Source organism: Quercus lobata, chromosome 4, assembly GCF_001633185.2.
Source record: "Quercus lobata isolate SW786 chromosome 4, ValleyOak3.0 Primary Assembly, whole genome shotgun sequence".
NCBI lineage: Eukaryota > Viridiplantae > Streptophyta > Magnoliopsida > Fagales > Fagaceae > Quercus > Quercus lobata.
In genome coordinates this window covers 24,073,787-24,145,875 of record NC_044907.1, presented here as the reverse complement: position 1 = coordinate 24,145,875, position 72,089 = coordinate 24,073,787, and the positions used below count along the sequence as shown (strand labels likewise).

General features: G+C 34.0%; 5 protein-coding genes and 2 pseudogenes across 5 annotated transcripts; 3 read left to right on the top strand and 4 right to left on the bottom strand.

Annotated features, from left to right (window-relative positions):
• Nucleotides 1–17,687: 17,687 nt before the first annotated feature.
• LOC115984881 (uncharacterized mitochondrial protein AtMg00810-like) lies at nucleotides 17,688–18,162 on the top strand. Its single transcript, XM_031107874.1, has 2 exons — nucleotides 17,688–17,699; nucleotides 17,818–18,162. Exons 1-2 carry the CDS (start codon nucleotides 17,688–17,690, stop codon nucleotides 18,160–18,162), a joined length of 357 nt encoding a protein of 118 aa, XP_030963734.1.
• A 14,711-nt stretch (nucleotides 18,163–32,873) lies between these two features.
• LOC115987646 (probable F-box protein At4g22030) lies at nucleotides 32,874–33,565 on the bottom strand. Its single transcript, XM_031111238.1, has one exon. It carries the CDS (start codon nucleotides 33,550–33,552, stop codon nucleotides 32,890–32,892), a length of 663 nt encoding a protein of 220 aa, XP_030967098.1. The 5' UTR covers nucleotides 33,553–33,565; the 3' UTR covers nucleotides 32,874–32,889.
• On the bottom strand, nucleotides 32,890–34,142 carry LOC115987647 (probable F-box protein At4g22030). The gene has a single exon (XM_031111239.1). The coding sequence runs from the start codon at nucleotides 34,126–34,128 to the stop codon at nucleotides 33,601–33,603; it is 528 nt and encodes a 175-aa protein (XP_030967099.1). The 5' UTR covers nucleotides 34,129–34,142; the 3' UTR covers nucleotides 32,890–33,600.
• Nucleotides 34,143–38,808: 4,666 nt separating this feature from the next.
• Nucleotides 38,809–40,517, bottom strand: LOC115987401 (probable F-box protein At4g22030). The gene has a single exon (XM_031110932.1). It carries the CDS (start codon nucleotides 40,124–40,126, stop codon nucleotides 38,888–38,890), a length of 1,239 nt encoding a protein of 412 aa, XP_030966792.1. The 5' UTR covers nucleotides 40,127–40,517; the 3' UTR covers nucleotides 38,809–38,887.
• A 1,779-nt stretch (nucleotides 40,518–42,296) lies between these two features.
• Nucleotides 42,297–45,648, top strand: LOC115984879 (annotated as a pseudogene).
• Nucleotides 45,649–54,849: 9,201 nt separating this feature from the next.
• Nucleotides 54,850–57,934, bottom strand: LOC115983746 (protein hsr-9-like). Its single transcript, XM_031106509.1, has 3 exons — nucleotides 57,651–57,934; nucleotides 56,975–57,542; nucleotides 54,850–55,244 (listed from the first exon to the last, which is right to left on the bottom strand). The coding sequence occupies exons 2-3, from the start codon at nucleotides 57,512–57,514 to the stop codon at nucleotides 55,164–55,166; spliced, it is 621 nt and encodes a 206-aa protein (XP_030962369.1). The 5' UTR covers nucleotides 57,515–57,542; nucleotides 57,651–57,934; the 3' UTR covers nucleotides 54,850–55,163.
• Nucleotides 57,935–65,090: 7,156 nt separating this feature from the next.
• LOC115983745 lies at nucleotides 65,091–69,473 on the top strand (annotated as a pseudogene).
• The last annotated feature ends 2,616 nt before the right edge of the window (nucleotides 69,474–72,089 follow it).

Sequence of the window (72,089 nt, the reverse complement as noted above, 5' to 3'; positions counted from 1 at the left end):
ACTCAACAAAAGAACAAAGACTTGGAATCAATTGTGATTTCCCAACTTGTGTTTAGAGTTTAGTGCCTTGTTAGGAAGGGTTTCACAGTGAACACTAGTTCATGATATTATGAGTTTTGCATTATTTGCGAAGATCCACTCTCAAGAAAAGGCCAGAAACTTTGATTTCAATTGTGCTTTCATGGAAAATGTTTCATAGTAATGACTAGGTCATAGCAGTGGTGTTATGAGCTTTGCATTATTTGAGAATACCAAAACTCAAGAAGGTGCCAAAGACTTTCATGTCAATGGTTTGGAGTTTTGTACATTATTTGAGAAGACGCACACTCAAGAAGAGGCTGAAAACTTTTGTTTCATGAATAGTGCTTTCAAAGAAAATGTTTCATAGTGATGACTAATGAATGTTTCTTTTGTATTATTTGGGGAGACCTAGACTCAACAAAAGGCCAAAGACCAACCCTGTGCTTTTTTTGAAACTATTTCATAGATATATAGATAATATTTATATATATATATATATATATATATATATTGCCTGTTGAACTTAAGTCATTTTTGAATGAGGTGTGTGTTTTACATTATTTGGGAAGACTAGACTCAACAAAAGAAAAAGGGAAGCCAAATTTTTTTTTCTCGAAGAGCCACCTACCCCACTCCCCTCAACCACACATGACTTCTCGGAAACTTCACAAGATGTAACATATTATCTAACTCCAATTCTAAATTTTAGGGATCTAACTTTAGACAACTTTAAGATGCATGAAATTCAAAATGTTTGGTCCCTCCAAATAGAAATCTGCTTCATTCAAGTCTACACCTTTCTCTATACAAATTAATGAACTGGGTCCCCTAGAATACCCGAGGAGTAAAATTGGCACTTGAAAGCTATCACTTGAATTTTTTTTCCTAAACTACGTGGGTATTGGGTTTTCAGTGGACCTTTTATCATTGGAAGCAAAACTTTTGGTTTGTTTGAAGAATGCTAATGAGCTCTTTTAACCTCTTTTGTCTTTTGTAGGACATAAAATTAAACTAAAGGATATGTAAATTGGAATTAGTGTTAGTATATTTTGATATGCAAAATGATGAACCCCAAATAGAAATTAGCTTTATTCAAGTCTTTGTCTCTCTCTCTCCATAGTAATAATTCTGGTTCCCCTAAAGACATTAGGAATAAAACCGAAACTGGAAGTTATCTCTAGAATGTTTTTTTTTTTTTTTTTTAAACTACGTGGGTGGTGGGTTTTCAGTGGAGCTTTTGTCATTGGCAACAAAAATTTCGGTAAGTTTGAAATTTTAGAATTAGTGTGAGGATGTTTTGGTATACAAAATAACGAAAATCAAACAATGGAATATTGTTATTAGTAGTAGATATAAAAATAGAAAGGAATGACCTCTAGCATAATAAATGGAAGGATCTTACTGAAGTCAAATTGTCCACATGTGACTTCCCAGAAACTTCACAAGATGTAACATATTATCCAACTCCATTTCCCAATTTGAGGGAAGATGCATGAAATTCAAAACGTTCGGTCCCTCGAAATAGAAATTTGCTTCATTCAAGTCTCTGTATTTCTCTTTCCAAAGTAACGATTTGGGTTCCCTAGAATACCTAAGGAATAATATCGGAACAAGGAAGTTATCTCTTGAAATTTATTTTTTCAACTATGTGGTTAGTGAATTTTTGGTGGAGCTTTTGTTATTGCCAACAAAAATTTTGGTAAGTTTGAAAAATGCTAAAGGTCTCTTTTTACCATTTTTGTCTTTTGTAGGACATAAATTAAACTAAAGGATACGTAATTTTAAAATTAGTGTGAGCATATTTTGTTATGCAAAATGATGAAACTAAAACATGGGAATCCAATTATTTGTAGTATAGATGGAAATCGGGAGGAATGACCTCCAGTATAATAAATGGAAGGATCTTACTTAAGTCAAATTGTCCACACATGACTTCTCGGAAACTTCACATGATGTAACATATTATCTAACCTCATTTCTCAATTTGAGGGATCTAACTTAAGTCAAATTTAAGATGCATGAAATTCAAAATGTTTGGCCCCTCCAAATAGAAATCTGCTTCATTCAAGTCTTTATGTTTCTCTATTGAAATTAATGATTTGGGTCCCTAGAATACCCGAGGAGTAAAATTGGCACTTGAAACTTATCACTTGAATTTTTTTTCTAAACTACGTGGGTATTGGGTTTTCAGTGGACCTTTTATCATTGGAAGCAAAACTTTTGGTCTGTTTGAAGAATGCTAAAGAGCTCTTTTAACCTTTTTTTGCATTTTGTAGGACATAAAATTAAACTAAGGTATATGTAAATTGGAATTAGTGTGAGTATATTTTGATATGCAAAATGATGAACCCCAAATAGAAATTAGCTTTCTTCAAGTCTTTGTTTTTCTCTCTCCATAGTAGTGATTTGGGTTCCCCTGAAGACATCAGGAATAAAATCGGAACTGGAAGTTATCTCTTAAATTTTTTATTTTATTTTTTAACTACGTGAGTGGTGAGTTTTCAGTGGAGCTTTTGTCATTTGCAACAAAAATTTTGGTAAGTTTGAAATTTTAGAATTAGTGTGAGGATGTTTTGGTATACAAAATGATGAAACTCAAACAATGGAATCTTGTTATTAGTAGTAGAGATAAAAATAGAAAGGAATGACCTCTAGCATATTAAATGGAAGGATCTTACTGAAGTCAAATTGTCCACATGTGACTTCCTAGAAACTTCACAAGATGTAACATATTATCTAACTCCATTTCTTAATATGAGGGATCTAACTTAAGTCAACTTTAAGATGCATGAAATTCAAAACGTTCGGTCCCTCGAAATAGAAAACTGCTTCATTCAAGTCTCTGTATTTCTCTCTCCAAATTAATGATTTGGATTCCCTAGGATACCTAAGGAATAATATCGGAACAAGGAAGTTATCTCTTGAATTATTTTTTTTCAACTACGTGGTTAGTGGATTTTTGGTGGAGCTTTTGTTATTGCCAAAAAAAATTTTGGTAAGTTCGAAAAATGCTAAAGGTCTCTTTTTACCATTTTTGTCTTTTGTAGGACATAAATTAAACTAAAGGATACATAATTTAAAAATTAGTGTGAGCATATTTTGTTACGCAAAATGATGAAACTGAAACATGGGAATCCAATTATTTGTAATATAGATGGAAATAGGGAGGAATGATCTCCGGTATAATAAATGGAAGGATCTTACTTAAGTCAAATTGTCCACACATGACTTCTCAGAAACTTCACAAGATGTAACATATTATCTAACCCCATTTCTCAATTTGAGGGATCTAACTTAAGTTAAATTTAAGATGCATGAAATTCAAAATGTTTGGCCCCTCCAAATAGAAATCTGCTTCATTCAAGTCTCTATGTTTCTCTATCGAAATTAATGAATTGGTTCCCCTAGAATACTATAGGAGTAAAATTGGCACTTGAAAGTTATCACTTGCATTTTTTTTTTTTGTAAACTACGTGGGTATTTGGTTTTCAATGGACCTTTTATCATTGGAAGCAAAACTTTTGGTCTGTTTGAAGAATGCTAAAGAGCTCTTTTAACCTTTTTTGCATTTTGTAGGACATAAAATAAAACTAAGGGACATGTAAATTGGAATTAGTGTGAGTATATTTTGATATGCAAAATGATAAACCTCGAATAGAAATTAGCTTTATTCAAGTCTTTGTCTTTCTCCCTCCATAGTAATGATTTGGGTTCCCCTGAAGACATTATGAATAAAATCGGAATTGGAAGTTATCTCTAGAATTTTTTATTTGATTTTTTAACTACATGGGTGGTGGGTTTCCAGTGGAGCTTTTGTCATTGGTAGCAAAAATTTTGGTACGTCTGAAATTTTAGAATTAGTGTGAGGATGTTTTGGTATACAAAATAATGAAAAACAAACAATGGAATATTGTTATTTGTAGTAGAGATAAAAATAGAAAGGAACGACCTCTAGCATAATAAATGGAAGGATCTTACTGAAGTCAAATTGTCCACATGTGACTTCCCAGAAACTTCACAAGATGTAACATATTAACCAACTCTACTTCTCTATTTGAGGGATCTAACTTAAGTCAATTTTAAGATGCATGAAATTCAAAATGTTCGGTCCCTCCAAATAGAAATCTTCTTCATTTAAGTCTCTGTATTTCTCTCTCCAAATTAATGATTTGGGTTCCCCAGAATACCTAAGGAATAATATCGGAACAAGAAAGTTATCTCTGGAAATTTTTTTTTTTCAACTACGTTGTTAGTGGATTTTTGGTGGAGCTTTTGTTATTGCCAACAAAAATTTTGGTAAGTTCGAAAAATGCTAAAGGTCTCTTTTAACCATTTTTGTCTTTTGTAGGACATAAATTAAACTAAAGGATACGTAATTTTAAAATTAGTGTGAGCATAATTTGTTATGGAAAATGATGAAACTGAAACATGGGAATCCAATTATTTGTAGTATAGATGGAAATAGGGAGGAATGACCTCCTGTATAATAAAGGGAAGGATCTTACTTAAGTCAAATTGTCCACACATGACTTCTTGGAAACTTCACAAGATGTAACATATTATCTAACCCCATTTCTCAATTTGAGGGATCTAACTTAAGTCAAATTTAAGATGCATTAAATTCAAAATGTTTGGCCCCTCCAAATAGAAATCTTCTTCATTCAAGTCTCTATGTTTCTCTATCGAAATTAATGAATTGGGTCCCCTAGAATACCCGAGGAGTAAAATTGGCACTTGAAACTTATCACTTGAATTTTTTTTTTTCTAAACTATGTGGGTATTGGGTTTTTAGTGGACCTTTTATCATTGGAAGCAAAACTTTTGGTCTGTTTGAAGAATGCTAAAGAGCTCTTTTAACCTTTTTTGCATTTTGTAGGACATAAAATTAAACTAAGGGATATCCCTTTATGCCCTCCAAATCACATGTTCCCAATTTTTTCCCCTTTAGAATTCTTGGGCTTGGCACATGAATCACGTCTTGAACGTTTTTAACATTTATAGCATCAATTTGTTGAAGTTTGGATAATTTGGTTTCAACTCTCCTTCCGCTGAAGGTGCAATCTTGAGGAAGATGATGGAGTCCCTTCATCATTTTGACTTCAGTTGATATGACAGCCCTTGAGCACTGTTCACATCAAGTATAGGGTGGCAGAAAACGGATGGAATAGCCCCTAGTTCATCCTCAAAGGCTTGGTCCTCTTGTAGGGGGCTCTAAATGTTTCTTTGGTTAGGGATGAACAAGGGCTGGTTGTGTGCACATGTTGCCATGGGTTTTCATTCCTCATAGACTTTTATTAGTAAATATTTTTGGGTTTTTCATAAATACTTGCAATGGGACTTTGGGCAATTAGTTGTAATGTTTGAAATAATAGGACAAGTTTCAAAATACTTTTGTAAATAATATTTGCTTTGATGAATTCCATGTTGCAATAATGTTCATGGTTTCTAATAATCGCATCATAACTTAAATGATGATCTTGTGGGTTTGAATGTTTACCTTGAGTGTCGAAGGCATATATTATGGATGTCACGATGCAAATGATGTCCATGTATTTCATGGATTTATAATATGAGAACATAATTTTCAGATAACTCCCAATGAGTTTTTTTATAAGACGATTGCCATGGTTTTTGCCATGGTAATATTTTACCATGATATTTTTTCTTTGCCAAGTATTGATAATCTTAGGCTCTTTTTTTGACAAAATAGCGCCAATGAAAATTGGGTTTTGATATTGCCAATGAGAATTGGGTTTTGATGTTGCCAATGAGAATTGGGCTTTTGATGTTGCCAATGTGAATTGGGCTTTGATTTTGCCAATGAGAATTGGGCTTTTGGATAGATAAATTGCCATGGGTTTAAATCATGGGCTTTGATTATGGATTTGAATTCCATTGATAAAATTGTTTTGCCATGGACTTGAATCATGGGCTTTTCAAATATTGTCAAGCATAAGTATTCTTGGCTTTAAATGGAATAGGATGTGTGTATTTGAAAGTAAATAGGTGTTACTTAAATAAAATTAGGTGTAAAAAAAAGTACCCTAACAATTGGCAACAAAAATTTTGGTAAGTTTGAAATTGTAGAATTAGTGTAAGGATGTTTTGGTATACAAAATGATGAAACTCAAACAATGGAATCTTGTTATTAGTAGTAGAGATAAAAATAGAAAGGAATGACCTCTAGCATAATAAATGGAAGGATCTTACAGAAGTCAAATTGTCCACATGTGACTTCCCAGAAACTTCACAAGATGTAACATATTATCTAACTCCATTTCTCAATTTGATGGATTTAACTTAAGTTAACTTTAAGATGCATGAAATTCAAAATGTTCAGTCCCTCCGAATAGAAATCTACTTCATTCAAGTCTCTGTCTTTCTCTCTCCAAATTAATGATGTGGGTTCCCTAGAATACCTGAGGAATTATATCGAAACATGGAAGTTATCTCTTGAATATATATATATATATATATAATTTTTTTTTTCTTTTTTAACTATGAGGTTAGTGGATTTTCAGTGGAGCTTTTATTGTTGCCAACAAAAATTTTAATGCTAAAGACATAAAATTTAACTAAAGGATATGTAATTTTAAAATTAGTGTGGCAATATTTTGGTATGCAAAATGATGAAACTCAAATTAGGGAATCCAGTTATTTGTAGTATAGATGAAAATAGAGAGGAAAGACCTCCAATATAATAAATGGAAGGATCTTACTTAAGTCAAATTGTCCACGCATAACTTCCTGGAAACTTCACAAGATGTAACATATTATCTAACTCCATTTCTCAATTTGAGGGATCTAACTTAAGTCAACTTTAAGATGTGTGAAATTCAAAATGTTCGGTCCCTCCAAGTCGAACTCTGCTTCATTCAAGTCTCTGTCTTTCTCTCTACAAATCAATGATTTGGGTTCCCTAGAATACCTGAGGATTAATATTAGAAGATGGAAGTTATCTCTTGAATTTTTTCTTTTTAACTACATGTTTAGTTGATTTTCGATGGAGCTTTTGTTATTGCCAACAAATATTTTGGTAAGTTTGAAGAATGCTAAAGGTCTCTTTTAACCATTTTTGTCTTTTGTAGGACATAAAATTAAACTAAAGGATATGTAACTTTAAAATTAATGTGAGGATATTTTGGTATGCAAAATGATGAGACTGAAACATGTAAATCTAGGTATTTGTAGTATGGATGAAAAAATAGAGGAATGACCTCCAATATAATAAATGGTAGGATCTTACTTAAATTAAATTGTCCACACATGACTTCTCGGAAACTTCACAAGATGTAACATATTATCTAACTCCATTTCTCAATATGAGGGATCTAACTTTAGTCAACTTTAAGATGCATGAAATTCAAAATATTCGTTCCCTCCAAATAGAAATCTACTTCATTCAAGTCTCTATCTTTCTCTCTCCAAATTAATGATTTGGGTTCCCTAGAATACCTAAGGAATAATATCTAAACAAGGAAGTTACCTCCTGAATTTTGTTTTTTTAATTACGTGGTTAGTGGATTTTTGGTGGAGTTTTTGTTATTGCCAATAAAAAATTTTGGTAAGTTCGAAGAATGCTAAAGGTCTCTTTTAACCATTTTTCCCTTTTGTAGGACATAAATTAAACTAAAGGATACATAATTTTAAAATTAGTGTGAGCATATTTTGTTATGCAAAATGATGAAACTGAAACATGGGAATCCAATTATTTGTAGTATAGATGGAAATAAAGAGGAATGACCTCCAGTATAATAAATGGAAGGATCTTACTTAATTCAAATTGTCCACACATGACTTCCCAGAAACTTCACAAGATGTAACATATTATCTAACCCCATTTCTCAATTTGAGGGGATCTAACTTAAGTCAACTTTAAGATGCATGAAATTCAAAATGTTTTGTCCCTCCAAATAGAAATCTGCTTCATTCAAGTCTCTGTCTTTCTCTCTCCAAATTAATGATGTGGGTTCCCTAGAATACCTGAGGAATTATATTGAAACATGGAAGTTATCTCTTGAATATATATATATATACACACATATTTTTAACTATGTGGTTAGTGAATTTTCAGTGGAGCTTTTATTGTTGCCAACAAAAATTTTAATGCTAAAGGTCTCTATTATCCATTTTTGTCTTTTACAGGACATAAAATTTAACTAAAGGATATTTAATTTTAAAATTAGTGTGACAATATTTTGGTATGCAAAACGATGAAACTCAAATTAGGGAATCCAGTTATTTGTAGTATAGATGAAAATAGAGAGGAATGACTTCCAATATAATAAATGGAAGGATCTTAAGTCAAATTGTAACGACCCAAGGAAAAGCACTAGCCACATCTACGCTATACCTCAAAAGGACTAGTCACAATTGAGGCTCCTTGTAGTTGTTAATAAAGCCCACTTCAACCCAGTAAATACCCGATGTGGGACTCATCACACACCCACACACATCACACAATCAATCAAATTGGGGCATCACACAAATTGTCCACACGTAACTTCCCGGAAACTTTACAAGATGTAACATATTATCTAACTCCATTTCTCAATTTGAGGGATCTAACCTAAGTGTACTTTAAGATGCATGAAATTCAAAATGTTCGGTCCCTCCAAGTCGAACTCTGTTTCATCCAAGTCTCTGTCTTTCTCTCTACAAATCAATGATTTGGGTTCCCTAGAATACCTGAGGATTAATATCAGAAGATGGAAGTTATCTCTTGAATTTTTTCTTTTTAACTACGTGTTTAGTTGATTTTCGATGGAGCTTTTGTTATTGCCAACATATATTTTGGTAAGTTTGAAGAATGCTAAAGGTCTCTTTTAACCATTTTTGTCTTTTGTAGGACATAAAATTAGACTGAAGGATATGTAATTTTAAAGTTAGTGCGAGGATATTTTGGTATGCAAAATGATGAAACTGAAATAGGGGAATCCAGTTATTTGTAGTATAGATGAAAATAAAGAGGAATGACCTCCAGTATAATAAATGGAAGGATCTTACTTAATTCAAATTGTCCACACATGACTTCCCAGAAACTTCACAAGATGTAACATATTATCTAACCCCATTTCTCAATTTGAGGGATCTAACTTAAGTCAACTTTAAGATGCATGAAATTCAAAATGTTCGGTCCCTCCAAATAGAAATCTGCTTCATTCAAGTCTCTGTCTTTCTCTCTCCAAATTAATGATGTGGGTTCCCTAGAATACCTGAGGAATTATATTGAAACATGGAAGTTCTCTCTTGAATTTTTTTTTCTTTTTAAACTACATGCATAGTGGGTTTTCGTGGAGCTTTTGTCATCGGCAACAAAAATTTTGGTAAGTTTGAAGAATGTTAAAGGACTTTTTTAACCTTTTTTTGTCTTTTGTATGACATAAAATTAAACTAAAGGATATGAAATTTTAGAATTAGTGTGAAGATGTTTTGTTATACAAAATGATGAAACTCAAACAATGGAATCCTGTTATTAGTATTATAGATAAAATTAGAAAGGAATGACCTCCTGCATAATAAATGGAAGGATCTTATTGAAGTCAAATTGTCCACATGTGACTTCCCAGAAACTTTAGAAGATGTAACATATTGTCTAACTCCATTTCTCAATTTAAGGGATCAAACTTAAGTCAACTTTAAGATGCATGAAATTCAAAATGTTCGTTCCCTCCAAATAGAAATTTGCTTCATTCAAGTCTCTGTCTTTCTCTCTCCAAATTAATGATTTGAGTTCCCTAGAATACCTGAGGAATAATATCAGAACATGGAATTTATCTCTTGATTTTTTTTTTTTTTTTTAACTACATTGTTAGTGGATTTTCCGTGGAGCTTCTGTTATTGCCAACAAAAATTTTGGTAAGTTTGGAAAATACAAAAGGTCTCTTTTAACCATTTTTGTCTTTTGTAGAACATAAAATTAAACTAAAGGATATGTAATTTTAAAATTAGTGTGAGGATATTTTGGTTTGCAAAATGATGAAATTGAAACAAGGGAATCCAGTTATTTGTAGTATAGATGAAAATAGAGAGGAATGACCTCTAGTATAATAAATGAAAGGATCTTACTCAAATCAAATTGTCCGCACATGACTTCCCAGAAACTTCACAAGATGTAACACATTATCTAACTATATTTCTCAATTTGAGGGATCTAACTTTAGTCAACTTTAAGATGCATGAAATTCAAAATGTTTGGTCCTTCCAAATAGAAATTTGTTTGGTTCAAGTCTCTATCATTCTCTGTCCAAATAAATGGTTTGGATTCCCTAGAATACCTGAGGAATAAAATTAGACCGTGAAAGTTATCTCTTGAATTTGTTTTTAAACTATGTGGGTATTGGGTTTTTGGTTGAGCTTTTGTCATTGGCATCAAAACTTTTGGTAAGTTTGAGGAATGCTAAAGGACACTTTTAGCCCTTTTTTTTTCTTCGATATAAAATTAAACTAAAGGATATGTAATTTTGATTTAGTGTGAGGATATTTTAATATGCAAAATGATGAAACCCAGACAAGGGAATCTTGTTATTAGTTGTATAGATAAAAATAGAATGGAATGATCTTTAGTATAATAATTGGAGGGATCTTACTTAAGTTAAATTTTCCACACGTGACTTCCTGTAAACTTCACAAGATGTAGAATATTATCTAACTTCATTCCACAAATTGGAGGACCTAACTTAAGTCAACTTTAAGATGGATGAATTTTAAAATGTTTGGTCCCTCCAAATCAAAATCGGCTTCATTCAAGTTTCTAGGGTCATATTTTCTATGTAATTGGCAAATCCTTTGATAAAACGCATTGTACTTGTAATTGTGTAAATCTAAGTTAGGTTTAATATATCAAGAAGTATGTTGTTCAAACATATCATGTGGTATCTTTAAAGAGATGAAGATTGATCCAAGAAACAAGTTAAGAAAAGTTGATTCATTAAATCTCGACAGAAGCTTGATAGATACTGCTATTGAGGATTAATGTAGAAGCTTGACACAAGCTCAATCTTTCGAGATTTATGATTTCAAAATTTTCAGACCTGAAATTCGTTCCATAATTACTTTTTTTTTTTAATTATTGGGTTAAAATCAATTGACCACCGTTAATTAATTCAATTGCCCAAGTTGATTAATTAGGTCAAATTACATGCAAATCATGGAGGCACGAACAAATCACTAAAAAACTAATATGCAGCGGAAAATAAATTAATATGGTGATTTATTGACAAATGGGAAAAACCTTTCGCAAGGCAAAAACCTGACCGGGTAAATTTATGGTCACCACTCCCAAGAATCCACTAAACAATAATCAAGCGGTTACAAGTATAAGGAATCTTACCACTAGCCTGCCCTATCCCAAAATACCAACCTACAATTGAACATTTGCTCCAATATCCAATGGACTTAATCTTGTAGCAGTCTTCTTTCCTTTGTTGCATAAATCTCCAATCTGTGACTAACTCATTTGCATGGATCCTAGTATGTGACTAACTCCAACAACTTGAATGATTGTTGTTGGCTGCAAAGTTCTTCACTTCATAAACGATAAAGATCAGAAAGCACTTGGTTAGAAAACTCTAAGGCGCACAAACGCAATAGCTTCACACATAGTATATGAGTTTTGGGTCTTTGTATCTATGTACAACGGCTTTTAAAATATGCCTTATATATGACGAGAGTTGTGAGAAAAGAAACCCTAATCAAATAATACAGCATTGGCAGAATTTCAAATCTGGAATTTCTGAAATCGTAATTCTTGATAGATCAAACTTGGGTTAAGCTTCTTCATTTAACCTCGATAGTAGTATCTATCGAGCTTCTGTCGAGACTTAATGAATTAGCTTTTCTTTACTTGTTTCTTGTATCAATCTTCATGACTTTAAAGATACCACTTGATATGTTTCAAGAACATACTTCTTGATATATTAAACTCAACTTAGATCTACTCAATTACAAGTAAAGGGCATTTTGTCAAAGTAGTAGCCAATTACATAGAAAATATGACCCTAATCCGTGACAAAACCACAAGCATAATTATGAGAGAAGTATAAAACAACAATCTCCATAACTATTACACAAAAAGTACGTAAGTCTAACTACTACTATGAATTTTTGAAAATTTTTGCAAGAAGAGAGATCATGGCATGAAAGACCTGCAACTTGTCTTAGCTAAAACACTTATACAAGATCCATCAAGGCATCATGTGTAAAATGTTGACAAGTTATATAAAAGAAAAACATGTGCATAAAGAGAGAAAAGAAACAACACATGTGAGATAAAGATGAATCACATACATCATCATCATATATACAGAAAGAAGAAGTACAATGTATGTAAAAGGTCACAAGATCAATGTACATGTAACTTAGAGTCTTATAAGTTCTTTTTGCTAGTTGGAAGTGCCTTTTGCAATGTAATCTTCATCCTTACACTATGGCCCCTTTCTGTAAGTAGTGTATTCCCAAGACTGACTTCCTTTTAGTAATAATTATTAATTTCACATCAATTTCTATTTTCTACATTATGCTTTTTAAATTTTAAGCAAAGAGAGAGAATTCTCACATTCATTTATGGGAAATGCTAACAAATGCTCTTAGGGCATTAGTTAATAATCAATTTAAAGAAAGTTTTTATGTGAAAAGAAAAAATAAAGTAATTATTATTTTGACAGTTTTTTTGATTTCTCATAAAGTAGTGTCAAAACTTTCTTAAAATGGATTGTTAACTAATGTCCTAAGGGCACTTGTTAGCATAACACTTCATTTATTAGATATGAAAATATTTGAATCAGTTATTATTTGCTTTGATGTCATATTCACGTTTTATGCTCCAACTTAAGGGGGAAGTGTTGAGAATGCAATCCTACAAGCCTACAAGTCGTTTCCTCCTTGCTGATCCTATTATGTAATTTTCAAAACCTTTAGGGGTCTTTGCATAGTTTTGGAAAGTTAGAGGTTAACCTTTAGGGGTTGGCTTTAAGGCTTGGGCCAAACATTGGTTTAAATTAGTGGGCTTCTAACTTAAACATTGATAGGCTTTGTTTTTTTGATAGGGATGGGCTTTTGTTTAGGTGTTTGTGGCAAATGGGTTTAGTTCAAAGTTTTGTTTTGTTTTAACATGTACATGGGCTAGGTAGGAATTTTAAAACTGAAATGGTTTTGGGCAACAAACTAGACCAGTCATGGCTTTATGGACCAGTTATGGTGGTGGGTGGTCTTATATATGAGTGGTTTTAGTGTTCATAAAATGGAGGTTTTCTGTGTATGAGTTTGTTTGGTCTTTTATTTATTTATTTATTTTTTCCTTTAAAATGAAGTAAATACTTTTTAGTTATTACCTCAAACCTGGTTTCTTAATTTTATTGTACAACTAATTTGACAAAGACTGCGAGGTCAATATCTAATATCTTATATATCTACATGGGTTTTAGTTAACTCAATGGATAAAGTCTCTGTTAGTTAAATAAGAGATCTAGGGTTCAATCTCCACTTACACCAAAAACTAATTGGTGTCTTAGTTTGATAATAAAGAGTTATATCTACAAGTCAAAACAAATATGCCACTAGAGCTACTCTATTCCTTGAGACCGAAAATGATATGAGCATCCTCTTCTAGTCTTCTTTTCATTGATGTTAGTGTATAGCTTAGACTAGTTTAGCCCATTGGGCTTAGCCCAGTATACTGTACTTGTAGTTTACTCCTTTTACTTGTACTGCACACATATCTAGCCTATATAAGGCTCTCTATTGTACATTATTATATACACATCAATATACAAACTATTCAGTCTTTCTCACACTATATATTCTTAACATGGTATCAGAGCCAATCCTCTGACTTTCTGGTTCTTGTGGACATCTCCGGCGTTCTTCCGCTGCCCTTGCCTTCATCCAGTAGCTACTGTCAGAAGCGAGTCACCGACGTCACGCCCACAGTCCCAACAACTCTCGGATCTCATTGTTCTACTCGTCCAACTGTCAAAGAAAAGGCATTGAGTGACAAAACAGACAATCCCGAGCAAAACCCAACCCAGAACGCCCAGAAAACACTTCACACACGCCTCCACGCGCCGCCTGATGTTTCTGCCTCACGAGCACGCGCTCCACGCGCTGCCACACGCCGCCACATGCCGTCACTCTCACTCACGCAGCCCACACACTAGACCAGACGTCCTCCACGCGCCACACGCGCTCACACGCGCCCCACGCGCCAGCTTCGTTTCACGAACTGCCACGTCAGCCCTAGTGTGACGTCACCTTGCCACGTCAGCACATGTCATCCGTTAACTAGACCAGACCTGACCGTTGACTTTGACTTGACCATTGACTTTGACTTGACCGTTGACCGTTAACCAAGTCAAAATTTTTCAACAGGACTTGTCTTACTCAGTTTTTCGCGTAGATTCTGATTTTGGGCTTCGTTTCTGCATTTGAGGTATCAAAATCTCACTTTTTGGTCATTTTCTTCATTATGACTCAACAAAGTGAACGAGATATCATACGTCCTATCACCATCATTTTGGATGCTCCTACTAGCTATCATGCATGGTCTCAGAATATGACTATCTTTCTCAAGGGTCGTAAACTGTAGAGATATGTGACTGGTTCAATTCCTAAGCCAGTACCAAACCCTAAGTCCAAAGCCACAGCTGCTGAAGAGTCTTCCAAGACTGCTGTTACAACAGATGATTATGAAGAACGTCTAGAAGAATGGGAGAGTATTCAGAGTAAGATCTTATCTTGGTTTATCAATACCTCTATTCCCTCCATTCATAATCTTCTTCCTCATCTTGAAACTGCTGAGGCTGCTTGGAAATTTTTGGCCGATCGTTATAACTGCACTAATGATTCAAGCTTGGAGTTTCACATTGAATCAAAGCTTTATCAAATGTGCCAAGAGACAGGTCAGTCTATTTCTGATTTTTATTCTCAGAATTCTACTATGTGGGAACAACTCTCTGCTGCAGATCCTCCACTGGTGTGTTCTAAGGACATTGAGCTCTTTGTCAAATATCGGGATCGCCGTAGATTTATGCACTTCATGATGGGTTTACGTGAGGATTTTGAGCCTACTAGGGCTTCTCTACTTAGCCAGTCTCCTACTCCTTCTCTTGATGCTACAGTAAAGGAGCTCATTTCTGAGGAGAATCGCCGGCCTACTTATCACATGACATCATCTGATCATGTCTTGGCTACACCCTCACCACAGATTCCCATTGTTGCATTCACTGCCCCTCCGTGAATAAACTCCGGGCGTCCCACCTCTCAGTCTTCCAAAGGTGCTCACTACAAGTTTTGCCGTGCCAAAGGCCATGACATCTCTGTTTGTCGTAAGCTACAGAAATTTGTGCAAAAGCAAAATAAAGCTTCTCTTCCTCAGGCAGCTGCTGTATGTCCTTTAGATCCATCGGTTCCTACAGGTCCATCTTTGGCTTCCTCACTTACTACGGCTAATATTGAGGCAGTTGTTCAACAAGTTTTATCCCGCACTTCCACTGCCCTTTCTGTCACCTCAGGTAAACAACCTTGGTTTTTTGATACTGCATGTTGTAACCATATGACTCCTGATGAATCCCAATTTTCTGATAAGACACCCTTAGAACATCCAATCACCATTTACACTGCTGATGGAACTCCTATGCCTGTTAGTCATAAAAGAACAATCTCTTCTCCTTGTTTATCCCTTAGTAACACTTTTCATATTCCAAAGTTATCCCTCAATTTGCTTTCTGTTGGTCAACTTTGCGAATTAGGCGTAGATCTTCTATTTACTAATCATGGTGTGAATATGCAGGATCCCCGGACGGGTCAAGTGCTTGGGACAGGCCGTAAGGTTGGTCGCATGTTTGAGGTTCATGACTTGAAGATTCCTTCACAAGTTGTTTCTGCAGCTGCTACCACTGCCACCTCCTCACCTGATCTATGGCATGCTTATCTTGGTCATCCATCCTTATCTCGTCTTCAATTGTTAGCTTCTCAAGGTCATTTAGGTTCAATTCAGTTTCAAAAATTTGATTGTACTTCTTGTCATTTTGGCAAACAAACAAAATTGCCATTTAATAAAAGTGACTCCTTTTCTTCTGCCCCTTTTGATCTTATACATTCTGATATTTGGGGTCCTGCACCTATTCCCACTGAGGGGAGATCTAAATATTTTGTCATATTTTTGGATGATTTTTCTCGGTATACTTGGATTTATCTGCTTCACCATAGGTCTGAACTTGTGTCTATTTACCAAACATTTCATAAAATGATTGAAACACAGTTCAATCGCACTGTTAAAGTCTTTCGATCAGATAATGCTCAAGAATATAATGATAAATCTTTCCTATCCTTTTTAGACAGACATGGTACTCTTCTTCAGCGGTCTTGTCCTTACACCTCTCAACAAAATGGTCGTGCAGAACGAAAACATCGTCACATTCTTAATGTTGTCCACACCCTTCTCATTTCTGCCTCTCTTCCTGAGCGATTTTGGGGTGAGACCGCACTCACTGCTGTGCACACTATTAATCGTATTCCTTCACCAACTACACACAACAAATCACCATTTGAGCTTCTCTATGGTCAAACTCCTGACTACTCCTCTCTTCGGGTTTTTGGTTGTGCTTACTTTGTCTCTCTTTCTCCTCATGAACGAACAAAGCTCCAACCTCGTACTCATCTCTGTTGTTTCCTTGGTTATGGTGTGTCTCGAAAAGGGTTTCGCTGCTATGATCCCATTTCTCATCGCCTTCGTGTCTCCCGTCATGTTGAGTTTTGGGAACATCGTCCTTTCACGAGTCTTCAGCAGTTTCCTACATCTTCTTCCTTAGAGTCTCCCATTTTTACTGATCTTTTCCTCCCTCTCTATCCTAAACTTGTGGAGGATTTTTTAGCATCGACTGCCTCTCCAGACGACTCATCTCCGGTTCTGTCTCCGGCATATGACCTGCCTATCTTGGATCCTGTGGCACCACCCTCTCCTGAGTCTCCTATTGGTCCTGAACTTCGACGTTCCACTCGGGTAAGCATTCCTCCCCCTTATCTCACTGATTATCATTGCTCTTTTACTCTTGCCACTCTCTATGAACCTTACACCTATCGTGAGGCTCATACTGACCCTCTTTGGCAACAAGCTATGAATGAAGAACTAGATGCCCTTCATAAGAATCACACTTGGGATATGGTTGATTTGCCTCCTGGTCAGTCTGTAGTAGGTTGTAGGTGGGTTTACAAGAACAAGACCAAGGCTGATGGATCTTTTGAACGATACAAGGCTCACCTAGTTGCCAAGGGCTTTACTTAGGAGTATGGTATTGACTATGAGGAAACATTTGCTCCTGTTGCTCGTCTTACATCTGTTAGATGTCTTATTGCTGCGGCTGCTGTTCGTCGTTGGCCTCTTTATCAAATGGATGTGAAGAATGCTTTCCTCAATGAAGACCTCCATGAAGAAGTGTACATGCAACCACCCCTTGGCTATCCACACTCAGGCAATCAAGTTTGCCGCCTTCGCCATGCTCTTTATGGCCTCAAGCAGGCTCCTCGAGCTTGGTTTGAAAAGTTTAGCTCAGTTGTTGCTCAGCAGGGTTTCACTTCGAGTCCTCATGACACTGCTCTCTTTGTTCGAAGATCCTCTGCTGGTATCACTCTTATTCTCCTTTATGTTGGTGATATGATTATTACTGGAGATGATTCTGCAGGTATCCGCTCTCTTCAGACTTCCTTAGTCAGCATTTTGAGATGAAAGATCTGGGCACTCTCAGCTATTTTCTTGGGCTTGAGGTTACCTCATCCTCTGATGGATACTATCTTTAACAGGCTAAATATGCTTCTGATCTTCTTTCCAAAGCCGGTGTCACTGATAACAAGACTGTTTCCACTCCTTTGGAATACAATGCAAAGCTCATACCCTTGGACGGTGAACCTATATCCGATGCTACTCGCTATCGTCAGTTGGTTGGCAGTTTGATCTATCTCACTATTACTTGTTCGGATATTTCACATGCCGTGGGTATGGTTTGTAAGTTCATGGATGCACCTCGTTCTGTCCACTATGCTGCTGTTCTTCGGATTCTCCGATATGTCAAAGGCACACTTTATCATGGTCTGCATTACTCCTCTCGATCTTCTCTCAAGCTTCATGCTTATTCAGATGCTGACTAGGCAGGTGATCCGACTGATCGATGCTCTATCACAGGTTTATGTTTCCTGTTAGGTACTTCTCTAGTCTCGTGGCGCAGCAAGAAGCAGGATGTGGTTTCCCATTCTAGTACTGAGGCTGAGTATCGTGCCCTTACCGACACCACTTGTGAGCTTGTTTGGCTTCGCTGGCTCTTGGCTGACATGGATGCTCCACAGCCCACTGCCACTCCTCTTTATTGTGACAATCGTAGTGCTATCTACATTGCTCATAATGATGTCTTCCATGAACGCACTAAGCATATTGAGATCGACTGCCACATCACTCGCCAGCATCTTAAGAAAGGAAATCTCAAGTTATTCTCCATCTCCTCTGCTGACCAGCTTGCTGATATCTTTACCAAGACTCACCCACCTGGTCGTCTTCGAGATCTTATATCCAAACTCCAGTTGGCTTCCTCCTTGCCACCTCGAGTTTGAGGGGGGATGTTAGTGTATAGCTTAGACTAGTTTAGCCCATTGGGCTTAGCCCAGTATACTGTACTTGTAGTTTACTCCTTTTACTTGTACTGCACACATATCTAGCCTATATAAGGCTCTCTATTATACATTATTATATACACATCAATATACAGACTATTCAGTCTTTCTCACACTTTATATTCTTAACAGTTGAAATAGGGAATGCCGATTTCACTGTCAAGAGTTCATTTTTGGAATATAACTAGTAGTCACTGATCCATTCAATTCACAGAAAAGTTGATAAAAGAAAAATTATATGTGATATATACTTAATAAGTATTGATAAATAGTTTCTCAAAATAAATATACCAGTACCTTAAAACAATGGTATGGATCTTATGGTTGAGGTCAGATAAATCAAGATCGTAAGAACGCACTGCCGCATTACCTTCATTCACTGCCCAAGTCTTGGCCATTTTCAACTAGGGGAATGGATGTGAGTCATGTGTCTGAGTGGATTGTTACAGAAATTTCAAATAAATAATGAGTCTTAACTATTAAAAAGGTTTTATTTATTTAGGCGAAAAACACATTTTGGTCCCTACATTTTCAGTCGATTCCCGTTTTAGTCCCTAAGTTTTTTTTTTACCGCTTTTAGTCCCTCTCCTGAAAAACGGTTCCATTTTAGTCCCTACCGTTACATCATAAACGGATATTGCTGATGTGGCAAACGGCATGCACTGTTGGCCTGACGTGGTCATTAAAATAATAATAAAAAATGCCACGTCAGCATTTAAATTAAAAAAATTAATTTATTAATTTTAACTAAATAAAAAAAAATTAAAAACAGAATTGAAAACTAAAAATCATATGAACTAAGATCTAAGTGTGTCTTGAACAAGAACACCAAGAACACAAACTCAAATTCAAGAACACAAACCCAGAAATTAAAAAAAAAAAAAAAAAAAAACCATCAAAGCATGATAATGTGATCTGTGCTAAAAGAACAAACATAGCCTTGAATTTCCTCACAAATTAAGTTCTGTACATTTAAGTAGAATTAAAAGCATCTGATCTGAAATGTCAGAAAACTGTTGTCCCTTTCTTCCTCTTCGTTCTCTCATCTCTGAAACAGAGCAAGCAAGACCCAAACCCAGAACAATTCATTTCTCCATCTCTGATACACTAGCACTAAACTAAGAAAAACACAGCAAACCCAGACCCAAACCCAAAAAACACAGCAACTCAGACCCAGAAAACACAACCAAAACCCACTAACACCGGCAACCCAAACCCACGAATCAAGCACCTATACCGCCACAACCAATACCCACAATCGAGCACCTTACAAATCAAAAATTCAGCAACCCAAAAGACAAAAATAGAAACCAAATAGAAACCCACAGCAACCCATGACAAAAATAGAAACCCAGCACCACGGCAAAACAAGCACCACAACCACGACCCACGGCCAGACCGACGACGACACCCATGATCCCACGAATCGAAGCACAGATCGGAGCACAATCGCACGAATCGAAGCACAACTAGAGTACAGATCTCCATGCTAATGACCCACGCCGATCTCCACATTGATATCACCTCAACTCTAATGCCCAAGCTGATGCCCTCGCTAGTCAAAAAGTTTCAAGGTTGGGTTCGGTCTCAGGCATGGGAGAAAGGAAGGGATGGGGCTGAGTGAGCTGAGAGTTTTTTCCGTTGTTGTGTCCTATTGAGGGCTTTTTTTTTTTTAATAACAAACCCAGAGCTGCGTTTTATAAAACGCATAAAACATCAAAGCATGATAATTTTTTTTTTTTTTTAATTTCTGGGTTTGTGTTCTTGGATTTGAGTTTGTGTTCTTGGTGTTCTTGTTCAAGACACACTTAGATATTAGTTCATATGATTTTTAGTTTTTAATTCTGTTTTTAATTTTTTTTATTTAGTTAAAATTAATAAATTAATTTTTTTAATTTAAATGCTGACATGGCATTTTTTATTATTATTTTAATGACCACGTCAGGCCAACAGTGCATGCCGTTTGCCACATCAGCAATATCCGTTTATGATGTAACGGTAGGGACTAAAATGGAACCGTTTTTCAGGAGAGGGACTAAAAGCGGTAAAAAAAAAAAACTTAGGGACTAAAACGGGAATCGACTGAAAATGTAGGGACCAAAATGTGTTTTTCGCCATTTATTTATTTATTTTTTATAAAAAGAACGGAAGAAAGAGGAAGATAATGTTTGTGATCCTCGACCAACATTGTTTGTCTTTGTTAGTCTAAGCATAAAATGAAAGGGTTTCAAGACTTACTTTTTATTTTATTTTATTTATTTTTTAACAAACAATCACACACACAAGAAAAAGAAAAAGAAAAAAGGTTCCAACTCAAAAGGCACATCACAAACTCCACTTAAAAGCCATGATGAATTTAAAGACTTGAATGATCGAAATAGAAGAATCATTTTAATTCAATATTGATTAATAAGATCTTTCTTCTTTGAACATCAAAACATCTTGAGAAAAAAAAAGTTGATGTGAAAAGGCAAAATTGGTTCCTTTTCTCCTTTCCAATCCTAGTCACTCCCCTCACATTGCCGATGGCTGGATTGGCATGCTTTGAATAGGCTCCCTATTGAGTATTTGGTGTTTCTCATCACAGCAAACGTTAAGTACTATGAGTAGCTGAGAACCCCAGCTGAGAGAAGCGGGCTTGAAAATGGCTTCAATTTCTTTTTCCAAAAACATTTTTTTTATTATTAGTTTTCTTGATTTATTCAATTTTAAAATTTTATAAATTACAAAACAATGTAGTATTAAGTGCACTTAAAGGCAACTCACTTAACAAAGGGGCGGAAGAATTGAATTGAATAAAGTAAAATGTATGAAGACAAAATTGTAGTTATATGGATAAATTAAATTTTGGATAAAGTTAAAGACAACAATTCTTAATTAAGTCTTATTATTATGTTAATATCTATTTATTGTTCGCTCATTGGAATGAGTAAATCACGTAACACTTTAGAGCTTTTTTGTGGATGAAACTAGGAAGATGGCAAAAAGAAAAGGGCAAAAATTCTATAGTTTTATTGAGATTTCCTTTCTTGAGATGCTGGCGAGTGATGTGGCAGTCGATCTCAATATGCTTGGTGCGTTCGTGGAAGACATCATTATGAGCAATGTAGATAGCACTACGATTGTCACAATAAAGAGGAGTGGCAGTAGGCTGTAGAGCATCCATGTCAGCCAAGAGCCAGCGAAGCCAAACAAGCTCACAAGTGGTGTCGGCAAGGGCACGATACTCAGCCTCAGTACTGGAACGGGAAACCACATCCTGCTTCTTGCTGCGCCACGAGACAAGAGAAGTACCTAACAGGAAACAGAAACCTGTGATAGAACATCGATCAGTCGGATCACCTGCCCAGTCAGCATCTGAATAAGCATGAAGCTCGAGAGAAGATCGAGAAGAGTAATGCAGACCATGATAAAGTGTGCCTTTGACATATCGGAGAATCCGAAGAACAGCAGCATAGTGGACAGAACGAGGTGCATCCATGAACTTACTAACCATACCCACAGCATGTGAAATATCCGGACGAGTAACAGTGAGATAAATCAAACTGCCAACCAACTGACGATAGCGAGTAGCATCGGATATAGGTTCACCATCCAAAGGTGTGAGCTTCGCATTGTATTCCAAAGGAGTGGAAACAGTCTTGTTGTCAGTGATACCGGCTTTAGAGAGAAGATCAGAAGCGTATTTAGTCTGGGAAAGATAGTATCCATCAGAGGATGAGGTAACCTCGAGCCCAAGAAAATAGCTGAGAGTGCCCAGATCTTTCATCTCAAAATGCTGACTAAGAAAGTGCTGAAGAGAGCGGATACCTGCAGAATCATCTCCAGTAATAATCATATCATCAACATAAAGAAGAATGAGAGTGATACCAGCAGAGGATCTTCGGACAAACAAAGCAGTGTCATGAGGACTCGAAGTGAAACCCTGCTGAGCAACAACTGAGCTAAACTTTTCAAACCAAGCTCGAGGAGCCTGCTTGAGGCCATAAAGAGCACGGCGAAGGCGGCAAACTTGACTGCCTGAGTGTGGATAGCCAGGGGGTGGTTGCATGTACACTTCTTCATGGAGGTCTCCATTGAGGAAAGCATTCTTCACATCCATTTGATAAAGAGGCCAACGGCGAACAGCAGCCACAGCAATGAGACATCTGACAGATGTAAGGCGAGCAACAGGAGCAAATGTTTCCTCATAGTCAATACCATACTCCTGAGTAAAGCCCTTAGCAACTAGGCGAGCCTTGTATCGTTCAACAGATCCATCAGCCTTGGTCTTGATCTTGTAAACCCACCTACAACCTACTACAGACTGACCAGGAGGCAAATCAACCATATCCCAAGTGTGATTCTTATGAAGGGCATCTAGTTCTTCGTTCATAGCTTGCTGCCAAAGAGGGTCAGTATGGGCCTCACGATAGGTGTGAGGTTCATAGAGGGTGGCAAGAGCAAAAGAGCAGTGATAATCAGTGAGATAAGAGGGAGGAATGCTTACCTGAGTGGAACGACGAAGTTCAGGACTAACAGGAGACTCAGGAGAGGGTGGTGCCACAGGATCCAAGACAGGCGGGTCATATGCCGGAGACAGAACCGGAGATGAGTCGTCTGGAGAGGCAGCCGATGTTGAAGAATCCTCCACAAGTTCAGGATAGAGAGGAAGGAAAAGATCAGTAAAAATAGGAGATTCTGAGGAAGAAGATGCAGGAAACTGCTGAAGACTCGTGAAAGGACGATGTTCCCAAAACTCAACATGACGGGAGACACGAAGGCGACGAGAAATGGGATCATAGCAGCGAAACCCCTTTTGAGACACACCATAACCAAGGAAACAACAGAGACGAGTACGAGGTTGGAGCTTTGTTCGTTCATGAGGAGGAAGAGAGACAAAACAAGCACAACCAAAAACCCGAAGAGAGGAGTAGTCAGGAATTTGACCATAAAGAAGCTCAAACGGTGATTTGTTGTGTGTAGTTGGTGAAGGAATACGATTAATGGTGTACACAGCAGTGAGTGCAGCCTCACCCCAAAAGCGCTCAGGAAGAGAGGCAGAAATGAGAAGGGTGCGGACAACATCAAGGATGTGACGATGTTTTCGTTCTGCACGACCATTTTGTTGAGAGGTGTAGGGACAAGACCGCTGAGGAAGAGTACCATGACTGTCTAAAAAGGATAAGAAAGATTTATCATTATATTCTTGGGCATTATCTGATCGAAAGACTTTGACAGTGCGATTGAACTGTGTTTCAATCATTTTATGAAATGTTTGATAAATAGACACAAGTTCAGACCTATGGTGAAGCAGATAAATCCAAGTATATCGAGAAAAATCATCCACAAATATGACAAAATATTTAGATCCCCCCTCAGTGGGAACAGGTGCAGGGCCCCAAATATCAGAATGTACAAGATCAAAAGGGGCAGAAGAAAAGGAGTCACTTTTATTAAAGGGCAATTTTGTTTGTTTGCCAAAATGACAGGAAGTACAATCAAATTTTTGAAACTGAACAGAACCTAAATGACCTTGAGAAGCTAACAACTGAAGACGAGATAAGGATGGATGACCAAGACGAGCATGCCATAGATCAGGGGAGGAGATGGCAGTGGTTGCAGCTGCAGAAACGACTTGTGAAGGAATCTTCAAGTCATGAACCTCAAACATGCGACCAACTTTAAGGCCTGTCCCAAGCACTTGACCCGTCCGGGGATCCTGCACATCCACACCATGATTAGTAAACAGAAGATCTAATCCTAATTCACAAAGTTGACCAACAGAAAGCAAATTGAGGGATAACTTTGGAATATGAAAGGTGTCACTAAGGGATAAATTAGGAGAAGATATTGTTCCTTTATGACTAACAGACATAGGAGTTCCATCAGCAGTGTAAATGTTGATTGGATGTTCTAAGGGTGTCTTATCAGAAAATTGGGATTCATCAGGAGTCATATGGTTACAACATGCAGTATCAAAAAACCAAGGTTGTTTACCTGAGGTGACAGAAAGGGCAGTGGAAGTACGGGATAAAACCTGTTGAACAACTGCCTCAATATCAACCGTAGTAAGTGAGGAAGTCAAAGATGGACCTGTAGGAACCGATGGATCTGAAGGACATACAGCAGCTGCCCGAGGAAGAGAAGCTTTATTATGCTCTTGCACAAATTTCTGCAGCTTGTGACAAACAGAGATGTCATGGCCTTTGGCACGGCAAAACTTGCAGCGAGTGCCTTTGGAAGACTGAGAATTGGGATGCCCAGAGTTTATTCGTGGAGGAGCAGTGAATGCAGCAATGGGAGGCTGAGGAGAGGGTGTAGCCAATACATGATCAGATGATGACATGTGATAAGTAGGTTGACGGTTCTCCTTAGAAATGAGCTCCTTGACTGCAGCATCAAGAGAAGGAGTAGGAGACCGGCTAAGCAGAGAAGCCCTAGTAGGCTCAAAATCCTCACGTAAACCCATCATGAAGTGCATAAATCTACGACGATCCCGATATTTGACAAACAGCTCAATGTCCTTAGAGCACACCAGTGGAGGATCTGCAGCAGAGAGTTGTTCCCACATAGTAGAAGTCTGAGAATAAAAATCAGAAATGGACTGACCTGTCTCTTGGCGCATTTGATAGAGTTTTGATTCAATGTGGAACTCCAAGCTTGAATCATTAGTGCAATTATAGCGATCCGCCAAAAATTTCCAAGCAGCCTCAGCAGTTTCAAGACGAGGAAGAAGATTATGAATGGAGGGAACAGAGGTATTGATAAACCAAGACAAGATCTTACTCTGAATACTCTCCCATTCCTCTAGACGTTCCTCATAATCATCTGTTGGAACAGCAGTCTTGGAAGACTCTTCAGCAGCTGTGGCTTTGGACTTAGGGTTTGGTACTGGCTTAGGAATTGAACTAGTCACATACCTCCACAGTTTACGACCCTTGAGAAAGATAGTCATATTCTGAGCCCACGCATGATAACTAGCAGGACCATCCAACATAACAGTGATAGGACGTATGATATCTCGATCATTTTGTTGAGCCATAATGAAGAAAATGACCAAAAAATAGGATTTAGAGACCTCAAATGCAGAAACGGAGCTCAAAATCGGAATCTACGCGAAAAACTGAGCAAGACAGGTGCTGTCGAAAAATTTTGACTTCGGTCAACGGTCAACGGTCAAAGTCAACGGTCAACGGTCAAAGTCAACGGCTGACGTGTGCTGACGTGGCAGTGTGACGTCACTCTAGGGCTGACGTGGTAGCACGTGAAGCGGATCAGGCGCGTGTGGCGCGTGAGAAGCGCGTGAGGCGCGTGGAACTGGCGCGTGTGGCGCGTGAGAATCACTGACGGCGCGTGGAGGCGCGTGGAGCGCGTGCTCGTGAGGCCGAAAACTTCTGACGGCGCGTGGGGGCGCGTGTGATGTAGTTTCTGACCTTTCTTTGTTGGGTTTTGCTCGGAATTGGCTGTTCTGTCACTTTATGCCTTTGCTTTGGCAGTTGGATGAGCAGAACGATGATATCCGAGAGTTGCAGGTACTGTGGGCGTGACGGCGGTGACTCGCTTCTGCAGTGACCACTGGACGAAGACGAGGGCAGCGGAAAAACGCCGGAGATGTCCACAGGAACCAGAAAATCAGAGGAATGGCTCTGATACCATGTTAACAATGTAAAGTGAGAGAGAAAGACTGAATAGTCTGTATATTTGATATGTAAAATAATGTACAATAGAGAGCCTTTATATAGGCTAGGTATGTGTGTAGTACAAGTAAAATAAGTAAATTACAAGTACAGTATATTGGGCTAAGCCCAATGGACTAAACTAGACTAAGCTATACACTAACAAAAAAAGGAAATAAAATTTTAAAATTTTTTTAAAAAAATTGTAGAATATTCACTCACTTACCCGACACGGCGACACACAAAAATATATTATTAGAAAAGTGTAGTATTCAGTATTTAATATATCCAATTACTTAATTGTTTTTAAAAGACCGTTGCGACTGTCTTATGGAAAAGAATTGTCAACACTTATTTTTAAAGTTACCTTCTTAAATAAATTTCAGAAGAAACTCTTTGTTTGTTTGGCCCAAAATCTTCCATTTGAATTTTAAATTATAAAAAAATACAAAACATCACTTAATGACATCATATATATTTTTACCTCAAAGAAAATTTATTTTTTAAAATTAATATATGGAGTCATATAGTATTTAACCTTTCAAATAATATATTCCACTTCCAAAGTTTGTCAACAAATTAATTTACAAGTCAGACTCCAACTTATATTCATAAGTCATTCAAGGTATTATCTCTAATATCAAAACCTTAACACTTACAAGGTTTATATAATATTATCAAGAGACTCATGACACCAAAATCATAATATTCTCCAAGACAAACGATTTGAATTTTTAACTAGCTCAAAGTAATCAACAAAAATTATATTCACCATCTATTTCACATTAAAAAGCCAAAACCCTCAAATCTTCACCACTTAGACAGCCACCATTGTAAAAATTATAAACTCACTCATCAAATAAATTCACCAAGACAAAACCCATACATATAAACACATGAATATCACTTCCAGAACTCATAAATCACATGGGTATCATTATCAAAGCTAGATAAAGAAAGCCTCTAGCAAAAGCATATAAACCCACCAAAAAGATTAGAAATTTTTACTTCAAATAAAAGAGATGAGTGAACCTTAGTTTTTTCCTATGGAGTTTTCTAGTAAACCTTGCTGGAAAAATGGTGGAGATGGTGGTAGAGTGGGCAATGGTGAGAGCGTGGAGAGAAGTGTGAAGAGTGTGTGTGTTTGTGTTTGTGTGAAATGAAAAGAAATGAGAGCAAAGTAAGGAGACATGACCGGCCAAAGAGGGAGAGAGTGAGATATTTGTGAAATGAGTGGTGGGGAACAAGTTGGGTAGGTGGGGCATGTGTGAGCCATAAAAGAAAGTCTGACTTTTTTTTTTTTTTTTTTTTTTTTTTTTTTTTTTTTTTTTTTTTTTTTTTTTTAAGCCTGGTGCATTACAGTTCTCCTATGGCTCAATCCACAAGTTTATTTATGTTTGAAGGGGATCCTCTTGAAGACCGGGTGATGCATATACTAAATTGAGACTTGATAGAGCTGTGGCAACAAATGGGTGGATTGAAAAATTTCAAGTCAGCAATGTAGTGCACATTCTTCCTTATGCTTCGGACCATCTTCATATTGCTATCCAGGTTCAAAAATTCAGACAGAAACATCGTAAAGCTGATTGGGGTTTTAAGTTTGAAGAGAGTTGGTTGTTATGGGATGAATGTGAGGCTTGGGTTCAACAGGCATGAAGTTTGGCAGGAAGTGGGGATTCAGGTTTGGCAGATGTGCATGCAAAAATAAGGGCTTGTGGTGATGATTTAAAGATGTGGGGAGACACAAGGACTAGACCTGAGGAGGAAGAGATTAAATCCCTCCAGAACTGGCTTGATAGAACTAATAGAGCTAACACTACTGATGAGAGTAAGGTGGAGTATTTGGCGATCAGTAAACAGTTGGATGATCTCTTGTTGAAATCAAGGAAGTCAATACCGTACTGGAGGCTGTACCGGTTTGGCCAGCGATACGATATATTTCGGGTACCGGTCAATACCGGTGTACCGTTTCAGGTTTACCACTATACATATAAAATCCTATATATATATATTTATATATATTTTTGCTGAATTTAAATCCTATGTCTTTAATAAGTATATTTAGGTCCAATTCATCATTATCTTTATCCTTCTACAATGGCCTAATCCATCACATATAAATCTAAATTATTTAATCATTATATCAAAAAAAAAAAAAAAAAACTTGGAACAATTGTAAAAGGTTCAAACCGTCAAAGACCCCACTAAATTCACGTGAATTCTAATAGAATTCAATGCCTTACAGCCTTAGTTTAACTTTAACCACAGCCACACGTTATTTTCAAAAAGAATAAACACAGCCACATGTTTTGAAAATGCATTGAGAAGCCAAATGCTCAGGGATGAGAAGGCTGGTGTTAAGTGAAATGCGTAGGGACGAGAAGGTTTGTGTTAAGCGAAGAAGAGGAGAAGATAGAAAAAAAGGTAAGAATGAGAGATGCAAATTAACAAAATGAGGCCATGATGTAGCAGTAGTCTCTGCCGGAACTTCGTCATTGTCTCAGTGTCACGGATCTACTAGTTTTTGCAGCGGTAGGTTCTGCCGGAACTTTCAGCCTAGTATCCATTTACCAGTCGAAACAGCCAGATTTCATCGGTACAGCCGGTACACGACCGTTACGGCTGGTATTTTTTATGGTACAAAACAAAGGAGGTATTTGTACCGGTTTACTGGCCGGTACGATATATTCCGGCGATATTGACCGGTACGGTACGTAATTGACTTCCTTGGTTGAAATAGGAGATTTATTAGGCACAACGATCTAGGGTTGCATGGTTGAAACATGGGGATAGAAATACTATGTTTTTCCATTCAAAAGCATTACAACGGCGACGACGGAATTATATCAAGGGCATCATGAATTCACAGGAGCAATGGGTGAAGGAGGTGGAGGACATAGCCAGAGTTGCAGTTGATTATTTTGATATATATATATATATATATATATATATTTTTTTTTTTTGTGCAGGATCATGCAATCAAATGGCACAGTTTCGGCCAGAGTAACTACAGAAATTCAGAAGATGCTTTCCAAGGATTTTACTGCTGATGAAATCAAGGAAGTTGTATTTCAGATGGAACCAACAAAGGCACCTGGACCTGATGGTATGAATGCCTTGTTTTATAAAAAAAATTATGGCATGTTATGGGTGGTGATGTAGTGAATGTTATGTTAGATTTTTTGAATAATGGAGTCATGTTACAAGATTTAAATCATACCAATATTATGCTCATCCCTAAAGTGAAGAATATAGAGAAAATGTCTGAATTTAGACCTATTAGTCTTTGTAATGTCATTCATAAGGTTATTTCTAAAGCCCTTGCCAATAGAATGAAATAAGTGCTTCCTGATATTATTTCTCCTACCCAGAGTTCTTTTGTGCCAAGTAGACTTATTACAGATAATGTTATTGTGGCATATGAGGTTTTGCATTTTATGCATGCCAGGAAGAAGGGCAAAACAGGTACTTTGGCTTTGGGTTTGGCAAAACAGTCTCACTTTCGACGCGCACACATCTTTATTGGCAAAAGCAGAGTCTAATGGGAAAATTCATGGCGCTTCCATTTGCAGAGGGGCACCGAAAGTTTCTAACTTATTGTTTGTAGATGATTCCCTCTTGTTTTGCAGGGCAACACAAAATGAAGTGGAGGTTGTTTCTGAGATGCTTCAGACCTATGCCAATGCGTCAGGTTAGTGCATAAATTTGGAGAAGTCTTCGGTCTTTTTTAGCAGCAATACTTCAGCTAGTCAGAAGCAAGGCATTTTGAGGATTTTGGGAGTGCAGGAAGTGAACTGATAGAGTCTTATTTAGGGCTGCCTACCTTAGTAGGGAGAACAAAGTATCACACATTCTTATACTTGAAGGATAGGATATGGAAAAATTGCAAGGGTGGAAAGGGAAGATGTTGTCTAAGGCCAATAAGGAAATTCTTATTAAAGCAGTTGCTCAGTCTATTCCTACTTACACTATGAGTGTTTTCCAACTCCCTTTGAAACTTTGTGATGAGCTAGATGAAATGTGTGCTAAATTTTGGTGGGGACAATTGGGGAATGAAAGGAAAATATTGGCAAAGGTGGGAAAAATTAACATTATCAAAAAGGGAGGGAGGAATGGGTTTTAGGGATTTAAGGGCCTTTAATTTAGCAATGTTAGCTAAAGAAGGGTGGAGGTTGCTGCATGATAATAATTCTTTAGTATTTCAATACCTCAAAGCTAGATATTTTCCAAGAACTTCTCTTTTTAATGCCAAGGAATCCCCAAATTGCTCTTTTGTTTGGAAGATTGTTGTGGCTGCTTTTCCTATTTTGAAGTCTGGATGTTATTGGAGAGTTGGGAATGGCCATTCAATTCAGATTCTAGGGGATAAATGGATACCGAATTATCCAACAAATGCGCCTTTACATTTAGTGAAGAATGAAGTTCGTGAGGTGACTGTTGCTGAATTAATTAACCAAGATTTGCATGCATGGAGGTCTGATTTTATCATGGATATGTTTGAAAAAGAAGATGTTGAAGTTATTTGTAGAATACTACTCAGCCAAAGACATGTGGAGGATTTTATAATCTGACTGCACCAAAGGAAAGGGATTTTTACTGTTAAATCCATGTACAAGGTGGCTAGGGAAGTGTTAAGAGGAGGAAGGGTAGCTGAGAGTTCTAGGGGCTGTGTTGGAAAGGGAATTTGGTCTGCACTTTGGAAGCTTAGAATTCCTAACAAAATTAAGGTGTTTGGGTGGAGAGCTTGTAATGAAATCTTGCCAACAAAATTGAATCTGTCTAAGAGAAGAATTATTGAAGATGCAATGTGCTGAATTTGCTTGAGGTTTCTAGAATTAGTTGTCCATGCACTTTGGGAATGTGATGCGGCTAAAGATGTGTATGCAGGTAGCTTAAAAATTCTGCAGTAGGGAGGGTTGGGTATGGCTAATATGCTTCAAGTAATGGAATATTTATTGGAACGGGTTGAGTCTCAAGATATGGAGGTAGTGCTCGTTCAAGCATGGCTGATTTGGAATCAAAGAAATTGGGTTGTGCATGGAGGCAAGTTCCATGACCTGAGGTGGTTGAACAATTGAGCAAGGGAGTTTCTTGAAGAGTTTCGGACTGCATTAGCACTGATGGGACCTGCACATGGAGGGTAGTCTTCTCGGGATACCAGCAGCCCCCTCCACCTTCGGTCTTCAAACTTAATTTTTGATGTAGCTTTGTTTTCAGCTCTTAATAGTCCTGGTTTTGGTGCAATTATCCAGAATGAAAAAGATGAGGTTATGGGAGCCATGGCAGCAAAGGGTCCTAAGGTATTTTGCAACGAGGAGGTTGAGTTACTTGCATGTAGAAAAGCTATTGAATTTGCCGTAGATGCTGGCTTCTCTGAATTAATCATTGAAGGGGATAATTGCTCTGTTATGAATGTTATTTCAGCTTTGCAAGATGATCACTCTTTGCTTGGGAGTGTAATTGGGGATATTCATCATTTGGTTAGCAATTCGCAATGGGTAAGGATTGAATGTACTAGGTGAGGTGGGAATAGAGTTGCTCATGAGTTAGCTCAATTTGCTAGGAATATTAGTGATGATTTGTTTTGGATGGAAGATGTTCCTCCAATAGCTATGGAAGCTTTGTACCAAGATGCTAATTTTTTTGATTAATTAAATGGCATGCTTCTGTTTCAAAAAAAAGGGGGGGGGGGGATCCTCTTGATGATGTCAACTTTATATAAAAGTATTGTTGGGGCTTAATAGTATTTCTCTCTTACTCGTCTTGACATTAGTTTCACTGTTAACAAGCTATCTCAATATATGCATTGTCCCACATCACTTCACTGGCAATTTGTCAAATGCCTTCTGCTTTATCTTAAGCAAATGGTTCATCATGGTCTTCAGCTCAAACGCTCTAAGTTCAATACCCTCCAAGCTTTTTATATGAGCTTGGTACCCTTGTACCTAGGTCTCTAGTTCTATGGTGTGACAACATTGGCACAACTTATTTATCTTCCAATCCTGTCTTCCATGCTTGTACAAAGCATGTTAAGATTGATTTTCATTTAGTCAGGGATATGGTTGCTAATGGCTCACTCATAATTCATTTTCTGTCTAGTAAAGATCAACTAGTTGACATCTTTACCAAGCCCCTATCTTCATCTAGATTTGCTCTTCTTCAGACCAACCTTAATGTTCTTCCAGTATAGTTGAGCTTGGGGGGGCATGTTAAGGATCAGAGCTAATCATAAGTTATATTCTAGTTATGATAGACGAAATACAAATTGTAACAACTCTAGATTATGATAAGATAGGATAGAGTTATTTGTATTTTCAAACTTAAGATAGGATAGAGTCATTTGTATTTGAAACTCTGTTATATTCCAAATTCCTGCATCTGTACAATCCCATTATAAATGGAAGGCCTTGAGCCGTATCAGATAGGCTGAAAACATTTTTAGTATTTCATTGAGCTTACAAAGAATCAAAGTAAACCCTTTTCAATGTTTCATGGACATACAAAAATTTTGTTTGTCAAAAGAATCAAAGAATAAGTCTGTGCAGAACTAAAATTAGAAAAGTTTGCTTGCAAATTCATCAATTGAAGTTCCTTCTCTTCGAGAATAAGCAGATTTTCGTGCAAGTTCTTTTAGCTGTGACAAGCTTCTTCCAAACTTCAAAGCCACCTTCATCTCAAACAACTCCCCATTCTCTCTTTTTTCCAAATCTTTTTCTTCAAGAGTGCCTTCAATTGATTCTTCCAATAGGCTAAAGAAGCCAGCGGAGTTTCTATACATCTCAAACACCATTCCAACTTGCCCACCATGCTCAAAAGTATTAACAACACTTCCTAATACCCCAGCAGCCACTGCTATTATCGCTGCCCATGATCCATTACCCACAAAAGTGGAACCTACGGCGGCAATGCCAGTGAGTAATGGGCCTGAGATAGCCAAAATCTTGTTGATCTTCAACACCAAGTTGCCTAGCCTTACATAGTCTTTAATGTCTTTTCTCTTCACCACTTCCATTATATCTCTCATTTCAACTTCCAACTCCTCACTCCAACCATTCTTTTCCATCTTATGAAATTTACCTTCTTCTACTCTGGTTTTGTTCTGGGATTGTGTAGAAGGCCACCAAACAGCAGGTTCAAACTTTGAAGGAAACTTTTCTAGCATTGCTCCGAGCAAGGGAAGTGGGAAGGCTTTATCAAGAGCCAAGACCTTTTCCATCACAATTTTCACATCCTCTTGAGTTGGAGACCCAAGAGTGAGGATAGTTTAGATTTGGCTTTGGAGTTGCTTGAACAATCTTGTAGCATTACGTTGTTCCTCGGCAAGTTGTGAGGGCTGAATTTTGTTCATTATAAGCAACAATCCTGTGGCTGCAGAGTACAATAGCGCGGACGATAATTTCAAAGCCAATAGAGGCATTCCAGTGCCTCCAATTGCTCCGACACCAGTTAAGGTTGCAGCAGTAAGAGTTATCATGTTGATAGAATTCAAAAGAAGGGTGTTCCAATTGTCACGTTGCTTGCCAATGTTATTGTGCATCTCTACCCTATCAGCTACAGCTTCTAAAAGAGCATAGAGTTGGGTATTTGCAATACTAGCGGAGTTGTATGATTCAACATCAATTGGGACTGTTTTTGTAAACCCAGCCCTTATGTTCAATTCCTCAACCACAGTTCTTGTTGGAATTTTTGGAACTGACAAAGGGACTCTTGGAAGTTTTGGGAGATGAATGGCAGCACTGATTTTCTTTGAAGAAGAAGAGAGTGTGAGAGGTGAAGCTTGTAGGGAAGCCATTTGATTGAGGTTGTATGTGGTTATTTTCTGTCTTTGGAGGATGAGAGGTTGAGAATGGAGGTAGATAGGTTTGTAGAGTCTTATTTATACCTACGAAACATCACTGAGAAGAAGGCGTCAGATGTGGAAAATATTGACTGGTATCTGGCTTGACTTAGCCCAATATTGGATTGACCCATTCCCCCTTCAAAGATGGTTTCTTACTTTTATTGAATCATGCAATTTAACAAAGGCTGCGAGGTAAATATCTTATATACCTACAAGTCAGAACAAAAATGCCACTAGAACTACTATAATTCTTGAGACCAAATATGAGCTTCCTTTTCGTTTCATTGGAATACAGTACGTGTATTTTCCCTGTTAAGAGTTTATTTTCAGAATATAACTAATCATAACTCCGTTCTATATACCGAAAAGTTGAAATATATATATATATATATATTTGTGATAAATACTTAATTTATAAGTATTGTTAAATAAAATTAACTTTTTTTTTTAATTTAAAATATTTAGTTTTTAAGTCAAGTTTTATAGTTATAAATAAATTAAATACTTCCACTGTTTCTGAGTACTTTCAGTTTTTGTTACCACAAAATTTATTGACTTCAAATATGCTTGATGATTGAACTTTGATCATTCAAATGGTAATGTCACTAATCAATGGGACAATTTATACAGGGATGGAGCTGGAACTTTGAGTTAGGGGGTGTAGCTTTACTGTTGGTTATGTACGGCTGTTTCAATCTCTGACTCTGTTATTACTTAGTGCAGGGTTGTTTATTTTAAATAAAATTGATTAATTGATCTTAATTTTTTTTTTTTTAGTTTTACTATTAGTAATTTTTGTTGTTAAACTATATTTTTTGAGTTTTGTATATTTTGTTTAAGATTTTAGATCTATAAATATTTTTATGGTCACTAAAAAGAGGAAAATGCTAGAGTTACAAATTTTTTTATAAATTACTTATGTGAGTGGTGGGCCCATATACCAACTAATCAGAATTTGCTACTAAAACAGTTTGCAAATATGTTTTAAAATAGTTTGAGTATAGCATTACTCTTAAAAGAATCAATGATATTGTTTAAGAAAAACAAAATGTAATTTTATAGAACAAAATTGCTAAAATTAGTGCACATATATATAATAATATTTAAAAAAAAAAATTGAGGGGCCCTTAGTCTAATCATGGCTCCGTCCTTGAATTTATATATGTGCATCTCATCTCCAATGCTAGATCATTCGTATTAACTCGTGCAAAAATTTATGTATATTTTAGCATAAGATCGTAATTTTTCTATTTTGCATCTCATTTTTCAAAACATGATTATCTATTTTACATTATATTTTATTATAATATAAACTTTTCTTAATTTTCAAAAATGTTTCTGTTTATTCACACACAATAACCACCATGGCTCTATGGCTCCATTTGGTGTTTCCAAATGCATTTGATGAACGAGAGCAACAAATTATGGTCCTTAGCATGGGGTGAGGTATAGTCGCAAATACATATTTTGCTTTGTATGATTTAAGTTACGCCCACGTCTTTCCATAACTTTATATTAGACTAATCTTATGTCAATTCACTGTTATTTCACATATTTTTCATGTTGCTATTATATATCATTCAAATGCCATTTACTTTTCAATTTATAAGTGCATGGGTTTAACTTAAGTAAATTGTTAATAATTTGTTGATGGAATGATTTTTTTTAATCACTAATTATCTTGGTATTTGATGACCATGATGGATATAGAAAAAGAAAATCCCTAAACTAGCAGTATTATTAGCCAATATATAGAAATTTGGTAGTGTAACATCATCAGATTTTACGTGATGTAATTGAACATAGCCTATCGTTTATCGTTTATTAATTATGATTTATGACTAATAAAAATCATTGTGTAAATTAGGTTTCAAGACTTGTCTACCAACAATGTTTAGTTGAAAGAAGTTCTTATGGGTATGCTCAATATACTTTCAATGAAAATACATTTCAATTGATTTGAATAAAATTTGTTCTTCGAAAGATTTGCTTCTAATGTACATATTTGATGCGATGACAAAAAACCTATTTTGAAAAGATTTCTTCTAAAAAAATATTTTGAAAAGATTGAGGTTGTTTCTTGAGAAGCTGAAAAGAAATTTTAAAAACTTTATATGAAATTGTATTGCAAATGGGATATACACACACATAATATGTATATAATGCTATCGTCCCGTTCCGTAAAACTTGTTTATAAACTTGTTGAAAGAATTTTTTTTTTTTTGTTTAAATATAAACAAATTGTACTTTAAAGTATTTTAGTTTGAAAACTACTTCACCAAATAGTCTGCATTGTCAACATTAAGTTATATGCTTTTTCATGCAAAGTTTTAGGAGTGATATTACCCCTATTTACAAAATTTATTGTGTAAGTTTTACAAATTAAATTTCAATTCTTAATCATAGAACAAAAAAAATTTATTTATCTTATTGTTAAGGTGACAATAGTCACAATTTTTTTTTAATTTTTTTATGAGTTTGCAATATTTAAAAAAAAAAAAAAAATTGATTGTGGCTAGTTTTCACATTTGGTGATTCTGGAGGTTGTAGGGGTATTTAAAATATTGGAGTTAATTTGGTCTTTTTTGTCATCTCAAGGATATTTTAGACATCTTGGTGTAATTTGGGGTTAGTTTGGAATTTCTTTGGCCTCAAAGGTATTTTAGCCATTTTGTTATAATCTGAGGCTTATCTTATGCTTTTGTGATTCGAAGGTTTCAAGGGCATTTTCATCATTTTTGTCATGTGTAGGGATAGGTTTTTTTTGGGTTTTAAAATGGAATTAATGCTTATTTTTGTAAGTTCTATATGTATGTGTATTTATATGGAGGTTGATGGGCATTTATATTGGGATTGGCTTTGAGAACTTGTATCACTACGAGTGCTTGTATAACAAGAAAAATATCACATTTTAGCCAATCAAACCAAAAATTCATTCACATCAGGTTATAAAAAGTTGTGTAAAAATATAAGGTTGCTACACCGTGTAAATTTACATTGGCAGTCTGGCACTATTCATTTGCATTTAGTTTTTATTCTTTCTTTATGGATCTCAAGAATGAAAGAAGAGAGTGGATGGTGGCTATGTATGAAGAAAGAGAAACAATTAAAAAAATAAAGAAAAATTAATATTTTAATAAAATGTAGTGTAAAATTGATAATATGATGCGAAATGTTTTTAGGTTTTTTTTTTTCTTCCTTTTTTGAGAGAATGAGTTTTTTAAAAGTGAGAATGTGAAATAAAAAATAAAAAAAAAAGTAGGTTTTATACTAAAAATATAAATGATAATCTGATGCGAATGATCTTAAGATTTGAACTTAGATATGTTTTTGTTTTGGGGTTGGCTTTAAGGCTTGGGCCAAACATTGGTTTTAGTTAGTGGGCTTACACTACCGATGGGCTCTTGTTTAGGTGTTTGGGGCAGGTGGGTTTGGTTCAAAGTTTTGTTTGGGTTTAATATGTATGGGCTAAGAGTGAATTTTTAAGCTGAAATGGGTTATGGGCCACTTATGGGCTTTGTTTTAATATGGAAAATGATGTTGATATTGTGCAATGTTTGTATGAATCTGTGAGTTGATGGGTTGTGCAAAAGCATATTATTCGAATATGGCAATACTTGATCAAAGGAGATGGATGTAGTCTCTGCGTTGCTTGTTCTTATTGCCCACTTCCACTTTTATGCTTCTTTTCTATATCCACTCTTTTTTATTATATCTTTCTCCTTCTTTGCATACCACCTCTACCGCTCTATGTTGTTGTTGTTATGGTTGGCTTGGTAGAACCAGGTTTGTGTGTGTGGGGTTTCTTTTGAATTTTTGGGATTTTCTAAGTCCATTGTGATGGAGTTATGATGGTGGTTGGTCTTATATGTGAGCGGTTTTCATGTTCTTAAATGGAGTTTTTGTGTGTATTAATTTGCCTTGGGGTTCTTAAATGCAACAAATACTACTCTTTTTTCTTTTTTTTTTTTCAAATATGATTGACTCGGGCTTCTTGTATCTTTGGCTGAAATGATATATTTTGATGTTCAACTTTTGAATTTTTTCATACTAAACTTAAAAATAAAATAAAATAAAAATCCTATAGAAAGATAATAAAAACAACAACATATATGATGATAAAAATGCACTTTAATCTTGATCTTTGTTTGATTCTAATTATGTATATGGCTTCTATTCTCTTTAATAATGTTGTGAATTCTTGTGTTTGAAAAGCCAAATTTTAGATATAGTGTTTATTAGTTTTAATTGTTTTTTTGGGTATTTATAAAACTGTAAAATAGTTTGTATGTAACAAGTTTAATTTTTCAAGCCACCAAATTCTGCTCATATTTCTTGAATAGTCTGCTTGACTATTCAACAATTGGTCCATAATTTTCTGGTCAACTATATATTCCAGAAATGTCACTTTCATCAAGCGCATAAGATATTAAATAATACTATTATATATTTGCAACTTGCTGTTCAACAACTTCATTGTTACGGGTTGTTGAAATCCAGAAACTAAGAAATGTTATTTTCGAAAGACTAGCTAGATTTAGTGTAAAATTTGTGACTCAACCTTTTTGTATTGTATGTTATATAGTTATACAAAGAGTACAATTGTTAGAAAGAATCAAAGTTAACCCTTTTCAATGTTACATAGTCATACAAAAATTTTGTTTGTCAGAAGAATCAAACAGTCAAAGAAAAACTATTTGCAGAACTAAAATTAGAAAAGCTTGCTTGCAAATTCATCAATTGAAGTTCCCTCTCTTCGGGAATAAGCAGATTTTTGTGCAAGTTCTTTTAGCTGTGACAAGCTTCTCCCAAACTTCAAAGCCACCTTCATCTCAAACAATTCCCCATTCTCTCTTTTTTCCAAATCTTTTTCTTCAAGTGTGCCTTCAATTGATTCTTCCAATAGGCGAAAGAAGCCAGCGTTGTTTCTATACATCTCAAACACCATTCCAACTTGTGCACCATGCTCAAAAGCATTAACAGCACTTCCTAATGCCCCAGCAGCCACCGCTATTATCGCTGCCCATGATCCATTACCCACAAAAGTGGAACCGATGGCAGCAATGCCAGTGAGTAATGGGCCTGAGATAGCCAAAATCTTGTTGATCTTCAACACCAAGTTGCATAGCCTTGCATAGTCTTTAATGTCTTTTCTCTTCACCACTTCAATAATATCTCTCATTTCAACTTCCAGCTCCTCACTCCAACCATTCTTCGCCATCTTAAGAAATTTACCTTCTTGTGCTTTGGTTTTGTTCTGTGATTGTTTTGACGGCCACCAGACAGCAGGTTCAAACTTTGAAGGAAACTTTTCGAGCATTGCTCCTAGCAAGGGAAGTGGGAAGGCTTTATCAAGAGCCAAGACCTTTTCCATCACAATTTTCACATCCTCTTGAGTTGTAGTGCCAAGAGTGAGGATAGTTTCGATTTGGCTTTGGAGTTGCTTGAACAATCTTGTAGCATTACGTTGTTCCTCAGCGAGTTGTGAGGGCTGAATTTTGTTCATTATAAGCAACAATCCTGTGGCTGCAGAGTACAATAGCGCGGACGATAATTTCAAAGCCAGTAGAGGCATTCCAGCGCCTCCAATTGCTCCAACACCAGTTAAGGTTGCAGCAGTAAGAGTTATCATGTTGATGGAGTTCAAAAGAAGGGTGTTCCAATTGTCACGTTGCTTTCCAATGTTATTGTGCATCTCTACCCTATCAGCTACAGCTTCTAAAAGAGCATAGAGTTGGGTATTTGCAATACTAGTGGAGTTGTATGATTCAACATCAATTGGGACTGTTTTTGTAAACCCAGCCCTTATGTTCAATTCCTCAACCACAGATCTTTTTGGCAATTTTGGAACTGACATAGGGACTCTTGGAAGTTTTGGCACAGGAACAGCAGCACGGATTTTGTTTGAAGAAGACGAGAGTACGAGGGATGAAGCTTGTAGGGAAGCCATTTGATTGAGGTGGTCTCTTTGGTTATTTTGTTTTTCTTTGGAGGATGAGAGGTTGAGAATGGAGGTAGATAGGCATGTGGAGTCTTATTTATACCAACGAAATATAACTGATAAGAAGGGGTCAGATGTGGAAAATATTGACTGGCAACTGGCTTGACTTAGCCCAATTGGCTGACCCATTCCCTCTTCATAATTTTCAAATTCAAAGTTTGCTCTCTTTGCTTGGGTCTCTCATACTACCCAGTAAAAACCTATTACTTCAAACCTGGTTGCCATTTGACCAATGCTGCCTGGTCAATTTCTACAAGTTAAAAGAACAAAAATGCCACCAGAACTACTATTAACCTTCAGACCAGGCATGCACTCTTGTAAATTGTAGTATTTACTGTGAATCTGATGGAGAAAGAAATGGTGAGGGTTAATAAAATACAAAATTTTATTGATAAAGAAGAAATATAAAATAAGGGATATGATAGAATTTAAGTGATTACTCACTATTAACACTTGATGTGTTGGCCAAAAGTCTTGTAATTTAATGGACACTTTTGGTATTTTCCGTGTATCAACAACACCCTTTTTGCGGAAAAATTATAGAGTCTTTTGGTAGACCACGTCATTTGTCCACCATTCCACTAAAAAACTTTCACTTGTTTAAAATTACTGAGTCAGTAATTAATTTATGTTTAAAAAAATTTTCTAACTAACAATTTTAAACAAGTGGAAGTTTTTAGTGGAGTGGTGGACTACATCACTTGTCTACCATGTGGATCTCATAATTTCTCCTTTTTGCGGCCATTAGAATTTATTTTATGTCATCTTAATACTAAAGGAAAAACAGTAATTTCATATGGTTGAAAATTCCATAATTTTTAAATTCACATCATATACATGTGGTTATCATTCGCAATTAAGTGTAAATTGATCTTTTTACTTTTCGTATGCAAAATGTTGCTTTGACCAAGGTTTTATGAGGGCTTAATTTTGATTTTTCCATAAAGATTCTTGCCATAGACATGCATTCACAAGATCATTCTAAGCTTATTAATTCCTAAAGGATTAATTTAAAATTAATACAAAGATCAATTCATATATTGGTTGAGCTTCTTCTTTATGATGGACATTTAAATACCAGATGATGATTCCAAGTGGATAATGCATAATTTCTTTAATTATTTCACATACCTTCTTCTTCTTTTTTTCTTTTTTTTTAATCTTGTTGGATAATTTATGTATCTTCATTAACTGAAGAAAATTTTAATTGTGAAAGAACATAAAGAGCCTATAAAAGCTTAAAGACTTAAATTATACTAAAAGCTTAAAGACATAAATGATACAAATTCATACTAAAATATTTATCTCTTTACTTGCTCTAAATATTTAAACAAAGTAATACGTAAATGGTAATAAATAATAGTAATTATTGAAATTTTCATTTTTTGAAGCTTCAAAAAAAAGTAAGTATTTACTTTGCAATAGTAATTTGGTCATATTATTTGATCAATTCTAACTTCTTGATTTGAAATGTTCTTGTTTTGAAGTGCGTCTAATAAAATATAAATAAATTTAAGGGAAAAAACCTTTGTATGACAAATTGAAAAGGGATCCAAAAGTTCACCCTAGCATAAGAAATTGACCCATGGACCATGGTGAGAACTACGACTCGAAGTGGACTAGAATTTGGTTAGGGTGCATGGACGTAAGTTTTGAGTCCAATAGCTAATTAGGATTCTTTTGCTTAAATATGTTAGATTAATTTTGTTTTTCCTTTACAAAAACATGTGTTTAGAATCTTTAGATTAATAGGGCGTTCTTGTTAATATAGCTTATTGTTTAATAATTCATTATATTCTTCTTTTAGACTTGATAGATTTGTTCTTTGTGTTGATTTCATGCCATAATCATATATTCATAAAAAAATATTTTAACACGATTCATTCGTTCTCCCCACCCCTCCCCCCCCCCCCCCCAAAAAAAAGAAAAAAAAAGAGATTCTTTCATTGAAATGGCAGATTTAATTAATCGTATAATTATGTTTTTGGTGCATATCTCTCAAGTAGATTTGTAGATCCATGCACTTATGAATTATGATAGTATGTGTCACAATCATAATTCTAATTTTCATTGCTTAGAATCGTCCTATGATAGATTTGTGCATTTTCTTTTCATAAAAATGAGGTTATTTTACATAAAATTATGAAAATTAGGTTAAATTATTAAATTTCAAGATTTGAGATCTAATCTAAATTCTTATGATAATATGTGAAATATGTATATTCTTTTATGTATAAAAACATCTACGCCGTGTACCTTTCAATGCAAAGTCTAATATGCTCATGCATTTTCAAGTGATTTGTTGATGTTCTGGCTTTGATTGACCACCTTTGTAGTCCTTTTGGATTAGCTTTCTAACTTGTTTTTCCTCAGTCATACAAAACAAATAAAGCCTGCGCTGGTTGAAATTCAAATCCAAATTTGATTTAGCTTTAATATGATTTTCCTTTGAGTAGTTGTTCCCTCTGGCCTTAAATTGAATTAGGTTGACCTTCTTTAACTTGATTAATGTCTACATCAAAATTGAGTCCATCAGATTTTTTTTTTTTTAAGCAAATTCACTTGTGCCATTGTGCAATTTGCACGTTAACTCGTTCGTTTTTATAGAGCTTGCTAGAATCACTTTCAAACCCCATTAAAATACTTAGTCATGCTTTAAAACTCATTTGGAAGTACAAAATTAATTATTGAATATTATTCCAAAACCATTCTATAAAATGCATTGATCAACACAAAATAAATACAATAATGCTTTCTAAAATATACAATTATGATACATCAAGTAAAAACTTGGCCAAGAAATATCTATTTAGCTACTAGCATCATTCATTTGCACGAGTAAACCTCGGCAAGATGCATATTTTTACTCCGTCAATAATTTATCTCGTGGAAAACTAAGAAACAAACAACTATTCACTCTCAAAAAATAAAAATAAAACAACTATTACATTCTAATCAGCCGAGGCAGAATACAGACCAATAACAACCACATGTGAGATCACTTTATATTTTTAGGAAAACATGAGAGATCACTTCGTTAAAGCAAATCATTGCCAACCTTAATATGACGCATATGCAACGGGCCAAATTATGTTGTGACTGGTGTTTTTTATTTTATTATTTTTTTTTTTTTTCTTTTGAGGATAAACGGCAGAATTATGTTGTGACCGTTGAGAAAATAAAAACAGAAAATAAATGAATAATTTGTCTCTCTATAATTGTTCAATAGAGGGCCATTTTATACCGGCATGAGAGAGTGTTGTACATGCAAAATATGGGCACAATAAGGAAAGTAAATTGGGTCTGAGCCCATTGGACTAGGAAAGAGTGTTATACAAGCAAAAAATGTGCACAATAAGTAAATTGGGCTAAGGCATGTGTGTTTAGTAAATATACATTAACAGTGACAATAAGGCTACAATCCCTAACCTTGTCTTCCACGAGCATACAAAAGACTAAGGCATGTGTGTTTAGTAAATATACATTAACAGTGACAATAAGGCTACAATCCCTAACCTTGTCTTCCACGAGCATACAAAAGACTAGGGGTGTCAAATGAGTGGGTTTGGGGTAAACATAATTAAGTTGGGTGCATAAAACTCATTTACCCATTTATTACCCATTTAACTTATTACTTTTAATCCAAATCCAACCCAACCCAATTATTATGGGCAAACCTCAACCTACCAAATTATCCAACAATCAAAATTACCAAAATGCCCTTAAAACTTGAAAATGACCAAAATACTCCTAAAGTCCTTTAAAATTACCAAAATACCCCCTAAACATAAAAAAGACCAAATATGCTCAAAAATCATTAAAAATTACCAATATATCCGTAAAGCCTAAAAATGACCAAAATATTCCTGAAATCTAAAAATTGACCAAAATACCCCCGAAACCTAAAAAATACCAAAATATGCCCCTAAACATAAGAGAATTACCAAAATACCCCTGAAACCTAAAAATTGACCAAAATACCCACTAAACCTAAAAATTGATCAAAATACCCCAAAACCTAAAAATAACCAAAATACCCATGAAACCTAAAAAATGACCAAAATAACCCCCAAAACTTTTTAAAAAAAAATTACCAAATTACTCTTGAAGCCTAAAAATGACCAAAATAACCCCTAAACCTAAAAAATGACCAAAATACCCCCGAAACCTAAAAATTAACCAAAATAATTGCTTAAGAATATTGAATAATTTTCTTGCTCTTAGTGATATAAATACAAACAATTATTTTTTATTTTCAGATAGGTGCAACTAGAAGCTAATTATGTTAAAATATTTTACAAGTTGATCAACAACAATAGTGATTACTGGTGAGTTTTCTATTGGCCATTTTTGAAAATTTACAGTAAATTATTTTTTTTATAGACTCACCTTGGGGTCATTTCTTTTGGGACTAGTGGTATATATACTCTACCGTGTCTATCGCTATGACAAAATAGAAAAAGAAAATCAAGCAAGGATTGAAAGGTTTTTGGAGGATTACAAAGCTCTCAAGCCCACAAGGTACTCATATAATGATGTTAAAAGGATTATAAATCAATTTACTGAGAAGTTAAGACAAGGAGCCTATGGAATAGTGTTCAAAGGAAATCTTTCAAATGAAAGTCATATTGCCGTGAAGATCCTAAACAGTTCCAAGGGCAATGGGGAAGAATTCATAAATGAAGTGGGAACAATGGGTAGAATCCACCATGTTAATGTCGTTCGCTTGGTTGACTTCTGTGCTGATGGATTTAGAAGGGCATTAGTTTATGAGTTCTTAGCAAATAATTCACTAGAGAAGTTCATTTCCTTAGTAGATTCTAATCATTTCCTTGGCTGGGAAAAACTACGAGACATTGCTCTTGGCATAGCAAAAGGAATTGAATATCTTCACCAAGGATGTGATCAACACATTCTCCATTTTGATATCAAACCTCATAATATTTTGGTAGAACGAAATTTCAATCCAAAATTTTTTGATTTTCGTCTAGCCAAGTTGTGTGCAAAGGATTAGAGTGCAGTGTCCATGACCACAACTAGGGGGGCCATGGGCTACATTGCACCCAGAGTGTTCTCTAGGAACTTTGGGAGCATGTATTACAAAATTAGATATTTACAGTTTCAGAATATTGTTGCTTGAAACGGTCGGAGGTAGGAAAAATGTTAGTGTAACCGTGGAGAATACTAGCCAAATATATTTCCCAGAATGGATATACAATATGTTAGAGAAAAAGGAAGACCTATGAGTTTATGTTGAGGATAATGGAGATACTAAAATTGCAAAGAAACTAGAGATTGTGAGACTCTGATGCATCCAATGGCACCTAATGGATCGTCCTTCCATGAAAGTTGGGGTTCAAATGTTAGAGGGTGATGGAGATAACTTAACAATGGCTCCAAATCCCTTTGCCTCTATAGGCCCTACAAGAATCAATGCAAGTATGCCTGCAAGACATCTAAACCTAGATTGAGAAGTCATCCCTGAATTAGATTAATTATTTTCAAACTAGAGGTTCTCAATGATATTATGGGTTGCAATCATGGTGTACTCAAGGATTATTAATCTTGCACTCACTTTAGGGACTTCAAGTTTTCTTAAATAAGTATGACTGTATGAGCAAGGCTATTCTTTTATATATATATATATAAAGTACCTCTTTATTAATTTATTGTTTTTATTTTTATAATTTACTGAATTTTGGTGTAAGCAAGATTTGAATTTAAGTCTCTTATATGAGAATAATTATATATATATATATATACACACACACACACACACACACATTTGAGTTAATTGGAACTCATGAATTTATTAACTATTTCATTCTTTTGATAATTTGACAATGGGGTTAAGACCTTGTAATTGAACTGGCACTTCCTAGTAGTTCTAATGGAGATATTCAAGATTCAAATTCCCCTACTCCTAAATTTCTAATTAATAATAATAATAAAAGAAAAAAAATCTGATAGTAGGATTTGGATGGAAGAATTTAAACCTGGACGTTTTTATTGGAAATCCAAAAAAAATCAATTGCTATCACAAGTTTTTTGCAAATATATTAACCATTTGAAAAGCTATTTAAGGGTAAAAGGCCTTGTTCGATAGCAAGAGGCTCACCAGCAATATGGACAACTTTGGTATGGGTGATGGGCATGATGTTCCAATTGAAGTCATGATCAAGAGTTAACAGATAACTTTCCATACCTATCTTTGTTGCTTTCTCACTGGAACATCAATGAAAAATGCAACTTATTGTCCCAACACATTAAATTAAATAGCTTAGTAGAAAGTTCAACACATAAATGAAATTAAATATATCTCTCTCTCATTGAAACATTAATAAAAAAAAATACAACTTATCATCCCAACACATTATATTAAATAGTTTAGTAGAAATTTCAACACATTAAATGAAATTAAATAGCTCACTGGAATATCAATGAAAAACACAACTTGTCATCCCAACACGTTAATTGAAAATAAATAATTCATTGGAACAACAATATTAATGGAAAATACAATTTGTTGTTCCAACACATTAAATTAAATAGTTCAGTGGAAAGTTCAACATGTTAAATGAAATTAAATATCTCACCGGAACATCAATGAAACATATAAGTTTTCGTCCCAACACATTAAATTAAATAGCTCAATGAAAAGTTCAACATGTTAAATAAAATTAAATATCTCACTGGAACAAAAATCAATTGAATGAATAATCCAAAGATCAATTGAATGAGTGCAACTGGAATAACAAATATAAAATCCTATTTTTGTCCCATACTCCTTATATGTCTTCTCTATACTTTGAATATTGCAATTGGAAACCTGTCAGCATTGTCAAATTGGTTGCTTTTATGCCCAACTAGACTATAGATGCTCTGTATATGCCCTAGTTATCTAGGGCAAAGTCAACAACTAAAAGGATATATAGGAACCATGAAAAGAAAGAAGGAATTATCTTATATGTTCTACTTCAATTGCATTAGCTAATTAATTTTATAAAAAAAAAAAAAAAAAGGGTAATAATTGTTAAAATATTTTGTGTAGATTGTTTACATGAGAAGGGGTGTGAATTTGTGTTTTAAGACTGGTTTCATCTTGAAAGTTTACAAAGTCTTTTGAAAATATAAAGTAACACAAACATTGACAAATAAAATAATTTTGAAAATTTATGCACATATGTTTTCTAGAACACTTTTTATCTTAGAAAATTTATGTACATTACAGAACATGTTAGCGTGTGTGGTGTACTTGAACATGAGTGTGTGATTTAAAAAAAAAAATATATATATATATATATAAATATATATATATATATATATTTTTATAGATAATTATCGATTTCCTTAACAATACGTGGTACCTTAAAATTTCACTAAATACCATGATGTGCATGGCATTGACTAGACTTTACGGAGTCTATGATAATTTAAGGTATGATGAAGGAGCAAGGAATATTTTGGCAACTATCATGCTCAATACCAGCTCGCTTTCTTCTCTTCTTATTTTCCTCTTAGTGGAATTTCATATATACTAGCTCTTGGTTTCCCTTGAAACAACGTTATCATAATTGAATAAATGAAACTTCCTTACCTTTTTCCAAGTCCCAAACTTGATATGAACCAAAATTGAAGATGAATTTATTAAATATAATTTTTTTTCAATGATAGATACTATAGGTTCATTAAAAAGACACCAATTTGTCTTAACACGTTAAATTAAATAGCTTAGTGAAAAGTTCAACTCGTTAAATTAAATTAAATATCTCACCAGGACATCAATGAAAACTACAATGGTCATACCGCATAAGAAAAGTTCATCAATTCTTTGTTTCTTAGTCACAGGAATATCTGGAAACTCGTAACTCAAATTAATGCATAGAGTGATTGCTTGTCACTTGAGAGATAGAGAGGAATTTTTCCCCTAGTACATAAAAATATATAGTAAAAACTTATTTATGTGGTGTTGAAAATATCTTCAACAAGGGTATAAAAATTAGCGTTTCCACTGAAAGAAGATGAAGCACAATTTCGTGATAGTGGAACAATATCAACATCAATATCACAACAACAATATTTGGCGTTAGCACATAAGTCATCATAATAATAATTTGACAGTTATTAAGATTTTGTTTTAGTAAATTAATCACACACTAGAATTTCTCTATATAAAAAAAATTAAAAAAAAAAAAAAAAAAAAAACCCACACACTAGCACACTTATTATTAATTACTCCAAATTTGATTGGTAATAAATTTTAGGTTTCAAGGGTATTTGTGTCATTTTTTAAGTTTAGGGGGTATTTTGGTAACTTTTCTGGGTTTAATGGGTATTTTGGTCTTTTTAGTGGTTTTGAGGTATTTTAAAGTTGGGTGATTTGTAGAAATGATACTTGGTCATAATTGGGTTTAATTGTGTACCTAGTTAAAACCTAATAAAAATTAATTTTAATTGGGCTTAATTGGATTAATACTTATTTAACTCAATTAATAATTGAGTGAGTTTGGGTCTTATTTAGATGGGTGGGTTTGGATGAGCAAATGAGTTTGGGTTGATTTTGCCACCCCAACAAAAGACCTAGACATGGGTTTAGAAAATGTCATCAATTCATGTGGTTTTAATTCCATTGCAGCTCACGGAGGCTGGCATCATCTTGAAAGGAAAATGTTTACCAATTAACACATTAAATAAATTTTAGGTCTTTATAAGTGTACGTAGTTACTAGACTGAAAATATGATTTTTTTTTTTTTTTTTGGTTACTAAAATACTAGAACAACTTGTTTATGTATTCTCTACGTACATCTATACGTAAGTGTACCCTACAAAAACATTCACTTGATGATGAATTCTATTCCAAATAATATATATATAAATATATATATATATATATATATATATATTAATTGTAAGGGGCAGGCAAGAGGAGAAAATTGCTCCCTGACGTTATTTTTATTTTTTATTTTTTGATGTTTTCTTTAATTTTTTTTTATATCAAATTTAGTTGAATAATATAAATTTTTTTCCATATTTTATCAATGTTTTGTAATGTCAAACAGTTATAAGATAAATATAGGATTTAAAAAATAGACCAATGATAGTTTTTAGACCCCTTAAAAACACAATTGGATTAACCTAGGTAATTAGCCAAGTTGTTACTTAGTCCAAATTCCAAATCTAGGTTATCACAATCAAACAATCATATCATCATGCAAAATAGCGGAAAGATAAATAACACAATGATATGATCACCTAGGAAATCAAACCGGTAAAAACCTGGGGAGGATTTAACCTAGATATCCTCAAGGTAAACCTGAATCCACTATGAAAGAATCGAAGTTGTTCAATAGGACTTAGACCACTAACATCTTATTGCTACCCACTAGTAGAAACTTATTGACATGACCACATGCAAGGTCCGAAACCACGGACTCCTTCTTTCTTTGGCCTTTGCAAAACACAAACACCCACGTTTATGACTTTGAGATCCCACTCAAAGGTTTAGCAACACAAACTCTCCTGTTTGTGACTCCAAGACCACCCTTGAAGGTTTAGATCATCAGCACCTTTGATGACTAGAGAAGGCAGCAATTTCTACAACACTGGATCTTGAGATTCTTCAAGGAATAACATTGGTAGAAGATATAAGAGAGTTTTTGGGTACAAAACCCTAGATCTACAAAAGAGGTACAAGATGCACTCTAATCTCTCTAAAAATCTCTCAAAACACCGCCTAGGGTTAGCTTATAATGTCTTTTAAATACTGGAAAAAACAGCTCGCGATTTGAGATTCAAACAGATAAGTTATGGCCTTTTTACGTTTGCTGATTTTGCCGATATGCGATTTTCGATCAATCGAAAATCACTAGCATCAATCGAGTATTAATCGAACCAACCAGCTTGTAACTCATTTGTTTTTATCCCGAACTTGAGTTTTTGTCTTGGGCTTCAATGTAGACCATTCTGAACTAATGAGACTTAGTTTTTGTCATGTTTTGTCATGGTTTGCCAATATTACAAACTCAAAACCTAACAACCAAAATTGGCATTTGTTCCTTTTGCCCAAGAGATGTAGGAAAATGCCCATATTCTGAAATTATTTAGCAAAATACCCCTATTTTGAAACTCAATTTTTAGAAAATCGAGTTTCAATGAAAAACTTGATTTAACGAAAATCGAGTAATGTGAAAAATTTTACATGGAACTCGAGTACATGTTTTTTTTTTTTAATTTTTTTTTTAAAGTTTGATTTCACATAACTCGGTTTTCTAAAACTCGAGTTTTTCACTGAAACTTGATTTTTAGAAAATCAAGTTTAAAACAATAGCATTTTTCTATATAGTTTCAGAACATGAGCATTTTGTTGGAAAGTTTTGGCAAAAGGGATAAATGCTCATTTTGACCTAAAAAATGTATTATACGTGGAATATAGAATATCATTTTAAAGTTGAACTTTAAATTTTAGATCTACAAATGGTTACAAACTCACAATATGACTTAAAATGATTATAATTTGATCATTTTATAAGTTTAACAAGAATTGACACATATTGTACATGAGATTTTTTTTTTTTTTTTTAATTACTAAAATTCATTACATGAGAATTAAGTGAAATTTCGACAATGAAGAAATTATATCACGGACTATAAAAATCATGACCAAAAAAAAAAAAAAAAACACATCATAATGCTTATGTTATATTATAGGTAATATTAAAATACCATTTCATATTCACAAGAGTGCCGGTGTTTTATTTTATTTTATTACTAGTCAAAGGTCCGTGCGTTGCACGGTTTTTGTAGAATATATATAATTATTATAACCAAATAAGTAATTATTATAATGAAATGAATAAATTGCATTAGTATAACAACCATCAAATATAAAATGATAGCACCTTAATACAAAATTATCTTCTAACATACCAATTGTGCTATTATAATATCATTTGTAGTTATACGTATAAAACTATTCACATATGAATATTATATCTAATGAATCTACAATATAAGTGATTTGCAGTATTGTTAACAATAATATTAATGATTAAAATCTTTAGACAAAGTAACATAAAATTGATCACTTTTTAAAGATAGAACTATTCAAGGAATAAAACCTTTGTTCTAATTAAAAAAAATTGCAAAGTTCTACATCTAAATTACAAACCTTTCTTAGGATGCTTGAAATCTTTCTTGACAAACCTGAAAAAAAAAAATAAAAAAAATAAACAGATTTTTAAAAAACTAAAGTACCATATAGATTGCAAAATTGTATGTAAATTTAATAGTCTATGATTGGAATTTACTACGACACCTTACATATATATTGGACAACAAAATAATTAAATTGGATCAAACCATTAACATATGAATTAGATCAAACATAAAGAAATTACCCCCTCAAAAAAAGAAAAATATAAGGAAATTAGCTTAAACAAAAGGCAACAAATACATAAAACGTATTAATTGATTATAATAAAAAAATTAGAGTAAAAAATACATACCTACATGATTGTAGGTAGAAAAATGGAAGCCTAAATAAAAAAAAACTATACAATAAATTGAAGAATGAAAAACTACACCAAGTAACTGTGTATATATATACATGCTCCACCTAGAAAAGGAGTCCAAGTAAAAATCAAATACTCTAAACTCCTTGAAGTTACCTAATCAAGAAGTTTAGGTTGATTACATATTAGTTTTTTTTTTTAAATACTTTATCCCAAAAAAAAATAGTTAACGTTATTAGCTATTGTTATTAGATTTTTTTTTTTTAATTTTTTGTTTACGTTAAAGTTAATACCCAAATAAAAAACAACAACAACAACATACGGGAAGTAGTATGTTTTATTTATTTATTTTAGAAATACACTTACTTTATGATAACAATGAATTAGAGTCCTTAGTTTTTGAATTTGAGATATGAATGAATTAGAGTCCTAATTAATCTAATATTAATCCAGTTTTTTTTTTTTTTTTTTTGAGATACACTTACTTTATGATAACAATGAATTAGAGATAAAAATAAATTAGAGTCCTAATTATCTAATACTAATTTACCTACAATCTTACATGAAGTAGTTTTTATTTTACGCGTACTATATAATATTTTTTTTTGATTAATCTAATATTAATATATACAAATTAAAATAAAAAAGTTGTGAGCGATAGCCCGAATTGAAATGTTCAAAAGCATCCGGTGAAATAGATGGTAGGAGTATTTAAAAAAAAAAAAAAAATCTAATATGTAATTAACCTGCAAGAACTAATAGTTTTTTTAAAGAAAGTTTTAAAAAGAAAGTTTTTTAATATCTTTTTTTTCCTTTTACGTTTTTTATAGAAAGTTTTAATAATTACATATTAGTTTTTTTTTTTTTCAATTTGATGAAAGAAAAAAAAATTACCTGCAAGGTTGTAGGTAGGGCAGAGAGGAGAAATGAAGAATATAGCAAATAATTGTAAAGTACGTAGTAGAAATAATGTGTGTATATATAGTGAGAATTTTAGGTTGTGAAGAAGAAGATATGAACAAAAAGAAGTAGTTTAGGTAAAACTCAATTTTTTTTTTTACTTAATTGTTAGGAAAAAGATGACATAAGATGCAAATTTATCCACCAAAAAAAAAAAAAAAAAAGGAAAAAAAAAATGCAAGTTCTATCTTCTTCTCCTTTTTTAATTTTTTTTTAATTTTTTAATTTTAATGTTTTTTAAAGAAACGTATGCAAATTTGTATATATGATTTCAATATGCAACGGAAGCTCTTTTTCCAATTGTGGGAGTTTCAATTTCTAAGTGGATGTATTAGACCTCTTTTATACAAATTTGTATATATAATTTCAATATACAATGGAAGCTCTTTTTCCAATTATGGGAGTTTCAATTTCTAAGTGGATGTATTAGACCTCTTTTATGCAAATTTGTATATATGATTTCAATATACAACGGAAGCTCTTTTTCCAATTATGGGAGTTTCAATTTCTAAGTGGATGTATTAGACCTCTTTTTTCTTTTTTTTCTTTTCTTTTTTTGGTAGCATATGTTGTTGCAATTTAAGATGCATTAGACCTCTTTTTTGTAGTATAAGTTGTTGCAATTTAAGATGCATTAGACTTCTTTTTTTTAGTGTAGTTTTATCTCTCTTTTTTATTTAAATTCTATCCTTAGATAATTCTATTCTATTGATTTTAGGCTTTGTTGATAACATTTTAGATAGACACAACTGTTATAGTTGTAAATTAAATACTACTTTCTTTCATTTCTTGATTTGTCATATTTATCCAAAAAAATATGTATATATCTATTCTTAAAATCTAAAAATTTACTAAAATTTCTGCAATTTGGTGAAGCCACGTGGTGTAACCACGGCTTCTAAACCCAACTTTTATTATATATTATATGATATGATGTAGAATGGTCTTACATATAATGTGTGGGCATATATAACGTGTATCTACATATATTCACACTTGAATGAAGACATTTATGTTAGTTATAACTTTTATATATAGAGAGAGATGAGTTCAAGTTACACGGTATAACTTTAAGTAATGTTACAGCACTTAATATCTTGTTATTAAATTCATATCTTAAAAATATCACTGTTAGATTACAGTATTTTTGTATATTTTACATGCTTGCAAAATTTCAAGGTGATTAAAGATTAATAGTTATATCATCATTTAATTGTTTAAATTCAATTGTAATTTAAAATAATGCATAAAAGATGAGTTTATGAATCGAATGGTAAATAACATTCAATTGACATAAAAATTTACATGCATGTTAAAAATATATAGAATATGTAATCCACTGGTTGAATTTTTAAAATATGAATTCAATAACAAGTTATTAAGTAGTGTAATATTTTTTAAAGTTATATAAGATGTAACTTGAACTTGCCGAACTCATAGAAAGAGAGAGACATAGGTCCAATCATTATACGTACGGGACTTTGGCAGTTTGGCCTTGGCCTAGTCTCCAAGACTGAGAGGTTCAATCATTAAACGTCAGGGACTTTGGCAGTTTGGCCTTGGCTTAATCGCCAAGACTACGTAGACCAATTAAAATTTGAACAATTAGTCTTAAAGAATATATTTATGTTGTTGGGAGCTTGCGATTTATACAAAGTTGCACACCATTTAATGTAATTAATTGTACTAGTCTTTAACCCGCACAATGCGCGGGATATTCCTAACAATGCAACTTATATCGTAGAGGCATTTTTTTTTTTTTTAGGTCAGTTTTCTATTATTTTTTTAAAAGCCAATACTTTCTATTCAACTCAATTCAAGTCTGATGCAATTTCTAGTTACAATTTATCCTTGATACAATTGCAATAAAATATATGTTTCCTTCAAAAAAAAAAAAAATAGGAAAGATAAGTTATTTAATTATTTGTGAAGCATTTGGATTGGCATTTTAGAGCTTCAACAATTATGAGGGAAGCAAGTGGAGAATTATTAGTTAAACTTTCTGCTACTTCTATTTTTTGATTGTTGATGGAGTTGGCAGCCTTTGGTTTTCCTACAACATTTTTTTTTTTGTTTCTTACAATGTTTGACATTTAAGGAAAGCGATTCATCAAAATGTGTAAAACATATCCATATTACATACTTTAAGCTTAACTTTCTTATGCAACTGAAGATTAATCAAATAAAGATGTGGACACATATATACTAAATTATATTCATAGTGAGCTGAAAACCATTAAAAGTGCAACTATATTTTTTTCCCCAAACCAATACATGTCATGATCATCAACATGAAAATTCTCTTTAAGAATGAAAAATGCATAATAAGTTCCTTTAGTTATATATTTAAATTCAGTCATGTGAGTTTAAGTGTAAAGAGCATTACAATATTTAGACATGCAGAACCCAAGACATCCCCCTACACTAAGCCAGTCACAAGCATTGAAGTAAGTATCTCAATTCTAGTATGTTTACTTTAAAATTTTATTTATGTAAAACTACTGCTGGTTTGTTTTCATTTATATTTTAAATGTTTCCTTGAAATCAAAGTAAATAAGCAGATCATTGACCTTTGTGAACAATGACAACTCCAACCCTACAAAGTATAAGGTGGTGGTTATGGTTTGGAGGCATTCCTCTATGAATATTTCAAACATATTACCAAAAAAACAAAAGAGAGAAAAAGAACCTTGGATCGAAAAGATAGTAACTGGCATCATAGAGCTATGGGCCATCCTTGGCCTTCTCTTTTGTAGGCGTCTATTTTATGAGCCAATAATACAACCATCTTTTAATACCTCTGAGTCTATAGTGCAATCATCTTAATGGTATTAAAATTCAGAGGATTTGTTTTGCACGTATATATTTTCTGAACAACATAATTCTAAAGAATTAAATTCAAGTCCATAAGACATTTTGTCAAACACGTATCATGCTATAAAACTCAGCCAACAGTCAAGCAGTTAAGATAAATCTGTTGTATATTAATTAGCAGCCCAAGTATTAAAACAATCTAAATATCTTATCATTTGAATTATAAGTCTGGAGTACCCCAAAAAATAAATCCAAACATTCCAAGCAAAGCCAAATCATTTCAAAGGCTGCAGAATGAAGAAGTAACTGAATTTAAAATCAGGGAAAAAAACTGAACATTTTGGTAATCTAACAATAACAGCATATGTAAAATTCAAGGCGCAATCAATAAAGATAAACAATCCTTCTCCAAAATAAAATTAAGATAAACATTATACATAAACTAAATTGTTTGTGAGATCAATGCATGCCACTATTTGAAGGCCAAAGAGGTATTATGTACTAAGTGTGATTCAATAACATATAATTAATAAACACCAGAAAACTAATCTTCATGCTGATCATGGTAGTATACACTAAAAAATGGCATAAAAATTATTTTAAAATAAGATCAATGTGAAAAGATATTTAACAGAAGTAATAGAAGTCCAAAAACAAATAGGAAAAATTACAAAGTGTCTCAGATAAGAAAGGTGAAGAAGTAAAAAATCTGTGTTAGTGAAAGATTGCTTTATAGAGAGTGGAGGTATTCCGTCAACTCCAAATCCCCATGCTTTTGATTCTCTCATCACCTTTTCTACTTTCTGCTCTATACACAGATGGACAATCAATGACAGATAAACAGTGAAAAAAAATCTAATAAAAGCATCATACATAGGGGAACAAATCAAGCATGAAAAAAGAGTAAGAAAGCAAAAAATCTGGAGAACATTAATAGAACAAATCTAAAGGTCTAAAGCCTTCTTCACAATTGTCTTTGACAATGATCATAATCATTGCCCACTACCTTATCATTCCACAGTTGCCACATTACAATGAAATTTTCAATGCCATACATATAAAGTCAATATATATTCCAATTTGGATGCCCACCAAAAGCCAAACACAAACAGAGAAACCAAGATATTGAATCAGAAATCTAACAAAAAAGCAAAAGACGCTATCCAATATTGATTCAGTCTGCTCTCTGCGATGATTGCAAAATTACCCCCCCAAAAAAATCATCCAAATATCCAAACCAAAACCAAAGCTAAGCAAAAACAAATTATAACCAAAATACCTTTATCGAAACCATATTTAACCCAAATGCCTCAATCAAAACCCTATAATCAACACAATAAGAAATAGAGAAGGCAAAAAGGTAAAGGAAACATTAATGAAAGACATTTGAATTTAAAAAAAGAGCACCCAAAAAAAGAGCATTACCCCATCAATTAACCATGCAAACTACTGGTAGAAACAATATTTGATTAAGAGAGAAACCAAAAAAAAAAAAAAAAACATTATGCTAACCCCCTCAATCTTCTCATCGTTAACCAAATCGTCATTCGTTTTCTCGACTCCCGGCTCCGTCTTCATCTCTTCATTCACATTCGGCTTGCTTTCACACACTAATTCCTCTTCCTTCACAGGATTCTGAACCATTTCAACCACTCCACCCTTCAATTCCTCGTCGAAAACCGGCATTGACTTGTCCTTCTTGGAACCCCCTTCTCCGACCAATTCCGATTCTCCAACGTGCCCCTTCGGCTCGTCGTCGCTCGTTAGGTCCACCACATCGCTTTTCGCTTCCTCCTCGCTCATCGAATCGCCTAAATCCTTCTCCTTCTGATCCATAACTTCGTCGTTCTCGGCGTCCTTCGAATCCAGCTTCTTCAATTTCTTGCATCTATTGGTTGCCACAGCCTCATTCCGGGTCTTCCTGGAACGGGTCCGACCCAAGGACCCGCAGATCTCTGATTGCGCCTTCATTGCGAAGGCGAACTCGCGCTTGTGACCTGTCCGAACCCATGATAGCAACACGAACTCCTCCAAATCCGTACCGTTCGCCATATACACATACACAAAGATCGATTCAAATCTGATTTTTTTCAAAAAAATGTAAAAATTTGAGGAATTCAATAATATAGAGAGAAAGAAATAAATACGTTAATCTTAAATTGGAAAAAGATTAAATTAAAGAACAAACCTGTAGCCTGGATTGAAGGGATTGAATATTCTTGAAGAAAAAGATTAGGGTTCGTGAGAAGAGAGAGAGAGAGTTTGGGGATATTGGAAGAGAATGTACGGCTCTTCTTCATCTTGATTGGTGTCTGATGTTTTGGGTTTCAGTTTTTGATCTCTCGATCTCTCTCTCCTTCTCCGTTCTCAGTAACGCAAGTGTTTTTTGGGAGTATTGTAAGCCCTTTTTCCCTTTCTCTGTATCGCAATATTGGCAGGGTTTTTTGTTTTTTAAGAGAGAGAATGTTAAGTAGTCTGAAACGATCGGTAGATATTTTTTAATTTCTACGTTTTTTTTTTTCTTTTAACAGTTTTTTTTTTTTTTAATATAAACAATTACAGCCAAACGGTGTTAATTTTTTGAAAACAATATAATGTATCGTTTTTTAAAATTACACATGTCTGAATTTTAGGTAGGGACTTTTTCTATTTGTCATTATCTCCTTAATTCTAGGAACTCATTTTCTCTTAGTTTCTATTTTTATATATATATAGATATAGATTATTATGAGATTATAATTTTGGGAAGGTCCAAAACTCATAATACCGAGCTGAAGTGCTTTCAATAATTTTAAAAAATAAATAAATAAAAAATGTTTTGTATATTTTGAGTGTAACAATCACAAGAGCAGCTGCTGGTTATAAATTTTTTTTTTCTTGTGCCTATGTCAATATGTGAATAATTCGATCGTTAAATAATGGAAATTGATGGTGGAATTCAAAATGAGTAACGCTAATGCCACTATATATATACTATAAGGCACTTGATATTTGATGGTTATAAGTGATGAAGCTTTTTATCTGATTAATACTATTTTCTCATTTTAGTTACTTGAGAATTGAGATGTAACTAAGGAGGTGTCTGCAATTATTTGTTTATTTATTTATTTTTATTTTTTGAGGAATTGGAGGTGTCTGCAATTGACTTCACTGCTTTGTTTTTTTGTAGGTAAATATATATGGGGAGGGTGGTGTATTAATGGTGATGAGTCCAGAAAAATCATTAAGGTAGTCCATTAATATGGACAACCTTGCATCATTAGTAGACCATCAAAGATAATTGCTCAACACATTCAATAACGACCATCAAAGGTCTTAAACTCTCATCAAAACAAAAAATGTTACAATCAAGGTAATAATTACCCTAATTTATGTATAACAATTACCTAATTCACCTATAAAAGGGACAGTCGGTCTCACTAGCAAGGTATGTCAAGAAACCACTACAAAATGCTATTTATAGTAGAAAAGATATGGGCTAATACTTACTTAAGCATCGGAGGCTCCCCCACCGGGCACAATTCGGTGGTCTCTTCGATCAATTCTCTTTATCTTGCAGGTCCCACAAGATCGTCTAAAGCTCCGGATTGGATGAGTGATCCAACTGACGATTTTGGCATCATCAGTTTGGCGCCGTCTGTGGGGAGATTAGCCATTAAGCTCTTCCTACAACAAATGGTTACTCTTTTCAATTTGGAGTAATGGACGCTAAAGTGCAGTACCAAATAACCCAAAATATCACTCCAATCAAGGAATCCTCCCATTTGAATCTCTAATACACTACTGGAGCACCTTCGTCGTTTTGCTGGTGAAGGACACATGTAAAGAAAAAATCCTTCTCATAAATGAATGGTAAATGGATGCATTCCATGGGCTAACCCACTAATACGTCCATTGAGTACAATCACTCAGGTATGTCTGACGTGATTCTCCTTATAGTAATATTTTTATTTGGTAGAATTACGTATTGCCTAAGATCTTAAAGTCTTACTGTTTAGGTGACTCTAAATAAGGCATAAACTTTTCTTGGAAACAATTACATTATAGCTATCAAATCATGTATTTACAAATTGGTATTGCATAACTTAATTTTAGGTAAGTCTTCTAGAAAATTTTCTTAAAAAGGAATGGTTCCAATTAAGCAAAGCACCTATCAACTACAGAGATAATAGATACATGCATAACAATTCAAATTCTTTTAGAAACTTACCATAATCGTCGCTACACCAAAAATAGTGAATGATTTCACAAGAATGGTTTTAATCTCATATTACTTGTTTCAAATAATCACAAAATTAAAAGAGATACACTTATCCAAAAGAGGGTTTAAATATTAGTATAACTATGAAGTTTAAGAATCTAAAGCCTAGACACGAAACACACTATAAATATATAGTAAAAGAAAGGAATAAAAAATATCCATGGCTAAATACCGGCAAAGTATTATGATCTTGAATACAATTTATGGCCATTAGAAAGGATTTTATTACCTTTCCTAATATTGTAACAGATCGTTGATAACATCCTAATTGATATTCAAGCATTATGGCTTTTTATATCACTTCTTTTCTCTCCTAATACATCTTGCTGAGATAGGAAGATGGAAGCCAAGGATAATTGCTTTGCCAAAGATAATAAATCTTAACTTTCTGCATTTGAAAAAAGTAAAACCAAAATTTATTATCTTAATAGAATTATAGCGTGTCATAATTCTGAGCACTAAAAAGGTGTATTGGAATCTTATTGCTTGTCTAAATTATAAAAATAAAAATAAAAAAACTGCTTTAGGTATTAAACCCGAAGTTATTCAATTTCGATTTTTGAAGTTAAAGAATTTCTGGATAAAGAAAGTTAGTGAATACTCCTATATGTTTTTACTTTCTACAATTAGTTTCCTAATGGAAATTAATTTTATAAATGCTCCTTAGAGCAGTCAATTAAATGTATAAAACGTTATATGTTTTTACTTCTAGAATGGTCAATATCATTAGATATAAGATGGTTTAAAAAATATGATAATGGCATTATTTTTGGATCAAAGGATCCAGATATTCAAGGAATGCAAGTTTGTAAAATTTCATAATTCAAAAATCATTAGAATTTATGCCAATATACATAAATATATTATTTAGTATCAGTATATTTCTTCTTGAAATAAATTCCATCATCATTACTAAGATATGAAATTTTATATCTTGAAATGTTCCACCATAGAATGAACAAAGTTTACCATTCAAACTTTTCCATGTATAATTACATGTTACTTTGACTTTGAGAATGGAGAATTTAAATTGTTCCATTTATACATCCCACCATATGGTGTCATGAAAACTTTAGTGGTATCTATATGTTTGTGCATCATAATTTCATAAATTGAGCCATTATTTTAGTGCTCAATACGAACTAAATTATGCTTCCTTCGTTTTATACACACATACATATTTGTCTTACATAGTCACTTGGAGGGATATTGTGCTAAAGACTATGTCATGGACGCATCAACATATGCCATCCTCAAAATTAAGTAAATAATTCAAACATTTGTGGTTAATATTATTTATGCTTGACAATATAGCTCTAAGTCTAACACTTTGCACAGTAAAAGTACTAAACTATTCACTAGTGTAACTAGGCTAGCTTGATTGTACCTATATTCTTAAGAAATTGTCAAGAAGAACTTGCCAAGAAAAATATCAAAAACCCTTAAGTGGAAAAGGGTAATACAACCAAAGGTTATGAAAATTCCTTTGACATCACAAATGGGGAGTCAAGCCCCAATAGCTTTGAAGCCAATATCAACCCACCAAAGAAGAGCTCGTTGAAAAGAAATCAACTTAGAAGGGTACCCAAAGTACCACATACACACATCTAAATCACTTGCCATGTGAACAAAGTGATTCCAAGCCAAGTATGCCTATTCTAAGATCCTTCCAAAGGTGGGCTCAGATATTCAATTTCTAGAAAAAGTCCCAAAGCAAACAGGTAATTAAACCTTACTCACTCTCTCTCTTGTTAACTTAATCTTCAAAACTTGATTTTGATGTGTGTAATGTATATATCTTAAATTTAAGGAATTGCATAAGTTACCAACTAAATGCGAAATGAATCTAAGACAGATAGTCAAAAAAAAAAAAAATAAATAAATAAATAAATCCAAGGAAATCCTATACTTTCCTTTAGTCTAGCTCTATAATTACTGAGACTGTAAGAAAGGTGAAGTCAAATTCTTTTTGAAATATGCCATGTTGAGGCACTAAAAAGTGGAACCAAATATCATTATGGTTTTACCATAATAGTATTGTAGGACGTGATGAATTGCATTATTTAACAATTCAACCCTTTCTATCCTTTAAATATCTGCAACAATTTGTTATTTTGATAGTTAATTACTTATATGGTTTAGTAAGGTCAAAATAGAGAAACTTGAGGTCTAGAATAAAAGATTCGCTACACCATTTAAAAAAAAAAAAAAAAAAATTTCATGACCGTTTCTCTAGTTCATATCTTACCAACTTATTGCACATGCTGTCACAACATCAAACACTTCTTTTTATCTTAAAATCATTTTTGATATACTTTGGACACTTGAGTATCCAAAATAATGGACATATCAGCTTTAACTTTGACACTTTAAAGAAGCATATAGTTAGTAGCTTTAGTCTTCATATATCATAGTATACTTCTCTATGATTCACATTTAGTTCACTTCGTCAAAAGATATCTATTATAGTTCAACATGCAATTTGCCTATTTGGATATTGTCATTCCTAACAAAATGCAGCAAGTATTATTGAGGTGACTCATTTTGAGTACACAATTAAAGCTAAGATTAAGCCCCAAGAAAGAAATATACGGGTTCAAACCATGACAGATTATTCATTTGGTTATCATCAAACAAAGGACTGCACCCTTCATGTTTGAACGAGGACAAACCATTTGGTCGTCTTCAGATACTATGGACAACAACGATAAAAGAACATAGGATGACCTTCATCCTTTGATAAATGAAATCTAGCCTTGCATATTCGTACATCGTCATTCCTAACAAAATGTAGTTAGCACTTTTGAAGTGACTTAACCGTACAATTAAAGAAAAAGGAAGAGGAAATTGCTATTACAAACAGCAATGGCCATAGTCGTCAAAGCACCCAAAAAAAAAAAAAAAAAAAAATTGAAGCAAAAGAGATCTAGGCCTTAGACATGAAGTACCATGTTAAGCTTAAAAAACCTTGAAAAGAGAAGAGCTCGTCATCTTAAAAAAGGAAGAGCTAGTCAGGAAGATCCCAGCAATAAAAAGATCGGGGTATGTGACAAAATAATATCGTCATTTAAGGTAACACATTTATCTTTGTATCTTTTATATTCGTCTATAAAAATTTACACCTAGTAAGGTTCCATGCAAAAATATATGCATTACTAGACAGATCACAAAAGAGGTAAAACTCTAGGATGACAAGGAAATAAGAAAAAGGTCCACCTAGGCTATTGGTAACTTATTATTTATATATGAATTGTTCTAAAATTCTTGTATAACCAAGTCTTGGCAAGTGCATGTGCTACTTAATGCAGATATCAACATGGCCTCAAGAAGGTCCAAAACGACATAGCGTTAAGGAATCTTTCCAGCAATAAGTGACAAGATTCCTTAAATGGATGTAAGTTATCAAAAAATGGCTAAGTGATAAGATTCCGCCAAGACGGATGTAAATCACTGACGAAGCCTAAGTGACAAGATTCCTTAAATGGATGTAAGTCACCAAAAAATGGCTAAGTGATAAGATTCCGCCAAGACGGATGTAAATCACTGACGAAACCTAAGTGACAAGATTCCTTAAATGGATGTAAGTCACCAAAAAATGGCTAAGTGGTAAGATTCCGCCAAGACGAATATAAATCACTGACGAAGCTTAAGTGACAAAATTCCTTAAATAGATGTAAGTCACCAAAAATGGCTAAGTGATAAGATTCCGCCAAGACGGATGTAAATCACTGACGAAGCCTAAGTGACAAGATTCCTTAAATGGATGTAAGTCACCAAAAAATGGCTAAGTGATAAGATTCCGCCAAGACGGATGTAAATCACTGACGAAGCCTAAGTGACAAGATTCCTTAAATGGATGTAAGTCACCAAAAAATGGCTAAATGATAAGATTCCGCCAAGACGGATGTAAATCACCGACGAAGCCTTAAATGGATATAAGTCACCAAAAAATGGTTAAGTGATAAGATTCCGCCAAGACGGATGTAAATCACTGACAAAGCCTAAGTGACAAGATTCCTTAAATAGATGTAAGTCACCAAAAAAAAAAAAAAAAAATGGACAAGATTCCGCTAGACCGATGCAAATCACTAACGAAATCTAAATGGTGAAGCTTCGTAACTGGATGTAAGTCACCTAAAAGTGGCTAAGTGACTAAAATTCCCTTAGACGAGTGTAAGTAGACAAGGATTCTCACACAAACGTGACAACCAGAAAATGAGTGAAAGAAGAAGCATCGAAGTGATCAAAAATGGTCGTCCAAAGAAATTAGCTTGCTCTTCAGCAGTAATAAAAAATGATCGTCCGAAGAAATTAGCTCACTTTCAAGATCAAGCTATGATCCCTCGAACGTCCAAAAAGACCTTCAAAAGGCATATACTAAGAAGTCATCGCAAAAATATCACCATTCTTGAAGAAGAAAGTAGTTGAAGATAAAGAAGCCTGAATCTAAACAAGTCAAGAATATTCCCTAAGCCTGACCAGCATAAAGCAAAATCAAACTTGGGAATGGGGGGCAATTGATGAGTCCAGAAAAATCATTAAGGTAGTCCATTAATATAGACAACCTTGCATCATTAGTAGACCATCAAAGATAATTGCTCAACACATTCAATAATGACCATCAAAGGTCTTAAACTCTCATCAAGACAAAAAATGTTACAATCAAGGTAATAATTACCCTAATTTATGTATAACAATTACCTAATTCACCTATAAAAGGGACAGTCGGTCTCACTAGCAAGGTATGTCAAGAAACCACTACAAAATGCTATTTATAGTAGAAAAGATATGGGCTAATACTTACTTAAGCATCGGAGGCTCCCCACCGGGCACAATCCGGTGGTCTCTTCGATCAATTCTCTTTATCTTACAGGTCCCACAAGATCGTTTAAAGCTCCGGATTGGATGAGTGATCCAACTGACGATTTTGGCATCATCAAATGGGATTTGAACCCCTCTTTCAAAGTCCACCTTCATTGTTTATTGATTCTGTCCATTTAGTCATTGACTCGTTCTGACGACTTTATCAAAGTCTCAGCATGGACTCTAGAACTTAACGTCGACGTCATAGATAACTGTGGCAAATATTATACAAATGTAAGTAACACCCGGTATATGATTTGAACGGGTCTATCTTAATTTTCTAATGCATATAAAATTCCAGCATCTCCTAAAATAAAGGGTTAATACATTAAATAAGATTCTGACACCTGTTCAAATTCCAAATTCTACTGTGTACTGTACTGGACATAAACCGGATTTTTAAAATAAATATATAAATAAAATCTAGCATCTATATATAGGAAGTTTTTTTTGTACAGAAACACATACAGTAAACTCGTCTTCTCAGAAAATATTGGGTGCTATATGGGTTTCCGATTCCACAAATTGCTTTTGCAGGTCACATGGGTTGGTGTGTTATTATCAGTGACTACTTCAGCCTCAGCTGTACTATCATATCCATCAGCCCTACCTAATTGTCAGAACAGTTGTGGAGGTGTCGAAATTCCATATCCTTTTGGAATGAATCAAGGATGTTACCTAGATGAAAGTTTTGTCATCACTTGTGATAACTTGACAAGCCAACCTATGTATGGAAATGTCATTGTTAAAAACATTTCCATCGAAGACCACAACATAGAGATCTTGGCCTATACAGCCAGGGACTGTTACAACAAGACTGGTGCGCTTGTGAATAATACCAATTACCACCGTACTCTCTGGTCCCGTTATTTCACAATTTCTGACACTCAAAACGTGTTCATGGCCGTCGGGTGTGACACTTACGCATACCTTAATGGTTTTAAGAACAATCATTCTTTCTCCCTCGGCTGCACGTCGGTATGTGTAGATGCTAGCAATGTGGTCAATGGCTCTTGCTCTGGGATCGGCTGTTGCCAGACGGAAATTCCTGAAGGAATGAAAAATATTAGTTTGGAAGCGCATAGCTTTAATGATCATTCAAAAGTATTGAATTTTAATCCATGCAGCTATTCCTTTATTGTGCAAAAGGACAAGTTCAATTTCTCCGTTGATTCCCTTCAAAATCTTCCGGAAAAAATGCCAATGGTTCTTGATTGGGCTGTCGGAAATGAAACATCGGCGGCCGGTAATGAAACATGTGCTGTGAACACAAAGAATTATCCATGTGGAGGGAATAGCACTTGTAAGGGTTCTAAAAATGGAGGATACTTTTGTCTCTGCATGGATGGTTACCGTGGGAACCCATACCTCAAAGATGGTTGTCAAGGTATTCTTCTTGTATAATTTTGATATAGTCAACTATAAGGTGGCAGAGAATCATTTTCACCACTAGCTACGTCAGAATTGTGATATAAAAATTGTGTTCACGAACTTTCTTATAACCCTTGCTTGTATTTATATTTCCTCAAAGTTACTTAAAGATGGGCTTTATTACCACCAGATATTGACGAATGCAAAGAGGGCAATAACAACTGCACGAGCAAAAACACTAATTGTGTTAATGACCCAGGAAGTTATTATTGTGTGTGCAGCGTGGGGTACCATTTTGATGACGGAGGGGCATGTGTCCATCCATCATCCAATCTAGCAATTAAGCTCACCATTGGTAAGTATATTTAATTATGGGAAATTCTTGTTGTGTATAAATTATTTTACACAATATTATATATACTCCAAAAAAAAAAAAAAAAACTGAAATTGTGACTTTAAATCATGGTTTTATAGGTATTTTTGGTTATGTAAAATAATTTGTATGTATTAAATACAACCCTTTTATTACTAATATATATTGTGGTGCATTCTTGAAAAATGCTTATTGAGTTTGCAGTTGATTGTCAATTACAACTGTACCATATATATATATATATGAGTAATTAATTTATTAATTTGTACTTCAAGGGGATATCTTTATGATATTCTCTTCTCTCACATAATAGTGAGCTCTATTAACTAAATTTATAGTGAGAGTCATCATTAATTGTGAAGAATATTCACAAAATAAAAGTCTAGTGACATAAAAAATTTTCATAACTTTTCTTATAATGTTTGACATTTTATGTTATGACTGGTGGATTGTAAAAAAAGTGTTATTGTGAATTTATATGAAAGTAATGTTTCAATTATAACTTCTTTGTTTTAATCATAACTTCCTAACATCTAACGACAAGGTTATCAAAAAATTTGACTCTCTAGCTAGCATCACTTACATTATAGGATTATGTCATAGCACCCAATATTATTAAAATTATATCTATAGGCTTAATCTTCTGCCTTAAGTTATGTCTTTTTATATTATATAAATAATTTATTTAGAATCTCCCTAATATGTTATTTATCCAACACTAAAAAAATTCCATATGATTAAGACACTTTTTCCCCCCTAAACTATAATTATTTGTAGTTATATCTCAAATGGTTGAAACAATCAAATTAGGGGGGAAAAAAAACCTCAAATGGTTGAGGTAAGTGCCATTACCATTTTTTAAGGAAAAAAAAATTTTGAGATTTAATTTTTTACTGTTGCAAAATAATAAATAGTAAGAGTAATTCTACATTCACAAATTATTTTACAATATTTTACTTTATAATATTTTTACAAAATGTTTATGTGGTCCACAATTAATATTATTTTTTCATTTACTAATAATCATTTATTACATCAGCAGTTTGTAAATTTTTTTGTAAAATAGTTTGTATTTCTAGCATTATTCTAATAGTAATAAAGAATGATAGTTTGTTCGGAAAAATGAAAAGTAATTTGAATTGTAATTTTTTTTTTTTTTGATTTAGATTGGTTGGGATAGAACTTCCACATAATATTGAAATTTTTTCTTCAACTTATTGTTGGATTGAGATTTTGTCAATCCAATTAGTTAGTATTATCAGGGGGAAAAAAAAAAAGCAAAAGTGGATTATTGAATGTGGTGGGGAATAATTTAAAATCATTGTCCATGTGTTCAATAAAAAATTAAATAAATAGTCTTGAACTTTTAATATTCAACTTAACTCATATGTTTACCAACCTAATTTTTAGCCTATATTTATAAATTTATAGCATGAATGTATTCCATTAAATTGATTAAATTTTTAGCCTAGTTTATTTCTTTTTTATTTGCTTTTGGTTATCATCGAATAAAAAAGATTAAATTGAAATACTGTAATATGATATATTTAATTGAAGTCTTGCCAATCTGGAAATATCTGCATGGAATGAGAGAATGGGAATAGAGAGTGAAATAGTCCTCTCTCTCTGTCTCTGACGAAAGCCAATACTCTCAATATATATATATTTTTGGGAATGGTAATACTCTCAAAATTGATCTCTTATATTGTCAAATTTTATTATATTTTTTCTTTATTTTTACATTGTGAGAAAGAAAGTTTTCTTCATTGTTACTAACCTCTCTTGTTCTCTTCTTTAGCATTTTAACTTCCAAATATAATATAGATTTAAATTGACTTGATTCCCAAATTTTTGAAAAGAAAAAGGAAAAAGAAAAAGAAACTATACAACGTCTCTTTGTGTATATATATGGAGTATTACATTTGTTTCTTTCAAATATAGGTATTGGCATATGCATTATAGCTATGCTTGTCTGTAGCTCTTCGCTGTACTTGATAGTAAATCAAAGAAAGCTAATGAGGATTAAACAAAGGTTCTTTCAGCAGAATGGTGGTTTAATATTATAACAACAACTCTCTAGACAAGATAATTCAACTAACGTGGTAAAAATCTTTACAACAGAAGAGTTGGAGAAGGCTACCAACAATTATGATGAAAATCTAATCATTGGTCGAGGAGGGTTTGGTACTGTTTATAAAGGATTTTTACCAGATGATAGAATTGTGGCCATTAAGAAGTCAAAAATAGTAGATGAAAGCCAAATTGAGCAGTTCATCAATGAGTTAGTTGTCCTTTCTCAAATTAACCACACGAATGTGGTTAAACTATTGGGTTGTAGTTTGGAAACACAAGTTCCTTTGCTAGTTTATGAATTTGTACCTAATGGTACTCTCTTTGAGTACATACACCATGAAAGCAAGGTGTCTATTGTACCATGGGAAACTCGTCTTAGGATAGCTACAGAATCTGCAGAAGCACTTTCGTATTTGCACTCTTCAGCTTCTCCACCTATAATCCATAGAGATGTCAAGTCTTCAAACATATTACTAGATGGTAAACACATAGCAAAGGTATCAGATTTTGGAGCATCAAGATTAGTTCCACTTGACCAAACACAAGCCATAGCTACAATGGTGCAAGGAACTTTTGGATATTTAGATCCCGAATACTTGCACACAAGCCAATTGACAGAGAAAAGTGATGTTTACAGTTTTGGAGTGGTCCTTATGGAGTTATTAACAGGGAAAAAGGCAATTTCATTTGATAGACCTGAGGAGGAGAGAAGCCTTGCTTTGTATTTTCTTTCTTCTTTGAAAGAAAATAGATTGTTTGAAGTTCTTGAGAAGAATATAGCAAATGAAGAAAATGCAGAGCAACTGAAAGAAGTTTCAAATCTTGCAATGAGGTGCTTAAGATTGAAAGGGGAGGATAGACCTAATATGAAGGAAGTAGCAATGGAACTTTAGGGTTTAAGAAAGATGGAAAAGCATTCGTGGGTTAATGTAGGTTCCAACTTGGAAGAGACTGAATACTTACTTGGTGGGCCATCTGATTCTCGTGAATATGATGTTAGTAATAAAATAACCACTAGTTATGATATTGTGGAACATCACGTAATGTTGGCCTTCGATGATGGGAGATGATCAAAGCTTGGTAACATAAGTTTACCAAATGTCATATATATGCTAGTTTGTGTAATTTCTTGCCTTTCAATTTATTTCCTTTCCTTGTAATTTTTAGGAGTTTTCGCCTAAAATGCAAGTGCAGGGACAAATAATGAACTTGAAACTTCAAAATTGTAACTTTATTATAGTGCCTTTTTATTATTATCTTACTTTATTTGTAAACACTTCACATAAATCTCTTACCAATTTCTTTACATTTGTGTTTTCATATTAACATAAGTATACATAATTTATACTTAAAACAAAACTTTAACATGATATATATTATCTTCCCTTATACAAGAAAATTTCAAAAAAAAAAATTTATTTATAAAATAACACACACACACACATACATACATATATATATATATATATATATATATAAATTTAGAGTAAATCAAGCATAGTTTCTAAGATGTCGTATAATAAATTCTCTAATTAAATTAAAATAAATAGTTGCATTAAATTTAATTGTCATTGAAATATATATCATTAATTGTGTTTTATTGGTCAATAATCATGTATTTGAATTTGATTGGGGGAATCTAATTCAAGCATTGTATCTAAGAAACTATACCTAAATTTTAGTCATTCAAAATATGATTGGGTTTTTTTTTGGGAAGGGGGGGGGGGGGGTTCTATAATACTAGAACAACTTGCTTTATGTCCACTCTACGCATGTATACACTACAAAAACATTCATTTGAGAGAGAGAACAACTTGCTTTATGTCCACTCTATGTATACACTACAAAAACATTCAGAGAGAGAGAGAGAGAGAGAGAGAGAGATTCAGGGCCTGTTTGGTTTAGAGGAGTTTTGAGTGATATGATCCAAAACTCATAACTAAGTTATCAAAACACATGAGACCCACACAAATTTTTTTGTTTGGCTTAATTTTCACATTGTGTTTCCATCACTCAAAACTCACAAATTTTGAGTTAGAGTGATGGAAATACAAAACAAGAATCCGATGTTTTCAAAAGCTGAGATACATAACTCAGTGTCATCATTGTAAATTTTCAAACTCTGTGGAGCCCATAGCTTCTGTGTTGTCATGTCAACTCAGAGCTGTTACCGTTGCAAATTCAAGGCAAAGACCATTTCTCTTTCTCACTTCCCTCAAAATATTTCAGCCAAAAATTTCCCCCCTTTCTCACTTCCCTCTCTCCGTTTTCCTTTTCTCTTCTCTTCGGATCGACTGATGGTAATGGTGGTGGTATGGGCTATAGATGGGTTTTGCATGGGGGTTGTGGTTGCGTCTGGGGTTGGTATGGAGGAAGCTTGAAGGCAACGGCAGCCATGGGAGGTGGATTGTTGTTTGCTAGGTTTTAATTCCTAGGTCATTTCTGTCATGTCCCAAACCCTAAAGGGTCCAAAGCATGAGAAAGACATCTAAAAGTACCTGTAGATTTTTTTTTTTTTTTTTCCTTTTTGACAATCCAATCCACATAAATCATATCCAATATCAACATCAAGAATTATCATAATAATTCCATTGAATATACTCTCAGAGTAAGTTAGAACTCTAAGTAATAATTACAAGGACCAATGGCCACAAACGAATAGAGGTCTAAATAAATAATTACATATCAACAGCTTGTCCCATTAGTAGGAATAAAGTCTCAACCACTATAATACACAAAAGAATGAGTCAAGTCTAGTCTAAGATGTACAACATCTAATATCTCTATTACAAAAGTTCAACCTCCATCAGTAGTTAGTCTAACTACAATTAGCCACCAAAAAACTGTCTTAAAAGATTGTCGCCTACTCTAAAAAGTTTATAAAATAATAGAATGAGACAGAGTCCAGTAAGTAGCACAATTAATGGGGTAGGAGAAATGTAAGTTTCATCTTCAAAAATACTAATATGACAAGAATGATTAAGTAATGAAACACAAAATTTCTCAAAATAATTTCCAAAGCCATAATATGTGAGCATCAACAATATAATTTCCAAAGCCATAATATCTAATATAAGATAAATTATCACAAATATACCACACTACCATATAGACCGGTCAGGGAATCCGCCTATTCACAACTGGCATGATATTGTCCTCTCTGGTATGCAGACTCTTGGCCCCATGGACATCAGCCTCATCCATACTCTCAAGATTTTTCTCTCCCCCCATGGGCAGCAAAGGGAGTGCGTCAAATAGGACCTCTCTTGCATGTGGTCTCTTGGCCCCATGGGTAGCAGCCTCACCCACACACAATCAAGGAACCTCTTCCCCCTATGGGCAGCAGGAAAGAACGCGCCATCCAAAGTGAAAGGGCACTGACCTGGATTTGATTTCGTTGTCACAAAGACTACGAAAACTAAATCAGGTGATCACCAGGAAATCACACATGGCAAGGTGTTAAAACCACATAAAGCTCACAGGTATATATCTCCTTTCAAATACATAGTTCATAACCAGGTAGTTTCAGAAAAACCTTAAATAATCTAAATTCCACAAAATTTATAAGGTTTTCAACTTCATTCTTGTCAAGAGATTTTTTTTTCAATTTCTCACATAACAAGACAAGATAAGCATCTTTAAATTTTTTAATATACCATAAAATCCATGATTTCCTTATCAAAGAT

Excerpts from the sequence above, each read along its gene's own strand:
- LOC115987401 (XM_031110932.1), bottom strand. The coding sequence starts at position 40,126 with ATGGCTTCCCTACAAGCTTCATCCCTCGTACTCTCGTCTTCTTCAAAC.
- LOC115983746 (XM_031106509.1), bottom strand. The coding sequence starts at position 57,514 with ATGGCGAACGGTACGGATTTGGAGGAGTTCGTGTTGCTATCATGGGTT. Across the intron at positions 55,245-56,974 it reads ACGATGAGAAGATTGAGGGG|GGTTGGAGTTGTCATTGTTC; the intron begins GTTAGCATAATG and ends TATACTTTGTAG.
- LOC115987647 (XM_031111239.1), bottom strand. The coding sequence starts at position 34,128 with ATGGCTTCCCTACAAGCTTCACCTCTCACACTCTCTTCTTCTTCAAAG.
- LOC115987646 (XM_031111238.1), bottom strand. The coding sequence starts at position 33,552 with ATGGAAAAGGTCTTGGCTCTTGATAAAGCCTTCCCACTTCCCTTGCTC.